We start from the raw sequence: 72,089 nt of genomic DNA, 5'->3' as shown, positions 1-72,089 counted from the left end.
TCCTGCAAAACAAGTAGATAAATTTCTTTTTGGTACCCAAGTATTTTTGGGTTCTTGAGGGTTAGGGTTAACAACTTTTGGTCTCCAAATCCATTTTCTAGAAGAAAATTTCCCGCAGTTAAAAGATTTGTGACCAATGTCACCACAAGTATAACAAGAGAAACTAACAAAAGTTTCAGCAGAAAGATAATGAGAATTAGATATAGAACTGTAGGATTTGTTGGAACTATGATTGTGAGATCTTCTCCTATTATTGAGAGTAGATTTTTTGGATCTGACAGAGCTATGATTGGAAATTTTCTGATATTGTTCAACTGCATTTTTAATTTCTCCATTTTTTTCTTTTAGTAAGTCGACTTCAACCTGTCTTGCTTCGAGAAGAATTTTCCAATCTTTCTTTTCTTGAGCAATCTTATTCTATTCATCAATGACTTTCTGCAGTTCGTCAGTAACCATATCCAAAGATTCTTGTAAGTCATTACAATTTGGGAAATTAAAATATCTTACCTCACTTGTTTCAGCTAGCTAGTGCCATGAAGCATATGTTGGCGGTTTCATCATGATCATCTTCAGATATTTCTCCTTGACTCCAGGCTTCGAGATTTTTTGGATCGTCATTTCTTCGATTATTTTTCCTTTATCGTTTCGGGAAGTTTTGTTTGATATGTCCTGGTTTTACACAATAGTAGCAGCGATCATCATTTCTTTTGAATTCATTGTTATTGAATTCCTGTTAAGGTCTTTGTCTTCTTTGTCTAAGAATTTGTTTGACTCATCTATTTATGAGAGCCATTCATTCGCTTTGATATTCATCGACTTCCTCTCCAATGTTAGATGTCTCAGTCGTAAATGCCACAGTCTTCTTTTTATCATCCTTGTTGTACATGTTAATATGATTTTGTTCATAGGCCATTAATTTGCCTCGAAGTTCATCGTATGTCATTTTCTGCAGATCTCTATCTTCAAGAATGACAGCTTTAGTTTCCCAAGCCTTGGAAAGACTTCTAACGAGTTTTCTGACTTGTAGTACATTTGAATACACCATTCTAAGTGATTTGAGTTTGCAGACAATTTTACTGAATCTCGAGAACATGGATTCAACATTTTCATCTTCGGCCATTTTGAATAGCTCATATTCATTTACAAGTGAACTGATCCGAGCTTTGTTTACTTTAGTAGTTCCTTCATAAGTCACTTCTAATTTGTCCCACATTTCTTTCACAGTTTCACATATTGATATTTTGTCATATTCTGCTCCACTCACTACACAATATAACAAACTTATAACTCTAGCATTAGTTTGAATTACCTCTTGTTGTTCCTTAGTGATATCAAATGATTCAGGATCAAATGGCTTTTCAGTGCCATCTTTTTCAGTCAATTCAGGAATAGGCTTCAGGCCCTTCTTGATTTCTATCCATGTTTGATGATAATTTCAAGAAACAAAGATTCTAAATTTGTCTTTCCAATAAGAGTAATGTTGTCCATTAAAGTATGGTTATCGGTGTGAAGAATGTTCGTCTTGAAGTAACGCGCCAGGAATTTGATAGTGTACCATTGAATCTTTGCTCAAGTGTGGTTAAACACTGAAGTGGTGCGATCTGCTCTGATACCAATTGAAAGTCAAGAGGGAGGGGGGTGAATTAAAATTTCATTCAATTGACTTCCTACTCTGGTCAGTCGACTCACCTACATGTTAGTAAAACAGATAAACAGTAATAATAACTTGCAGTAAGTAAATAACACAATGTGTTTTTATACTGGTTTGGATCACCGATGTGGTGCCTAGTCCAGTCCCCTTGGGTTACAAGGGTTTCCTTAAGAGCTTGTTGAGAACTTGGGTATTACAGAATGTTACGATTAAGAGCCTTATTTGATATGCAAATCAGTTTTTCTTCTTCAACACAACGTCTACCTGTATAACCTACACTCAGATCTTTCTTTCTCTTTTCTTTTCAACTGTTCACTTAAGGGTGTACAAAATTTTATGAAGGATAAAAGAAGATCACAATATAAGTTCAAGTGAAGTGCGTGCTTCACATTTATGGCTAAGAGAGGTTTATATAGCTTTGGAGGACTTTGCTCTTTTACAGAAACCCAGGGGAGTTTGAATCAAGGATCTTTGATTAAGTCCTTGATTTTATTTTGATTGATTTGCTGAGTCATGACCATATCAGATATGTGCATGAACAAATCGATTTATTCCTTTGTATGATGATCTTCTTGTGGTCTTGAATCATTGGTTGATCTCGTTAACTTGATGGCATCCCTTGATTTCAATTTCTTCCTTGTAGTCTTGGATGTTAATTGATCTTGTTGTCTTGAAAGTATCATTTGATTGATACACATTATCTCTTTCCTTCCTTAGGTGATATGTTCTACAATCTCGAATATATTTGATTGATTTCTGAAATCTCTGATTGGTCATGATCTGCTTGATTTATTCTGGAATCTGATTGATTTAAGACATATATTTATTGCAATAGTAAATGCAATATTTGTTTTCCTTTTGTGTCTCCTACATCACATGGCTTTCCCTCTTGATGTAGTGTGTTATGATTTCTTTCCTTTTTGATTTCTTTGCCTTGATTGATGATTTTGGCTATCTTGAATATATTCTGCATCCCTTGATTGATGAAAATATTTTCTCCTTCTTTAGGTGTTATATTCTTGGCTCATTTGTTTTCTTATTTTCCTGCAACAAGTCACAAGTCGGTTAAGTGTTTCATTATTAAAATTATCCGATTCTATGAGGCTAACAACTACCTCTTCAAGTCTTTGACAAGTCTCGAGATCGAAGAAAGAGAAAGAGATCATGCGGATCCGATCTCGAAACCTACATAAGTGTAGACGCAAGGGGTGAGTACCAACAACACGATACCCAACAAGCAACCTACTAAGCAAAACAACTAATTAGAAATCGAATACCCCCAACTCTCCAACCGAACCTCCTCAAACTACAACCTACGCAAAAAATAGCCCAACCTAGCTAGTAATCCTATAACACACGACCGACAGGCCCAATATTCGCAACTCAATAACCACAATTCAACAATTAAACGAATCAAATAAGTCAACTTCAAAGTCAAGTAGTTCAGTCACACCTAACAAGTTCATCAATTTCAAGTATCAAACAATTCATGCATAAACATTTATACATCAAGTCACAATAATCAATCTCTTGTCGGAACCACTTTCCATCGGCTTTATAACCATTACCGGTAATGACTTCGGTATATGAACACTCGCCGGTAATGACCTCGGCCAAATCACACTTGCCGGTAAAGACCTCGGCATAATAACACTTGTCGACAAAGACCTCAGCCTCATAATCATCACATGTCTAATCATGGTGTCCAATGATCAATGCCAACAAGCAATATCACACCGCATAGAAGAGACAACAAACTACACAATTCAAGTCCACATTCATACGTTCAAGCATTTCATCAATCAATCAACAAGGGTTACAATAAGGTAATTTACATCATCATGATCAACACATAACTTTTTTTCATTTCAACCCCTTTTCATATTCATTTAGATGTAACAAGTGGACAATTTAACCCTTCACCTCATCCTCATTACTTCCAACACACACAAGCAACAAAGGAAGTATACGAATTCAACTAGAATACAAGATTTAGGAAGTCATTTGCCTTAAATCAATCAACAATCACTCCAAGAGTTGAGTCTTCCCTTTCCGAATCAAATCTAAAGCCAAACAATCTAAAATAATCAAGTATTCACAATCACACATCAGAAATACTTCTTCCCACTTCAATTATGAATAGAAATGGGTAATTAACTCAAAACGCAATATTAAAATGGAGGTTTGAATTTGGAAAACAATACTTGAAAACGATGTTTAAGGCTTTAGGAACTCATTAGTGAGAACCATTTCACAAAATGAATCAAAACCACTTCAAAATCACCATTTTATTAAATTCTTGGGTTCTTAATGATAACCCCAAATTTCTCATTTCAAAGCTTGGTTTGAACACATAAATTCATAAATAACAATGGGTAATTGAAGATTAATTTAGAGTTAAAAATCGTTACCCAAAAGTCTTTACTCGAAAACTTGGTTCAAATCGTCTCCCCAAAACTAAAAAATGGTGAAATGGGGCGTAAACCCCGAAATGGCAGCAAAACCCTCGCAAGTGTAGCTTAAGTGAACCAGGTCCTTGCCTAAGCGAACCCGCAAAAGCTGGGGTCTCACTTTTGTGAACCAGGTTCCTCTTAAGTGAACATCGCTACAACAAAATAAAGTTTCCCTGATGAATTATTTCGTCACTTATAAATCATATTTCGTCATAAAAAGTCTTTTGTGATGAAAAAATATTCGTCACTTAGTCGTCCCGAAAGCATGGGTCACTAAAAGTATCTAACGACAAATTAGTGTTTCGTCACTAAATAATAGTATATTAACCATGAAATCTTTTTTCGTCCCCAAACATAGAGCATTTGTGACAGACTTATTTGTCATAAAAGGGGTATTTTTTTTTGTAGTTAATAGTTTATTTTCGTCACTAAAAATCTTATAAATGCTGACAAAACTACCTTGTCACTAAATATATAAGCAAATTAGTGACAACAACAATTGTCTTTAAACATACTTGTCTTTCGCGGTTAAACATACATAATTTCATCACTAAAGATTGTCTTTTAGCTACAAATTTAATTTCGTCCCTAAAATATATAAATTAGTGACAACTTCACTTTTTATAATTTTGTAGTTAAATCTAATAACTTGTTGATAAAAATATTATTTTTAGCGACAAAACAAATCATTATAAATTATCACAATTAGTAACAAATAACAATTAAAATTGTAATTAAATAAAAGATTAATTGTAGCGAGAGAATATATTACATTATTTATATGAATGTAAACTGTACAAAGAATTTTTTTGTCAAAAATCTTGAAAAGTACAATATATTACAATTTCAACAATTTGAAATGCATATTCGCAAAATCCTTGATTACATATTACAATCTGAAGCAGCAAAAAAACGAGGGGAAGAACAGAGAGGATTGTCTGAAAGCTTACTATATGTAGTTTCACTGCATTGGTGTCTGAGAATGAAGCCTCAAAGTCGGAATAAGGTGTGAGAATTTCATGAGGCTCTATTAGCTCCTCAAAAATTTAATTAGCAGGGTTAAATATAAATTATTTTAATTTCAATTGTAGAAATTTAGAGAAAATCCCCAAATTAAAACTATAAGAATACAAAAGAGAGGGAGAAAAATAGATAGAAACTTACCATTTGCAAAATAAGGGTTTTCTTCTGATTCTTGCACTTTGCAATTGTATACCTTACAAGAAATTAAAACTATGTAACCAAAAGATTGAAACTAAAACCTAAAGAAATACTTCACCAAAAGAGGCCAGAGGGAGAAAGATCGTAAGTCTGAAGAAAATTTGGGCGTGAAATGTGAATCAGTGCGGAATGGGATTTGGGAATCAAAATTTTGGTGCAGAGGCGGTAGGAAGAAGTTGGGGTTGGACATTTTCTTTTTTTAGCCCTACAATTTCTATTCATCTTCCTCTTTTTCTAGTTTTCTCTTTTGGGAATTATGAAGGAAAGAATTTTTTTTTTTAATTTTGCTCTTTAACTCTTTTGTCTTCTTCTCTTTGCAATTTTTTTTATGAAATATGTAAAATAAGAATTTTTTGAAATAATTTTTTTAAAATAAGATCATCAAAAACAAGTTCAATAAATGGAAAATTGTGCATTATAGCAACTTATTAATTCAAAATAAATGATATAACTGCAGTTTCATTTAATTCTAATTTGCAACAAACTTCTTGATATTCCCCTCTTCCATCTGGAATCTCGCTCGTCACTCTCATCTTTTTCAATCATCACTCCCTCGCCTCTCTCACTTATACAAACACTAATTTATAATTTGATTTTGTATTTGTATAAAGTGAGAGAGCATGTATATACAAAAATAAATACATATCTCTCCGCCCTATACACTTATAATATACAAATAAAAATATTTCTCTACTCAGTTCTCTTTTGTCTTTCTCTCTCCCGTTTTATACAAACACAAATTATAAAAATACAATATATATATTTTTTTTTGTATAAACAAGAGGCAGATTTGATATACAAATACAAATGTTTTAACTTGATTCAATTGTACATGAATTCAAATTTTATTCAAATATACAACACAATCAATGATACATATACATAGTAGTTACATATATACAATTATTTAACCGATATACATATACAATTCACCTCTCTCAACTCTTTGCCCTCTCTCGCTTGCCTCTCTCTCTCTCTCCCAATATCTCTCGCCACTCTAGCCTAACACAAAGAACATATACATATACATATACAACACAATTTTTATAGACCTAGATGAATTAGCGCTCGATTTATACAAATCAGATGCTCCGTAGCAAACATAATTTGGCTATTGAGAGCAAATAGCAAAATTATAGCTATAGAGCATTAATATGATTTTTATCTTTGATACTCCTAGAATTTACTCATAAATAAATGAGGTGTTCGACTGGGAGGAAAACATTTTTCAAAAATATTTTTCAATTTTCTCATATATAATTTCTTAATTAATGTTTTCCAAATAAACTTATTTATCTCAAATTTAAGAAAAATATCTTTTCTATATAAAGTAAGAAAAATATCTTCTTCTTTTTTTCAAAACACTTTTTTAGTGGTGTGTTTTGATGAGTAGAGAATATATGCTGGCCATTTATATTATATTTTCAAAGATTGGTGCGGTAAAACTAGAGCTTCAGGGTATTGATCATTTTCATGTGGGTATGACAAATTACTCTTTAATTTGCAAAATCAAATTTCAGACTCACAGTAAATTTTATGTTTGCACTCACACTTGCCTTTTCATAAGCTGTAGTTCCATGTTATCTATAGATTCGTCTTGTTATTTTCTAAGAGTGAACTTCAAAAAAGTATTTAAAAATTATCATTTGTAATCGTAATAAAGCGAGTTCAGAGCTTAAAGGACAAAAAAAAATTTTACAAAAATTTCAAAAGGGCACATCAAATTTTTTTCTAACTAAAAAGACAAATTTTGTTTGACGCCGTTAACATATTAAAACGCTGCCCGTGCAGCGTTTTTATGATTTTTTTTTTAAAAAAATTAAAATCCTGCTATGGCAGCATTTTTATAAGAACAGATTTATTTTCTTTTATTGGAAATCGCTGCCTTTGGCAGCGATTTCCGTTAATGTTTATTTATTTTTATTTTTTAAATCGCAGCTGTTGCAGCGTTATTATAAATTTTGTGGAAATTTTTCTTTTTTTTTTAGAAATGACAGCGATTTCGGTGGAACTATTTTTTTTAAAAAAAAATCACTGCCATTGGTAGAAAATTTTTCTTTGGATTTTTTTTTCTTGAAATTTCAGTCAACATCTAATTGTAAAAAAAAAATATTAAAGTGTAATTTTTATTTTTTTTAGAAAATCACTGCTCGTGCAGCGTTTTTGCGATTTACTTTTTTTAACAAAATTAAAATTGCTGCTATTGCAGCATTTTTATAAAAATAAATTTATTTTATTTTATTGGAAATTGCTGCCTTGGCAGTGATTTTCGTTAATGGTTTTTTCTTTTTTAAATCGCTGCTGTTGTAGCGTTATTATAAATTTTGTGAAATTTTTTTATTTTTTTTTAGAAATCGCTGGCAAAGGTGGAAACTTTTTTTTAAAAAAAAAAAATTGCTGCCAAGATTTGACCTAACAAAAAAAAGTAATGATTTGACATAACTTAAAGGATGTTTAAAAAATAAAAATGATTTGACAAGGCAGCGATTTTAAAAATAATAATATTTTTTTATAATTTGATGTTGACTAGTTCACAAAAAAATTTTTAAAAAAAATCAAAAGAAAAAAGCTTTCTACCAAAATCGCCTTTTTTTTATAAAAAAAAAATAGTTCCACTTTCTAAAATATTTTCCACAAAATTTATAATAACGCTGTAACAGCAGCGATTTAAAAAAATAAAATAATAAACATTAACGAAAATCGTTGTCAAGGCAGCGATTTCCAAAAAAAGAAAAAAAAATTGTTCTTATAATAACGTTAATTTTTTTTTAAAAATCGCAAAACCGCTGCACAGGCAGCAATTTTCTAAAAAAACGAATAAGTTGGACAAAATCACCGACAGGGCAGCGATTTTGATTTGTTAACGGCGATTTTGCCCTTTTGGTTCGAAAAAAATTTGATGTGTCTTTTTGAAATTTTTGTCAAATTTTTTTGCCCTTTAGGCTCTGGACTCATAATAAAGCATTGACAAGGATCATTTTATATTAAGCTATAATTTTTTCATAAAAAGGGTCTGTTGGACCCTTATACTTGTATCAGTTTGTATTTTGAACCATTCTACTTAATGATTTGTCATCTGAACCCTTAAACTTAATTAAAATGAGATTTTTAAACCATTTGACTGGTTACTAGGCCTATGTGGCATTTGTTTTGCCGAGTAAGATCTAGCGCGTGTTGTCACACATATAAAAGCAAGTGGAACAACGAATTTGCTTTAAAAATATTAAATAATTAAAAGAAAAAGAAAACGTCTCAAACCCACCCTTTTCTTGAAGGCAAAGAATTAGATGCAAATTTTTAGAGGATTTGCATATAATCATAAACCTCATCAGCTTGCCAAGATCAAATTTAGGGGTCTTGATTCTTGAGGATTTTACCTTTCGAATATAATCATTTTTTAGGGGAAAGGTGCTGAAGTTGTTTTCTTAATTTTCATGAAAATTGATTCATGGATGAATTTTACAACCATCTTCCTGTGGATCTAACAATGGTTGCCATATCTTGCTTGGTTTCCCTTCAAGTCACAGAAGCTTGCTTGATTTCTCATGATCGCAATCATCTTTTTGCAGATCTGACTATGCGTTGAGAATTGTTTTTGACTATGCATTGAGATTTGTTTTTGACTATGCGTACTTTTCTTTTTCTTTTTTCTTCTACGAAGACTAGGGGTGTGCAAAAATCAAACCGAAAAAAGTGTTATTGGTTTATTGTTATTGGGTTATGGGTTAACGGTTATTTAATGGTTTTACAAAAAAAAATTATTGGGTTATCGATTCGTTATTGGTTTTTAATATTGGGTTATTGGGTTAACCAATAACCTATTAAGAATATAATAATTTACTATTTTAATTTTTAGTTATACATATATATAATATATTAAACAAAAAATATAATATAATTAGTAGTATATTAGACTAAAAATATAAAAACCCTACGCAATAATTAACACTACTTAACAATTAACTCTCCCCTCTACTTTTAGTTATTTAACCTTTAGGTTTTACTTTTTAGTATTACTTATTTACTTTAGTTAGTTTATAATTGACTAATATTAGCTTTTGCACGATTGTAAATATCTGCAATTTGATTAACGTCAGGAATTCAGATTGTGTGTGTGTTTTTTTAAAATAACGTAAGAACTTCATTTAGTTACCATAAGCATGGCCTCATTTGGTACTGTTTTGACTTTTGTCTATGGTTTTATTTGATTCTCTTTATTGCATAAAGGGAACCTCGTTTTATATATTATGGTGATCGAAAATTGATGAAGTCTTTGTTGTGATGACCAAAATACAACAAGTTGGTCTTTGTTGTCCCGTTTGGAATGATTATTTCGATGTATGTGTATCGAGTCAAATTATTGGATAAGTCATATATTTGTTTTGAAAGCATTTTCTTATTGGTTAAACCGAAAACCGAACCGTTAAAGACCTAAAATCGATAAATCGAATCCGATAACAAATATCTTATTGATTTGGTTATCGGTTTAGCATATTTAAAAATCGATAAACCAAATTGATAATACTTAAAACCGAACCGAACCGACCAATACACACTCCTAACGAAGACCCCAAAAAATGGCCCAATCTATTTTCACAAAGTTGTTCTATTTCTATTTAATTTCTTCAAATAAAGTGATGTCTCTTTTTGGTATGAAAAAAAAAATGAAGAAGAAAAGAACAGGGGATATGGAAATGGTGTTGACAGTGATTGTGGGTTAGGGGAGGTGGAGGAATGGTGAGAGAAACAATAACTTTATTTTATTTGGTAAAATAGAAAATTAATTGATTTTGTCTTTTGTTTAATATTTTTTATTAATAATTAAAAAATAGTTATGAGATAATTATGACATGTCATTAATATATGACATGGATATGACATGTCATTTATGTAAGGGAGAGTAAGCTACACACATAGTTGAAGGGATTTAAAAGTCTCATTTTAATTGAGTTTAAAAGTTCAAATGACAAAAGGATAAGTAAAAGGGTTCACAATACAAACTGATATAAGTATAAGGGTCCACCAGACCCTTTTGCCTAACTAATTATTCAACTATAAATTTGAAATCGTCACTATTTAAACATTCCGTAATTTGTGACAAAAACTTATCGTCACTAAATCACAAGTTCATTAGAGACAATAAAATAATCGCCACTAATATTCTTTATATTATTAGTGACAAAACCTTACGTCACACTTAAATATAAAAATTTGTGGCTAAAACATAAAATATTTAACTACAAACGGGAAAATGCACAAGTACCCCCCCTGCCTATGTCCGAAATCCCAGAGACACACCTAACCTTTACTAAGGTCCTATTACCCCCTGAACCTATTTTATATGTAATATTCTACCCCTTTTTGGCCTACGTGGCACTATCTTGTGGGCCCAATGCATGTTGACCAATTTTTCAAGGATAGTGCCACGTAGGCCGAAAAGGGGTAGAAATTATAGATAAATTAAGTTTGAGGGGGTAATAGGACCTTAGTAAAGGTTAGGTGTGTCTCTGGGATTTCGGGTATAGGCTGGGGGGGTACTTATGCATTTTCCCAACTACAAACTCTAATTCATCTCTATTCCAACATCAATTTTTTGTGATGAAACTTTTTTGTGGACAAAATATAACTTGTTTTTAAGACAAATAATGGTTTGCCATAAATTGGGTACATTATTAGTGAAAAAATAATGTGTCACTAATAGCTTAAAATTTGTCGCTAATGTTATACTTAATAAATGCGGTCAAATTATGTTTTGGTGGGAAATTTTAGTGGACAAAAATTTTGCTACAATATTATATGTTTCGTCACTAATAGTAAGTGACATGTGTATTTAAACACAAAATGTAATTTTTGTCACAGAAAGTGAGTAATTAGTGACGAATTATGTGTCGTACCTAATAATTTTATAGCTAAATATCACATTTATTGTAGTAATATACCTTGTGCAAATTGGAACCTTTCATTACTTAAAATTTTTAAAAAATAATTAATGTCAAATCCTCTTAATGATATTTTACTAAAAACTTTTCTGAGTAGGAATATTTGCCACATGTGATCTACGGTTCGAATTATCCTTTATTGATATTTGAATAATCATAAGATCAGTTGTTTGTAGTCTTCAAAATAATTATTATTAAGAGTAAATAAGGAAAAAAACTTCTTAAACTTCTAAAACGATAAAATAATTTAAAATAATTATTTATAAAAATCACGACTAATAATTTAAAACTAAGGAAATATATCCCCCATAAATGTACTAGATTATAAACTCAAGAGTATTTAAATGTACTGGAGATCATTTTTATGGCCTTGATATGTATATTATGTATATTTGTCATTGTAATGGACCTTGCTCAACCTTAAACTGAAAAGCATAACAAAATAAAGAGCTGTTAATCATATATTATAGTATAAGATATTATTATTTATTTATACATCAAGAACCAAATCAAATAGGTAGAAAAAAACAACCATCCAAAGAAGCTAAAAGACTCTATGTATAAGTTGTATATTTATTATATAAAAAAACTCCAAATATATACGCTTGTTATACCTAATTATAATTACTTTCTATACCCAAATAGCATTAGCCCTAATGAGTAATTGCTTAAGCTTGCCCCTCACATTAAGGCTCATTATCTCATTTGCACCACCAACTAACTCTTTCCCTATAATTATTGCTGGTGTTGGTTGACACCCTAGTTCCATCAATGCCTTTTCCATTTGCTTCCCATTTGGATGAGTATCAAGCTCGTAAATTGTAGGGTTTGCTCCAAAACTACGGATAAGAGTTTCGATGCTGTAAGAAATGCAACAACTACTCTTTGTGAATATCACCACCGCGCTTGATGTTCCCAACTTGATCACCATATCCATGTTTACACAACTTCAAGAAATTAAATTATGAGTAGTTTTGCCAAATGCCAAGATTTATATATAGCTTTTAGTGAAGAGGAAATTAAAGAAGTTGTGAAGGCTACAAGAAATGATATATGAAGGTTTGTGATCAAGTGAATTTGAGCCTAGATTTGTTGTTGAGAAAATTGAACCTATCTTGAAGCTATATATAGAGGCATTATTATATATGTTAGCTAAAAGAAAAAGTGAAAATTGTTGGATGGATATATGTAGATTGTTCTTGATCAATTGTATGATAAGGACATACTATACTCAAGCTTGAAAATGAAAAGAATATAACTATCACCTTTAAAATATTCCAAGAACATTATATTGTAAGGTCATTAATTATTCGCTATCTTGGTTCGGTTTGTGTTTAAAAGCAAAAATTCTTGTATGGCCGTCACTTCATCTTTAACTTAAATCGTTACGTTATAGATCAGATCACGTTTTTATTTATTTAAATGTCTTCAACATACCCTTCAATTGCGAACTTGATCTAGTACGTTGTTGTTATTTTTAACTAAATTTATAAAATATTGACTTGTATGTTCCAATAATTAATTACATGAAATCATGAAAAGTGTATATATACATTTAAATTAAAATGTTTCAAGAATTATGAACGTTGCATTTCCAGTTTGCACTCAAATCGATTATAACAGCAGCACTTATCCACTATTAATTCATTAAATTGGGATAATAATAAAAAAATATTTTGTGAATATTTTCCTCCTGAAAACAATGTATCTGCTAAAAGGAAAATAATATATCCAGCTGGATTGATCTTTTTCAATAATATCTTACTTTTAATTTGAGAAAAAAATGTTTTTTCTTTTAGAATATATCCTCATAGACATGCTGTTAATTAAAACCAAGTTCCGTACCACACAAGAATTTTCCCATGACAAACTTGGTACAAATTCCCTTTGACAATATGGAACAAATTATTCAATCGATGAATAAAAATGATCTCTTACTACATTGAAAGGTCACGTATTACTTGGTTAAGGTATCAAAATGTAACGACTATTTAATTCCGGGTTATCAATAAACTTGTCAACTTAGAATTGTGAATAGGTTCGAAGTAGAGGTGAGCATAATTTGGATAATGTTGGATTTTCGGTTTGTGGATTTGATTTTGGATTTAAGTTCCTATATTTTGTATTTTAGATTTGGTACTTGATTATTAAAATTTTTGAAATACTTTGAAATTATTATATCTTATATGTAGTCCTACCCATTTTTCACGATCTAAAAAAGGACGTGATGACACTTGTTTGTTCCCATCAAGATAAGTCAACCTTAATCCAACGAAAACGAAAGAAATGCGGAAAACAATAAAAGCAAGAACAAGATAAAGCGGAAAATTTATTCTTCTATTAAAACCTCCAAAATTTGGTTGTCACGTGTACAAGCAACTAAATATATAACTACAGAATTAATTAAGAAAAAATACTAGTCTTCGTCTTTGTTTCTCAAATAGAACAAAGTGTAAGAAAAGGACAAAAAAGGTCTGCTGAATGACAAGTAGCTACATTGAAAGTCAAGAGGGGAAGGGGGGGTGGGGTGAATTAAAATTCCCTTCAGTCGACTTCCTACTCTGGTCAGTCGACTCACCTGCACGTTAGTAAAATAGATAAACAGTAATAATAACTTGTAGTAAGTAAATAACACAATGTGTTTTTATACTGGTTCGGATCACCGATGTGGTGCCTAGTCCAGTCCCCTTGGGTTACAAGGGTTTCCTTAAAGATCTTGTTGAGAACTTGGGTGTTACAGAATGTTACGATTAAGAGCCCCGTCTGATATGCAAATCGGTTCTTCTTCTTCGACACAACCTCTACCTGCATAACCTACACTCAGATCTTTCTTTCTCTTTTCTTTTCAATTGTTCACTCAAGGGTGTACAAAGTTTTATGAAAGATAAAAGAAAATTACAATATAAGTTCAAGTGAAGTGCGTGCTTCACATTTATGGCTAAGAGAGGTTTATATAGCTTTGGAGGACTTTGCTTTTTTACGGAAACCCAAGGGAGTTTGAATCAAGGATCTTTGATTAAGTCCTTGATTTTATTCTGATTGATTTGCTGAGTCATGACCATATCATATATGTGCATGAGTAAATCGATTTATTCCTTTGTATGATGATATTCTTGTGGTCTTGAATCTTTGGCTAATCTCGTTAACTTGAATGCATCCGTTGATTTCAATTTCTTCCTTGTAGTCTTGGATGTTAACTGATCTTGTTGTCTTGAAAGTATCATTTGATTGATACACATTATTTCTTTCCTTTCTTAGGTGATTTGTTCTGCAATCTTGAATATATTTGATTGATTTCTGGAATCTCTGATTGATCATGATCTGCTTGATTTATTCTGGAATTTGATTGATTCAAGACATATCTTTATTGCAATAGTAAATGCAATATTTGTTTTCCTTTTGTGTCTCGTACATCACATGGCTTTTCCTCTTGATGCAGTGTGTTTTGATTTCTTTGCCTTGATTGATGATTTTGGCTATCTTGAATATATTTTGCATCCCTTGATTGATGAACATATTTTCTCCTTCTTTAGGTGTTATATTATTGGCCTATCTGTTTTCTTCTTTACCTGCAACAAGTCACAAGTCGATTAAGTGTTTCATTATTAAAATTATCCGATTCTATGAGGCTAACAATCTCTCCCTTTTTGATAATGACAACTAATCCACAATTTGTATAGACTTAAAGAGATAGTGAAACTTCCCTAATATATTTTGTAGCTCCCCCTGACTTGATTGCTTCCTGTTAGAGAGACTTGGGACTATTCTCCCCCTTTGGCATAATCAAAAAGATCATAACAGAATCAACAAATTCAAAAAAATATTTTCAACAAGATCTCAAATAAAATGATCGATGCTTAATATCAATATGCTTAGCCCTAGAAAGATGCACGTTAATTATATTTAGATAAGCACTAGTATTATCACAAAAAGTATGAACAAATTAATAAAAAAAATCATAATCAAGCAATTGATGCATCATCCATATTAATTGGGTACCACATCTTCCAACAGCTAGATACTCGGACTTTGTAGTAGATAGTGCAACCAAAGGTTGCCTCTTACTGTGCTAGGAGAACATGGATTGTTCTAAAATTTGACACGTTCCACTAGTATTTTTTTCGGTCATTTTATTACCTGCAAAGTCAGCATCTGAATATCGAATTAAATCAAAATGAGATGAGTGAGGGTACCATAATTCCAGTTATGTATTTTCGATAAGATGACAAATGTTCCGTTTGCTGACTGTCTTGCTACCGTAGGAAAAGTTTCATTGTAATCAATACCTTCATGTTGGGAGTATCCTTGAACAACCAATCTTGTGAATGACTTTTCCATTTCATTTAGCTTATTTTGAAAGATCCACTTGGTTCCAATTACAGAACAATTTTTTGGTTTTTCATGAGAGTCCATACTCGATTTCTTTCAACTGACAAAGTTCTTCTTTTATTGCTTGTTTTCAAGATTCGTTTTCCATCACCTCATTTATACATTTAGGTTCAATTTGAGAGACAAGTGTTAAGGATGCTTGTTTTCTCACCAAAGCTCTAGTATGTATTGAGTCGGTTGGCTTGCTCATGATGAAGTCATTTGGATAATTTAGTGGTGTGTCTCCATTCTCTGGGAATACCTGTCTTTCCAGCTGAACTAGTCAACTCTAGTTCTGGAGTAGTCGACTGCTCTATTATAATATGATCAGAAGTATTTGAGAGATTCTCAGTGTCCACTGTAAGAGTAGTTTCATCATCTATAGACTCTACTTCCTGCATCCTTGGGTTAGTATAAAAAGATCAACAAGAACAAACTCTTCAGCACTTACAGTTCTTTTATTAAAAATTTGAAATGCACGACAGACAAGTGCATAACCTAATAATATACCTTCATCACTTTTTGGATCAAATTTACCCAGATTTGTCTTATCATTGTTGCGAATGAGACATTTGCATCCGAAAGGTGAAAATAACTTATATGGCTTCTTACCACTCCATAGCTCATAGTGAGCTAAAATAGGTCTGATGAAGCATTTGTTCAAACTATGGCAGACAGAACTTACTACTTCAACCCAAAAATGATCAGGGAGATTTCAATCAAGAAGCATGGTCCTGGTGATGTTTTGCAACGAGTAATTTTTCCATTCTACCACACCGTTTTGCTGAGGTGATCTAGGAGATGAGAAATTTTGATTGAACCCATTTTTATCACATAATTTCTCAAATGCTTTATTCTCAAATTCTCCTCTATGATTGCTATGAACTGTGGAAATAAAATATCTTGCTTCTCTTTGGACTTTTCTACAAAACACTTCAAAGTTAGAGAAAGTTTCATTTTTATGAGATAGAAAAATTACCCAAGTGAATTTTGAGAATTTGTCAACGATAACGAAGACATATTTCTTACCACCAATGTTAGCGGTACGAGTGGGACCAAAAAGATCTATATGTAGAAGTTGCAAAGGCTTAGAGGTACTTACAATATCCTTGACCTTACACGAAGAACGAGTTTGCTTACCAAGTGTCACATATATGGTCCTTTTCGAATTTTAACTTTGGAAGCCCAATAACTAGTTCAAGTCTGGACAATTTTTCCTAGGCATGCATGCTGGCATGACCAAGTTTCCTATGACAAAGCCAAGATTCATTTGATACTGCAGTTAGACATGTACGTGTTGGCAAGTCAACATGTTTTAGAACATAGATATGATCTCCAACGGTTGTGATATCCTTAGTCATATGTCTGATAGTGAAAGTTATAGCATTGAATGAGACCTCGAATCCAACATCACATAGTTAACTGATTCTAAGCAGGTTGTGTTTAAGTCCCTCCACCATGTATGCTTATGATAGATCATATGATGAGCTAAGAGTAATTGATCTAACTCCAACTACTTCTTATTTTGCATTGTCTATCAACGTGCATACCCTCCATCGTTTTTGTTAAGAGTTTTAAAATTTTCTGCACATATGTCTGTAGCATCCACTATTTATTACCCAAATTCCCTGTTTGTAGGTTCTTTTGGTCTGCTCCTGCAAAACAAGTAGATAAATTTCTTTTTGGTACCCAATTATTTTTGGATCCTTGAGGGTTAGGATTAACAACATTTGGTCTCCAAATCCATTTTCCAGAAGAAAATTTCCCACAGTTAAAAGATTTGTGACCAATGTCACCACAAGTATAATAAGAGAAACAAGCAGAAGTTTCAGCAAAAAGATAATGAGAATTAGATATAGAACTGTAGGATCTGTTGGAACTATGATTGTGAGATCTTCTCATGTTATTGAGAGTAGATTTTTTGGATATGACAGAGCTATGACTAGGAAATTTTCTGATATTGTTCAACTGCATTTTTACTTCCTCAATTTTTTCATTTAGTAAGTCGACTTCAACTTGTCTTGCTTCGAGAAGGATTTTTCAATATTTCTTTTCTTGAGCAATCTTATTGTATTCATCAATGACTTTCTGCAGTTCGTCAGTAACCATATCCAAAGATTCTTGTAAGTCATTACAATTTGGGCAATTAAAATATCTTACCTCACTTGTTTCAACTAGTGCCATGAAGCATATGTTGGCGGTTTCGTCATGATCATCTTCAGATATTTCTCCTTGACTCCAGGCTTCGAGATTTTTTGGATCGTCATTTCTTCGATTATTTTTCCTTTATCGTTCTGGGCAGTTTTGTTTGATATGTCCTGGTTTTCCACAATAGTAGCAGCGATCATCATTTCTTTTGAATTCAATGTTATTGAATTCCTGTTAAGGTCTCTGTCTTCTTTGTCTAAGAATTTGTTTGACTCTTCTATTTATGAGAGTCATTCCTTCGCTTTGATATTCATCGACTTCCTCTCCAATGTTAGATGTCTCAGTCGTAAATGCCACAATCTTCTTTTTATCATCCTTGTTGTACCTGTTAATATGATTTTGTTCATAGGCCATTAATTTGCCTCGAAGTTCATCGTATTTCATTTTCTGCAGATCTCCATCTTCAAGAATGGCAGCTTTAGTTTCCTAAGACTTGAAAAGACTTCTAACAAGTTTTCTGACTTGTAGTGCATTTGAATACACCATTTCAAGTGATTTGAGTTCACAGACAATTTTACTGAATCTAGAGAACATGGATTCAACATTTTCATCTTCGGCCATTTTGAACAACTCATATTCATTTACAAGTGAACTGATCCGAGCTTTGTTTACTCTAGAAATTCCTTCATAAGTCACTTCTAATTTGTCCCACATTTCTTTCGCAGTTTCACATATTGATATTTTGTCATATTCTGCTCCACTCACTACACAATATAACAAACTTATAGCTCTAGCATTAGTTTGAATTACCTCTTGTTGTTCCTTAGTGATGTCAAATGATTCACGATCAAATGGCTTTTTAGTGCCATTTTTTTCAGTCAATTCAGGAATAGGCTTCAGGCCCTTTTTGATTTCTATCCATGCTTGATGATCATTTGAAGAGACAAAGATTCTGAATTTGTCTTTCCAATGATAGTAATGTTGTCCATTAAAGTATGGTGATCGGTGTGAAGAATGTCTGTCTTGAAGTAACGCGCTAGGAATTCGATAGTGTACCATTGAATCTTTGCTCACGTGTGGTTAAACACTGAAGTGGTGAGACTTGCTCTGATACCAATTGGAAGTCAAGAGGGGGGGGGGTGAATTAAAATTCCATTCAGTCGACTTCCTACTCTGATCAGTCAACTCACCTGCACGTTAGTAAAATAGATAAACAGTAATAATAACTTGCAGTAAGTAAATAACACAATGTGTTTTTATACTGGTTCGGATCACCGATGTGGTGCCTAGTCCAGTCCCCTTGGGTTACAAGGGTTTCCTTACGAGCTTGTTGAGAACTTGGGTATTACAGAATGTTACGATTAAGAGCCCCGTCTGATATGCAAATCAGTTCTTCTTCTTCAACACAACCTCTACCTGTATAACCTACACTCAGCTCTTTCTTTCTCTTTTCTTTTCAATTGTTCACTCAAGGGTGTACACAATTTTATGAAAGATAAAAGAAGATCACAATATAAGTTCAAGTAAAGTATGTGCTTCACATTTATGGCTAAGAGAGGTTTATATAGCTTTGGAGGACTTTGCTTTTTTACGGAAACCCAAGGGAGTTTGAATCAAGGATCTTTGATTAAGTCCTTGATTTTATTCTGATTGATTTGCTGAGTCATGACCATATCATATATGTGCATGAGTAAATCGATTTATTCCTTTGTATGATGATATTCTTGTGGTCTTGAATCTTTGGCTAATCTCGTTAACTTGAATGTTTCCCTTGATTTCAATTTCTTCCTTGTAGTCTTGGATGTTAACTGATCTTGTTGTCTTGAAAGTATCATTTGATTGATACACATTATCTCTTTCCTTTCTTAGGTGATTTATTCTGCAATCTTGAATATATTTGATTGATTTCTGGAATCTCTGATTGATCATGATCTGCTTGATTTATTCTGGAATTTGATTGATTCAAGACATATATTTATTGCAATAGTAAATGCAATATTTGTTTTCCTTTTGTGTCTCTTACATCACATGGCTTTCCCTCTTGATGTAATTTGTTTTGATTTATTTGCCTTGATTGTTGATTTTGGCTATCTTGAATATATTATGCATCCCTTGATTGATGAAAATATTTTCAAATTCTTTAGGTGTTATATTCTTGGCCTATCTGTTTTCTTCTTTTCCTGCAACAAGTCACAAGTCGGTTAAGTGTTTCATTATTAAAATTATCCGATTCTATAAGGCTAACAACTACCTCTTCAAGTCTTTGACAAGTCACGAGATCAAAGAAAGAGAAAGAGATCACGCGGATTCGATCTCGGAACCTACACAAGTGTAGACGCAAGGGGTGAGTACCAACAACACGGTACCCAACAAGCAACCTACTAAGCAAAACAACTAATTAGAAATCGAATACCCCCGACTCTCCAACCAAACCTCCTCAAACTACAACCTATGCAAAAAATAGCCCAACCTAGCTAGCAATCCTACAACACACGACTCACAGGCCTAATATTCGCAACTCAAGAACCACAATTCAACAATTAAACGAATCAAATAAGTCAACCTCAAAGTCAAGTAGTTCAGTCACACATAACAAGTTCATCAATTTCAAGTATCAAACAATTCATGCAAAAACATTTATACATCAAGTCACAATAATCAATCTCTTGCCGGAACCACTTTCCATCGGCTTTATAACCATTACCGGTAATGACTTCGGCATATGAACACTCGCCGGTAATGACCTCGGCCAAATCACACTTGCCGGTAAAGACCTCAGCATAATAACACTTGTCGACAAAGACCTCAGCCTCATAATCATTACATGTCTAATCACGGTGTCCAATGATCAATGTCAACAAGCAATATCACACCGCATAGAAAAGACAACAAACTACACAATTCAATCCACATTCATACTTTCAAGCATTTCATCAATCAATCAACAAGGGTTACAATAAGGTAATTTACATCATCATGGTCAACACATAACTTTTTTTCATTTCAACCCCTTTTTATATTCATTTAGATGTAATAAGTGGACAATTTAACCCTTCACCTCATCCTCATTACTCCCAACACACACAAGCAACAAAGGAAGTATAAGAATTCAACTAGAATACAAGATTTAGGAAGTTATTTGCCTTAAATCAATCAACAATCACTCCAAGAGTTGAGTCTTCCCCTTCCGAATCACTTCTAAAGCCAAACAATCTAAAATAATCAAGTATTCACAATCACACATCGGAAACACCTCTTCCCACTTCAATTATGAATAGAAATGGGTAATTAACTCAAAACGCAATATTAAAATGGAGGTTTGAATTTGGAAAACAATACTTGAAAATGATGTTTAAGGCTTTTGGAACTCATTAGTGAGAACCATTTCACAAAATGAATCAAAACCACTTCAAAATCACCATTTTATTAAATTCTTGGGTTCTTAAAGATAACCCCAAATTTCTCATTTCAAAGCTTGATTTGAACACATAAATCCATAAATAACAATGGGTAATTGAAGATTTAGAGTTAAAAATCGTTACCCAAAAGTTTTTACTCGAAAACCTGGTTCAAATCATCTCCCCTAAGCTCCAAAACTCAAAAATGGTGAAATGGGGCTTAAACCCCGAAATGGCAGCAAAACCCTCTCAAGTGTCGCTTAAGTGAACCAGGTCCTTACTTAAGCGAACCCTATAAAAGTTGGGGTCTCGCTTTTGCGAACCAGGTTCTTCTTAAGTGAACATCGCTAAAAGGAACCATGGTTCGCTTAAGTGAACCCCGCCCAAAGGGCTAGTCTCGCTTTTAGGAACTTGGTTCCACTTAAGTGACCATCGCTAAAGCGAATCATGTTCCGCTTAAGCGAACAATGCAACACTAGAAACAATATTAGCCAACGAAAAGACATCGAAAGGACCTTCAAAATTTGTTCTGAACCCCGTGCACACAAACCACATATGTAAATCAATTATACTCGACATTTCAAACTCAATGGAACCGTCGAAACACAAATCTGAGGTCTCCTTGACACGACATCCGTGAAAACCACAAGAAACTAAAAGGCGGAAACAAGTTCGAGACCTCTCAAAAATCAACCAAGGCCTCACATAGGTCTAAAATCATCCCCCGAATCCAACTGAGCTCTTGGAATCTCGATCCGAGCATCCGACCCCTGATTGTTGACCAAAGTCAACCCAAATGCTAAATTTCCATAATTTCACAACTTAGGACCTCAAGTCCTCAAAAGAGACTCGTAATCTGAAACCGATAACTCTCACAGATCAAATTTCATATTTTGGGACTGATGAAATCGACGAAATTCATTCTGACCTTCGAAACTCCAAAAAACACCGAAAACCACTTTCTTAACCACTTAGCCTTTCAAACTCAAAACTTACCAAATTCTCAACTTTTAACTCAAAGTTCAAAATCAACTTTTCAAGCTCAACATAAAAGACTCGAGGTCAGTATCACGAGGGGCAAAATAGTAATTTTATAAAACTTTTCAAACATGACCGACCGAGTCATTACACCATTGGACATTAATCCATTACACATATCTCCAATATTAATAAGTCCAATAACATATATATGCATTAGATTAATTAGTCTCCTTGTTTAATAAGTATTTTATTGTCATGTATATATATACCCTTAAACTACCGTAGATTCAATAAGTCACGTGAATGATCAATGGATACAAAGTTTTTAGCTGGAAAAAAACTCAAAGTGATAGAGCCACCCTCAATTTGCAAGACGAGTATTATTAGGGATCGTTTGATAGAGTGTAGAACTAGACGATTATCATCTAGTTGTATATCTTATTAGTGTATGATTATGACTCGTATGCAATCTTAATTTCCCCATATGTATGACAATAACCAATGTGCATTTATATCCCATACATGAATATAATGAAATAAGATAGTTTCTTTTATAATTATCTTCTATAGATTTGTATTTTCAAACCTCAGTTCCAAAAATGTTCCACACAACTAGCTAAAATGATAATATATGTGGCCTTTCGAGGTAGTAATGGTGCATTTTACTTTATACAACCAAACTAGGAGAAGCTTCAAAAAATTCTCTAAGGTACATATCGTATAATGTGGACTTGATTTCAACAACACGTCTTTATAAGGATATATATTCTGAAAAAAGATTTCATTTTTTTTTTTGTCAAATCAAAAGTAACAGATTTTTTATTTTTTTTTACAATGTTGTGGGAATATTTTAAAGGTGATAGATTATATTCCTTTCATTTTCAGCTTGAGTATGTTATGCTACTCTAGAATCAAGAAATGGCATACAATATGATCTTATTATCATACAAGTGTAATCAAGAACAATCTAGATATATCATATCTTCAACTTGTAATTCTTAGCAATTTTTATCTTTTTTAAATTTTGTCTTGTAGTTAACATAATGCCCCTATATATAGCTTCATGTTTGGTTCAATTTTCTCAACAACAAATCAATCCTCAAATTCACTTCACAAGCATTTAGCTATCACAACTTCTTTCCTCTTCACTAAAAGCTACTTATATACATATTTTCTTGGCATTTGGGCCAAACTACTCATTGTTTCTTGAAGTTGTTTCAAAATGGACATGGTGATGAAGTTGGGAGCAACAAGCGCGGTGGTGGTTTTCACAAAGAGTAGTTGTTGCATTTCTCACAGCATTGAAACCCTAATTCGTAGTTTTGGAGCAAACCCTACAATTTACGAGCTCGATACACATCCAAATGGGAGGCAAATGGAGAAGGCATTGATGGAACTAGGGTGTCAGCCAAGTGTTCCAGCAATATTTATAGGGAAAGAGTTAGTTGGTGGTGCTAATGAGATAATGAGCCTTAATGTGAGGGGTAAGCTTAAACAATTGCTCATTAGGGCTAATGCCATTTGGGTATAGAAATTACTTAATAATGACTTGGTAGCAAGTCTAGGAGTTTTGACAATAAATCAACCCCATTTGTAGAGTTTCTTTCTAGCTTTTTAGCAAAGGTTTCTATGCAGCAAAGGTTGTGTTTTTCTCCCATTTTTATTTGCTTCTTAATGTACTAAAAAGAGTTATACTTTGGTCATAGCTAGTGACTATTTTACTTGTTCACAGCTGATGGGATGAAAGAAGTTCATAGCAATGATCATATCTTTATTATTGAATTTTAATAAAGTATCAATAACATTTTATATTACTTTATCATGGCTACACCTGTTATGTTCTATCATTTTTACAATATTTTCGATATTTAACGAAGTCCATCATACGAAAATAAACTATTTCAATCTTTTATTAATGATCTCTAACACCTCTTCTTGGAGTATATCTCGATTTAGATCATATATAATAGTTTCTAATATAATTTAGGTATTGATCTATCTATAAGAAAAAAAATACACTTCTATTTAATTAATTATGTTCCCAAGTCTCAACGTACCCTACTTCACGTGAGGCTTATACTATTTCGTGAGTCAAGCCATCAAACACATAAAAAAATTCATTTTGATAATCGATAATGATATAATTCAATTTCAGGACCTCTGTTCTATGATCATATCTTCAAAATAACCTATCTCCAATATATCACTTCAATCTACAACATCTTCCAGCTGGTGCAAGAGGTCGGTTCGACATGGATAAATGTCAACTCCGATAAGGCAAATTTCTTTGTGAGTTTTTTTATTATTAAAATAATAATTAATTAATGCTTAATATTAAAACATAAAAATAAATAAATTAAATTAATATTTGATATGCGTCATTACAAGAGAGTGACAGTGCTGGACTGCTATCAATATTAAGGGACACATTACTACTAGTACAATTTCCGTCGATTTAGTAAGCCTAACAAAAAAAGTTTCAGCCTTATCTGATTCTATTTCATTTTAGACAAACATTGGTAGAACTTCCCAAGAAAGGTTGAAATTGTGAATAGGTTTGGAGTAGGGGTGAGCATCTATAGTTTGGGTAATCTTGAATCGAAATTCAAAATTTGTTCAATTTTTTATTCGTGTATTAGAATTTGAAATATTAATAGCTTAGTTAGTTGGCTATCTGAATTTCCACCTTATTGATGAGGGTTCGATTCTGCATATTGTAATTCCCTCTCCAAAGTAGAAAAAGCGAAAACTTCTTTTGCTAGGCATATTAAGCCAGCTTTTTTTTTAAGCCAACTAGTACTAGTAAATATTGTAATCAACCCAACCCCCCTCTCTAGATACAAATCGCAGCCATGCTCTACCATTGCTTTGTAATAACGCATATTAATATAAAATTTACTACCTCTGTTTTGTACCCAAAAATAAATAAATTCCCCTCTCCATTTCCCCTTTCTCTACCCCAATTTTACTTTTTTGTTTTTTTTGTTTTGTTTTTAAAAAAGATTTAAGTTCTAAGTTTTTTGGATCTTAGATTTTACTTTTTTGTTTTTAAAAAAGATTTAAGTTCTAAATTTTTTGGATTTTAGATTTTACTTTTTTGTTTTAAAAAAAAGATTTAAGTTCTAATTTTTTTGAATTTTAGATTTGGTACTTCAAATTTTTGAATATTTAAAAAATATTATATCTTATATGTAATCCTACCATTAGACATTAATCCATTACACATATCTCCAATATTAATAAGTAGTATAGGCGTATCATCGGAGAATCCTTGAACCCGCCCGTTCCGCCGGATACATATCATTCAAGGACATACTCATATCACCCTACTCAAATATTGAAGAGAGCCAATCCTCACCACCAGTGTTTTAAAAGGTGGGGGAGTGAGGCGCGAGGCGTTTTATATAGTACAGGGTGAGACGTAAACTCCGAGATATGGGGCATAAGTTCCGTGGATCTACGGGGCGTAATCTCACGTATATTTAATTTTATAGTTTTATTACTAATTAAATAAGCAAAAGTAAATATTTCAATAATTTATGATTTTTATTTGAGATAAGTATTTTTTTTATTTTTTTTTAGCAAATTTATACCACTAGAGAGTGGTCTAGTGGCTTTTTATTAATAATAAACATAAAAAATTCTCAATAGGATTAAGTACAAGCAAGGGAGGCTAGGTCTTACCTTACCAATCCTAATGAGATACCTATCCTCTACTAATTAACAATCATGAAGAAAATACGAGCTAAAGAGAACTAGATATTCTATGATCATAATAAAGTTTATAATACACTCTATGATGATATTACAAGTGGGGATTCTTAAGTAATAAAAAATCATAAAAGCCAAGGAGAAAGTTGAGTTATCAACCTCAAACTTTCTTTTACAAATGTATGAACTGAAAAAGATAGATTGGCCTTCTAAAGAAACTTGAAGTATGTTTCTCTTGTCTTCTTCTTCAAATCTGTCCAATAACACTTGGTAGTTCATCACTTCTTGGCTTTATTGGGTCTTGTTAAAGTTGTTGACACTATCATATGATTCTGTTTCGCCAGTCGCATCGGTAGGTGCCTTGGAACAAACTCCTCAATCACTTTACCATCCCAACTATGCTTTCTTCCATGCTTCGTTTTGTTGTTGCGTTGATGCCTAGGAAAAATATCAGCATTCCTAGCTGCAATTGCAAAACAATAATCCAACATTTCCTCTTCCTCACCTTCCTCATAGATATCCTCATCATCTAGATTAACAAATTTATTTGGGGACAAAGTACTACTACAACCAAATTACTAATATTTGAGATACGTATTAATAATGAATAATGAAGAAAAAAAGTATTATAATTACTATTTGAGAAATATCATTACACTACTAATAAAAATATGATTTAAAGTAAAAAAAGTTTTAAAAAATAAATTAAAAATGCCCAGCCCTACGTTTTTACGCTCAGGACTTACGTTTTTATGCTTGGGGCTTACGCCTCAAATTTTAGGACTTACGTCTTATGGATCTAAGTCTTTAATTTACGCCCCAGAGCGTTTTTGGTACGCCCAGCCCTGAGACTTACCCTGGGACTAGCCCCAAAAACGTTTTTGAAAACAATGCTCACCACAAACAAATCGGGTGGTGGACATGATTATCGAAGACTACAACGATAACGTAGGATCAGGCTCCAAGGCAAATAAACAAGAGGAAGACAAATTCGAAAAGGAGGAGGGGATCCAACTCACAGAAGAGAAAAAACAAATAATCTATATGCCATAGATTTGCTCCATTATAATTAAAATTATTAGGAAATAAATCAGCCACATGTATACAAGAATANTTTTTAAAAAAGATTTAAGTTCTAAATTTTTTGGATTTTAGATTTTACTTTTTTGATTTAACAAAAAAGAATTTTTTTTTCAGATTTAATTTCTAATTTTTTTGGATTTTAGATTTGGTACTTCAAATTTTTGGATATTTCGAAAATATTATATCTTATATGTAATCCTACCATTAGACATTAATCTATTACACATATCTCCAATATTAATAAGTAGTATAGGCGTATGTCGCATATCATCGGAGAATCCTTGAACACGCCCGTTCCGCCGGATACAGGCGGACAGATAGGAAACTACAGTACTAAAAAGCATATGGCCACTATTACGGGGGAAAACAACAAGAAAGCAAACATATCATTCAAGGACATACTCATATCACCCTACTCAAATATCGAAGAGAGCCAATCCTCACCACTAGTGTTTTAAAAGGTGGGGGAGTGAGGCGAGACGTTTTATACAGTACAGGGCGAGACGTAAACTCCGAGACATGGGGCATAAATTCCATGGATCTACGGGATGTAGTCTCACGTATATTTAATTTTATAGTTTTATTACTAATTAAATAAGCAAAAGTAAATATTTTAGTAATTTATGATTTTTATTTGAGATAAGTATTTTTTTAATTTTTTTTTAGCAAATTTATACCCGTAGACAGTGGTCTAGTGGTTTTTTATTAATAATAAACATAAAAAATTCTCAATAGGATTAAGTACAAGCAAGGGAGGCTAGGTCTTACCTTACCAATCCTAATGAGATACATATCCTCTACTAATTAACAATCATGAAGAAAATACGAGCTACAGAGAACTAGATATTCTATGATCATCATAAAGTTTATAATACACTCTATGATGATATTACAAGTGAGGATTCTTAAGTAATAAAAAATCATAAAAGCCAAGGAGAAAGTTGAGTTATCAACCTCAAACTTTCTTTTACAAATGTATGAACTAAAAAAGATAGATTGGCCTTCTAAAGAAACTTGAAGTATGTTTCTCTTGTCTTCTTCTTCAAGTCTGTCCAATAACACTTGGTAGTTGCCTTTATTGGGTCTTGTTAAAGTTGTTGACACTATCATATGATTCTGTTTCGCCAGTCGCATCGGTAGGTGCCTTGGAACAAATTCCTCAATCACTTTACCATCCTAACTATGCTTTCTTCCATGCTTCGTTTTGTTGTTGTGTTGATGCCTAGGAAAAATATCAGCATTCCTAGCTGCAATTGCAAAACAATAATCCAACATTCCTCACCTTCCTCATAGATATCCTCATCATCTAGATTAGCAAATTTATTTGGGGACAAAGTACTACTACAACCAAATTACTGATACTTGAGATAAGTATTAATAATGAATAATGAAGAAAAAAAGTATTATAATTACTGTTTGAGAAATATCATTACACTAATAATAAAAATATGATTTAAAGTAAAAAAAGTTTTAAAAAATAAATTAAAAATACCTAGCCCTACGTTTTTACGCTCAGGACTTATGCTTTTATGCTTGGGGCTTACGCCTCAAATTTTAGGACTTACGTCTTATGGATCTAAGTCTTTAATTTACGCCCCAGAGCGTTTTTGGTACGCCCAGCCCTGAGACTTACCCTGGGACTAGCCCCAAAAACGTTTTTGAAAACAATGCTCACCACAAACAAATCGGGTGGTAGACATGATTATCGAAGACTACAACGACAACGTAGGATCAGACTCCAAGTCAAATAAACAAGAGGAAGACAAATTCGAAAAGGAGGAGGGGATCCAACTCACAGAAGAGAAAAAACAAATAATCTATATGCCATAGATTTGCTCCATTATAATTAAAATTATTAGGAAATAAATCAGCCACATGTATACAAGAATACATCGTTGCTTTATACGGCTGACCTAGGGTTTTAAGCCAGCAGCTGCGTAGCTCTCATGGCTGCTACGACCACTGGACGGCCTCCTTTCGAGGCTGTCCAGCCCGCCCCACCACCCCAAACCACCACATACGCCACTCTTTTCAATTCCAATACTATAAATCCTAAACAATNTTAAGCATCCTCATTGGTAATATCATCATGGAGTGTATTACAAACTCTGTGGTGATCAGAAAATACTTAGTTCTCTCTAGCTCTTATTTTCTTCATGCTTGTTAGGTAGTAGACACTTCATTANTAAACAAGAGGAAGACAAATTCGAAAAGGAGGAGGGGATCCAACTCACAGAAGAGGAAAAACAAATTATCTATAAGCCATGGATTTGCTCCATTATAATTAAAATTATTGGGAAAAAAAATCAGCCACATGTACCTAAAGAAAAAATTAAGTAGCATGTGGAGAGTCTCAGAAGAAATAGTACTTATTGAGCGACTATTATATTGCCAAATTCTACAAAGAGGAGAATCTACATAAAACTCTACAACATGGACCATGGTTCGTCAACGGATACTTCCTATCAATTAAGAGATGGTATCCTAACTTCGTGGCATTGAAAGCCAAGGAAACAAAATCTGCCATCTGGATTAGGCTCCCGAAACTCCAAACAAAATTTTATGACCATTCCATACTCACCTGAATAGGTAAAAAACTAGGGTAACTAGTTAAAACAGATGTATGCACTTCGGAGACGCTCAGAGAAAGATACGCAAGAATTTGTGTAGAAGTGCCTATCGGAGTTCCAGTACAGAAATACATTTCTATAGGACACCATAAACAACCCCTCCATTACGAAGGTTCGACCATACTATGCGCAAGATGTGGAGTGTTGGGGCACACGATCCAAATATGCCCCAAGAAACACATTCCCATGACCCAAAAGGATACCATGGAAATGCAGGTGGACCCCATTCATCCTACAACTACAGATACAGATGATAAGAATGGGACCTGACAAATAGTTTCTTTTGCAAAAAGGAACAAACAACACACTAAACATAACTATGTTCAAAGACGAGGCTACCCAGAGGCAGAAAGCAACCAGATAGCTCCGAAAAACTTGAGCAGCAACCAAATGGCTCCAAAATCAGGTATCAATGTCAAAAATTTTCACGTCGATCTAGGTAATTTCCTTGAAACAAAAACTTTAAAGTATAGGAAAACTTCAAAAGCTAGTACTTCCTCAACACAAGAAAACAACCGAGTCTTGGAAAACTATTTTGATCAACAGATACAGAGTGCTACGGCTACAAGCCGTCAAACGTCAAGCCACATTAATAATGATGTCACATCCAAGGGCGTTATTAGTAACACAGACAAATTAAAAAAAAAAACTAAAAAAGATTTTAAAAATTATTTCTCTATTTTTTCAAAGGAAGATGCAGAGTTGACTACTTTTCATCCAGCCCCTACTACGGCCCCTAGTACACCCCTACCCAACCTACCCCTCTCCAACCTTTGGAAGTATCTTCTCCAGCAACATCAGTATCCCCAATCCTGTCCATATCCTCAAAAAAATCTTTTAGGCCCCACGTCTTTGAATAAAGACCTCAACTCTCCATTTAATAACTCGCTGGCCTTATTAAACAACACTCATAATGAAAATTACATAGATTTTCCCGTAAAACAAATTCCTTTAAACAAAAATCTCTTTCCAACTACATCTCCAAATTCTAAATTAGGAAGTTCTTTTATTTCCAAAAATATTCTCAACAATCTACTTTAAATATTCCTAGTACTGATACTTACCTCCAAAGTGGAAACCTCTCAAATAGTAACATCCCTATTCCTACTAACTCCATCTATATCGACTTAATAGAGCCCTTAAAAAATACAAGGATTCCCATTTCTTCCCAGAAGAACAAACCATAGGAGAACCAGAAACTCCCAAGCCAGTGTCCACAACAAGAACTCCCTAAGACCTTTTGTAACTCTTCCCACCCTACCAATAACCCTGGGAGATTAGACGTTCTATACGACTCACTCCCCCAAAACCAAACCAGACTTGACACTCATGGCTGGAGATGAGCATGCAGGGGCAAGCTCTCTCCTTAGAGGGCAGTAATAATTCTAGTACAGAACCCAACATTCTTAGCCCAAGTGGTTTCAGAGGACATAAGGCTAGCAATGGAGATGTACAACAACCACATATGGTTGTCAACTGCTATCCACCCTCTACTAAGCTTTCCCTTCCCTAAGATTCCCTTCTATCACCACTCTTCTTGGGAAATGTCACTCTTCAACCCACTCAATGTTTCACAAATTGTGGTCCATTTCATCTTTCCACCCTTCTTCTCCCCTCATCAGATTTTGGAGATCCCGAAATCACTGGTGAACCCATGGAATTTCCAGGAGACAGAACAGACTTACCCCATGAACAACGACAATGTGAGGGAGAGCTCTCCCTAAGTGGTCCCGGACATCGGGACTTCCTCTACCCAGGTATGACCTTATCTCAGTATCCCCATCTCCTTTCAGTAACAACACCTAGAGGAGAAAGTGTAGACGTACAAGAAATAGAAGATACGATCGCCCTAATGAGAGAGACGGGAACGGAAATAAGAGTCTTAAAAGATATAAATATAATATATTCAGGGAGAGATTAAAAATAATACATACTTATCTGTCCACCCTTTTTGTTAAAAAGCTCAATAGATATACGTGCTCCAATCAACCCAAGCGTAGGGAACTTTACAGTAACATTGAATCCATACTTAATGAACATGAACCCTCCGTTAGACAGAGAGAGGGTGATTCAAGAGAATTTCATCAACCAAACCAATAGATCCATGGATATTATAATTTGGAATTGTAGGGGATGTAATGGTGAGGACTTTAGGAGGAACTTTAGAGCATTAATAGATTGGCATAAACCACAACTAGTAGCTCTTGTAGAAACCAAAATGCAGGATCACCAACCCTTATTGGATAACTTTCCCTCTTTCACTAGAATGATACAACTACCATCTGTGGGGAATTCTGGAGGTCTTGCAATCCTATGGGATGATGCAGTCTTTGAGCTAGATGATATATTCATAATAAAGTAAAAGATACATGCTATGGTGAAGGTACGTTTATCGAATGACTTGTGGTTTTTTAGTGTTATTTACGCGAGTTTCTTTTAGAAATTCAAAGAATTTTTTTTGAAAAAACCTCAAAACAATAAAAGATAACTTCAATGGCAATTGGCTGCTAAGAGGCGAATTTAACGAAATTCTAAATACAAATAAAAATAATTGTGGTAGCCCCTTACACAAAGGTCGTACCAAAGACTTCTGGGAAACAATAAACCATTGTGAACCGATAAATATGGGGTTCAAAGGTAGTCGTTACACGTGGCTAAATAAATGCTTAAAAAATAAATCACAACTCATTTACGAGAGAGTTGATCGTTTTTTGGCAAACGATAATTGGTTACATGTGTACTCCAATGCACAAGTACACCATTTGCCACGAACACACTCTGACCATTGCTCACTCCTCCTAGCCATGGTCCCAGAGTTAAATCCAAACCGTAAAAGGATCTTTAGATTCGAAACAATGTGGACCAGTCCCCCTGATCTTACTAGAGTCATTAATGATTCTTGGTAGGAGCACAATGACATACTGGAGACAATCCCAAAATTTCAAAAAGATGTTATGAAATTGAACCGGACTTCCTTTGTAAACATATTTCATAAAAAAAGAAAGCCGATAAGAAGACTCGAAGGAATCCAGAACTCCCCAAAATACCCCATTTGCCCTTTCCTTACAAAACTTGAAAATGTTCTCATAAAAGAATATAACTACTTATTACACATCGAGGAGGAGTTTTGGAAATTAAAATCCAAAGTAAATTAGCTAAACGAAGGAGATGTCAATACTAGGTTCTTCCATACAACCACATGAAACAAAAGAAGACGCAATAAAATCACAGCATTACAAACAGACGAAAGAGAATGGTCTATAATCAAAACAAGATAGAGGAAATCACTTACAACTATTTTAAAGACTTATTCAGCTCTAAAAGATCTTTCTCAAACTTGGCAACTCCAGATTCAGTGAACCCAAATAACCAAGTAGACCTCTCCAAACTGGGGGACACCTCTACAGACGAAAAGATACAAGAATCTGTTCTCTCGTTGCAACCTCATAAAGCTCCAGGCCCCGATGGTCTACACCTCCTATTTTACCAAAAATACTAGAACATCGTAAGGGAATCTATCACCTCTCTAGGTAGGACTTCCTTTCAACAAGGGAAAATTCCTAGAGAAATCAATAAAATCTATATATGTTTGATTCCAAAAAGAAAAAACCACAACCAAATTAATTTACTTCAGACCCATACGCCTATGTAATACCACTTATAAAATAATCACCAAGATAATCTCCAAACGACTCAGACCAATAATGGACAAAGTCATTAATCCCTGCCAATCCAGCTTTCTAAAAAATAGACAAGCTTCCGATAATGCCATAATAATACAAGAAATAATCCCACACTTTAGAAAAAGAAAAGGAAGAAAGCCACTCTTATTCTCAAAATAGATCTCGAAAAAGCTTTTGATAAAATAAAATGGTCTTTCATCAGAGATACCTTACATTACTTCAATTTTTCCCGCAATATAGTCAACTTGATAATGTCGTGTATTACAACAAGTGTAGTATCTATTCTCATAAATGACTCAAAAATAGAACAATTTGAATCATCCAGAGGGATTCGACAGGGAGACCCCATGTCTCCATATCTATTTATCCTCAGTCTAGAAGTTCTGTCAAGAAAGATAGAGTAGGAAGTTCAGCTCAAACATTGAACCCCCATTAGGATCTCCAAACCAGGCCCCCACAATATCCCATCTTTTCTTCGCAGATGATCTAGTTCTAATGAGCAGAGCGGATAAAGGAAATTGCGAAGTAATAAAACAAATAATAAAAGGTTTCTGTGCAGCCTCAGGACAAATGGTAAATACAAGCAAATCTAAATTAATATTCTCAAAGAATTGCCCAAAAGAATTAAACAAAAAGATCTCAATAAAGTTGAAAATAAAAAGCGGGAACTTGTTTGGAAAATATCTGGGCTTTCCTATTACGAACAGAAGCACCCCAAAAAATGATTATCAATTCATCCTAGATAACATGCGGGCAAAACTCGCAGGATGTAAAACCAAATTTCTAAATATAGCAGGGAGAACAACATTAGCAAAAGCATTCCTAAATAACATATCAACACACATAATGCAATATATCACAAAAAAATTGATCAAATCCAACGAAACTTCATATGAGGATCAACATCGACTAAAAGGAAAATCCACATGATTAAATGGGAAGTCGTCACCTCAGAAAAATCGGAAGGAAGACTAGGAATTCAAAAAACAAGAGCTAGAGACCTCGCTCTTCTAGCAAAGTTGGCGTGGAGAGCCTTTAAAAATCCAGACACAATCTAGGCATCAATACTCATTAATAAATATGAAAAATTGGGATAAATATCCATAGTTGTGCCCTCCCCTCGCACAACAGGATTTGGAAAAATCTACTAATAAGATGGGATATATGTAAAAACGGTATGGAACGAATTCTGGGAATGGCAAGACCACATCTTTTTGGTTCAATAAATGGCTACCAAATGGGAAAACTATAAGGGAACTCGTGTAGTGGCCACTAAGAATAGAAGATTTTAGTGTAAAAGTGGCTGACGTTATCCCAGAAATGGGTATGAGTGAAAAATTCATACCCTTCAAACTACCAAATGAGATAATCCTACTACTAAACAACACATACATATGCCATACACCAAATAAAATAGATATAACTACTTGGAAACCTCAGTCGAAGGGTATACTAACAACTTCTTCGGTCTACAAATTCCTAACGAAAAATGTCAGTAACAAACAAAACCCCGTGAGCTTCAAATGGGTTTGGACACAAAAATATCCCAACAAAATCAAATTCTTCCTCTGGCTTTGCCAGCACAATAGGCTTCCAACCAGAAACTACTTAAACTCAATAGGAATTAATGTTAGCAACCTATGTCACCTATGTGGAAAGCCTGAAACAATAAAACACATCTTTATTAAATGTCCTAATGTAAAGCTGCTATGGAAGGAATTAGGGGTAATATACACTTTAAACCAATTCACAAACAACCAGGAATCAGATTGGCTGTCCTTACAAAAAAACCTCAAGGTACTTCTCAAACATTCACTAACTTGGCAAGATGCCTTCCCCTTCAACTTATGGAATGTATGGCTAACAAGGAACGATAACTACCATAATAATAGGGGGAAGAACATTCGAGCCGAAAAAGCTCTCGAACAAGCAGTTGAATTTCTTGCCCTCACAAACCATAACTGCAAAAGCAAAAAAAAAAAAAAGCTTAATAAATCACCTGAAATGGACAACTCCTCATATAGGTTTCAAACTCAATAGTGACGGATCCTTTAAAGGCAGCCTAGGACGCAGTAGGACAGGAAGAGTCATTAGGGATATTAAAGGAGATTGGGTCGTAGGATATATGGGGAATCTTTACATAGCAAATAACATAAAATCTGAACTAATAGCCTGTCACTCCCCGAGCCTATACCCTGGACGTGGCCGGCACTCGAAGATCATTGCTGGCCCCAAGTGAACCCTTGGCCTGGCTTTCTTAACTTAGTGGAAACCTAACTCAACAGAATAACTCCATGCAATACAAGGACATAAAACAACTTAACTGATAAAAATCTGGCCAAAAAGGCAACTCAAGTCTCAAAATAAAATATTTACATATATATATAGATGAGAAACTCAAAACTAACTGACTGACTGTCTATGAAGCTTCTATAATATTGAGATGGATGTTGGGATAGAGCCCGCAACATCCTAATAAAACAAAACTAAGAGAATAAAACAACCGAGTCCTCCGGAAAGCAAGGAGGCTCACCACTGACTCTGGAGTGCTCAGCTGGATCAATGGTGTGCTGGATGCTGACCCTGGGAACCTGCGTCTGCATCATAATAAGATGCAGGCCAACTGGCATCAGTACATGGAATGTACTAGTATGCGAGTTGGAAAGCTAAACCACAACTCAAGCTTGAAAGGAGTACAGGAGAACACTTACCTTGGCTCTGTTCGACTCATGAATAACTGAACTCAATATATAAAGCAATAAGACACATGCAATATATATATATATATAGCTTGTAAAACAATGTAAACAACTTAGCTCGTTAATGATAAAACAATAACAAACTCAACTTTACTTATATAAAAGTAATATAACTTTAGTGGGAGATTCTTTAACCTACAACCACCACTATGAACCCTAGTGGTGATACAACATTTTACCTCACGTTGTCCAAAGACCATCCTATACCTTGCCGTGATATAGGACCTTACTTTAACTTAGTGGATCCACTAGCTTAATCTTACGTGGTCATCTAAAAAGAATGACCCGTCAAGTCCCATGTTAGCGCATGGTTCTTATGGAGAGTTGAGTTAATATGAACTCGTGTCCCCAATTCGGTGCTCAATACTACTCCCAAAAATACTTTGGCTCATAAGTGTCTTTAAACACATCTTGCTTTAGTTGAGGTAATTACTCAAACTTAGCCCAAAGGCTCTTTTGGAAAACATGTTTCCCCTCTTACTCAAATGTAAACACATTTATAAACTTCTTTGGAAATACTTAGTTCCCTAATAGCTTTTGAGATATGAACTCAACTTTAAACTCTTGACTTAACTTGAAACTCAATACTCTTTACTTAGCTTGAAACTCTATACTCTTTGCTTAGCTTGAAACTCTATACTATTTGCTTGACTTGAAACTTGAACCTTAAAACGAGGTTAAAACGTTCAATAAAGATTATTGAACAACTTTGAAAACTTGCTTTGACTTACTTCTTTAACTTCTAGACTTGACCCTTAACTTCACTTTGACTTGATCCTAACTCGCCTTGGTGTATTATGGGTTCAAGGTATATGATCATACATTTATGGATAAGTTCTTGACGTTTAAACGTGCCTTGGAGTGTTGGAAACAACTAGGAAACATAGGTACAATACCAAGGAACATACATGAGAAAGTATGAAAAGAATGGGGAAACTTGGCGTCCTTAGCGCTCTGTAAGGCGCGGAGCGCCAGCCCTCGAAGCTTAGAAGGACTACTGGGGCGCACTGCTAGGCGCCGCACCCCAAGGGAGAAAGCTTAGAAGCTCTCTTGGGGCGCGCTGGTAGGCGCGATGCGCCACCCCCTTTCCCCAGAAAACTCGACTTTTCCTCCTCCTTTGACCAACTCTAAACCACCCTAACTTCAAGGGTTTCAACTCCAAACACTAAGAATCATAAAAATCCCTCAACATACAAGAGATTCGTCTAAAAAACACAACCAAATCATGTACTAAACCATCAAGAACTTCAACAACACAACCAATCATTTCTTTGAAATTGAAACAAGTTTGGTGGGTGGGGGATTGAACCAACCCAACACTATGAACTCACATACCTTGTAGGGATCACCCCCGACGATATCCACGACGATCTTTGACGAAACCTTGCTTGATCTTCTATTTCTCCTCTTCACTCTCAAACCCTTAATTTCACTCTTTAAAATGGGACAAACTGATCTAAAATCAGTCTAACACACTAACATAACCAAAAGAATTGGTTAGGGAAAAGACCAAAATGCCCCTAAGATTTTTGGACTAAGTTCCCTGCCAACTGCCAAACTTTCAAAGGGCATAACTCACTTATACGAACTCGGAATCGAGTAAACTCAGTGGCGTTGGAAAGATCATTCCACGAGCTTCGTAACCATAACTGGAACTACACCTAACTCATCCTGAGCTTGGAGTTATGACTGCTCAAAGTTGGCCAAAAACTCATTTTTTTTCCATACTTAACCAAATTTTCCAAATTTTGAATTCCTTCCAAAAATGACTATTTCCAATTCTAAGCCTAGCCTCTTCATAGTTATTTCAGATTGTCAGATGTTACAATGCAGGGGATGCAACTAGCACTAGCAAGGAAAATGGGATCTCCTCCGGTGGCTAGGGAACCCTCCAATACACCACAACTTTCGGGAAACTAATCAAGTGGCAGATGCTCTAGCAAAGGAAGGCGCTAAACTAACTCAGGACAACTCTTTTTTGTGCATGGAAGTTCCTCCGGTGTTTATTTCAAAAAAGCTAGAAGCAGACAAAGTGGAAACTACTTTTGTTAGGCTCACAAAACCATCTTTTGCAAATATTGTATGTAATAGTACTGAAGAAAAAATGCCCCCTCCCCCGAACACCATTAGTAGGTGTTCAGCAATGCCGCCACTTCAGTGTTCTAGTTTAAGGATCAATAATTAATTAATATAAATATCATATTTTCTACCAAAAAAAAAAAAGTCCACTAACATATATACCCATTAGAGTAGTTAATTAGTCTCCTTGTTTAATTAAGATTTTATTGTCAATTATATATACCCTTAATTTTCCCATATGTACTACACTAACCAACATACATGTTAAAAAAAAAAAACCAATATGCATGTATTATCCATACATGAATACAATGAGACTCGAGAATTTCCATAATTATCTTGGATCTCAAAGATCATAAACCTTAATGGAGACATATTTTAAAGATCTTATTTTATTTTCTTAGATCCAAAAATGTGCCACACAACTAGCTAAAATGTTAATATATGTGGCCTTTCGAGGTAGTAAGGGTGCATTTTATTTTGTACCAAAAGGAATTTTAATATATCAACCAAACTAGGAGAAGCTTCAAAAAATACTCTAAAGGTACGGATCATATAATGTGGATTTGATTTCAACAACACGTCTATATGAGGATATATATTCTTAAAAGATTGCACTGTTTTTTTTTTCTTCAAATCAAAAATTAAAAATTTAGTGAGCTTTACAATATTCTTGGAATATTTTAAAAGTGATAGATTTTGTTCTTTTTATTTTCAGCTTGAGTATGTTATGCTACTTTAGAATCCAGATAAGGCATGCAATATGCTCTTATTATCATACAAGTGTAATCAAGAACAATCTAGATATATCATATCATCAACTGGTAATTCTTAGCAATTTTCACCTTTTTTTTGTGTCTTTTAGTTAACATAATGCCTCTATATATAACTTCACCTTTGGTTCAATTTTCTCAACAACAAATCAAGCCTAAAATTCACTTCAAATAACCTTTAGCCTTCACAACTTCTTTTCCTCTTATTAAAAGCTATAAACTACTCATTAATTCTTGAAGTTGTTTCAAATGGATATGGTGATGAAGTTGGGAGCAACAAACGCGGTGGTGATTTTCACCAAGAGTAGTTGTTGCATTTCTCACAGCATCGAAACCCTAATTCGTAGTTTTGGAGCAAACCCTACAATTTACGAGCTCGATACACATCCAAATGGGAAGCAAATGGAGAAGGCATTGATTGAATTAGGGTGTCAGCCAAGTGTTCCAGCAATATTTATAGGGAAAGAGTTAGTTGGTGGTGCTAATGAGATAATGAGCTTTAATGTGAGGGGTAAGCTTAAACAATTGCTCATTAGGGCNATTGAAACCTTAATCCGTAGTTTTGGAGCAAACCCTATAGTTTACGAGCTCGATACACATCCAAATGGGAATCAAATGGAGAAGGCATTGATGGAACTAGGGTGTCATCCAAGTGTGCCAGCAATATTTATAGGGAAAGAGTTAGTTGGTGGAGCAAATGAGATAATGAGCCTTAATGTGAGGGGAAAACTTAAACAATTGCTTATTAGGGCTAATGCCATTTGGGTGTAAAAATTGATTAATAATGACTAGCTATGTATATAGCAATTAGTCTAAATGTTTTGATGATAAATTTACCACTTAAATAGAGAGTACTCTTTGGTCATAGCAAGTCTTTTCTTTTTGCAATCTAGCGGCAGGGGTCAAGTCAAACCCTCCACAGGAACCCTTCATGGGTGACAACTTATATTACTTTATTTATCTATAAAGAAGTGGCGATTTCGATTTAATTAATTTTGTAAAGACTTAGGAAGAATTTAATAGAGAAATTAGCATCTCTATGTATCGTTATGAAACTTGTTGATTTGTTGGAATGACATTCTTTACATACAGCAGGTACAACTTGTTCTAACAGGCTAAAGACCACATGAACACACATATTGCAAATATTCTTATATGTACCTACATATTAAAAGTTTTGACTTTTGGTGACATATATACATGAATGAAATCTTCTTGCCATCAATAAGAAATTCCTCACTTCCATCTTTTGCATGCAATGGCATGGGGAAACTTTTTTTTCAATTCAGTATCCGGTACTATTTGGGGATGGACTAATTTGAATCTGCATCGGAAAGTTCCATTTTGAGAGCAAAACATTTTCTATAAAAGACTATTTCATAATTTTTATATACTCAAGGCTCAAATTCAAAATCTACAATTAAGACTGCTTCAGCCGTATAGTTATTTCTTTCACAAATTTGACATAGGTTTGTGTATGCTTTTCCTCTGAAAAAGTTGCCTCTACCTCTCTACGTACTAAACAAACCTTGTATTTTATGCACTTGAAAATACATCCCTTGATTAACATGATTCTTCTTTCTTCTTCTTCTCTCATATCGTACTCTCTCAATATGCACTATTCGAATTTGGTGGGAAAAAATACGTAAAGATAATTACAAATAATAATAAAAAAATCAGCCGTTCTTCATTCAAATTAACATAAAGACTAAAGTCCTTTTTTCTCGTTTTTTGCCTCAACATAATTTTAGAATTTAAGTCATATATATCTGAAATTGAGGCATATAATATATATGTCCTAACTTCATGCCAAATTATCCGAAGTTGGCCTTGCCAAAGACATAACTACGAAAAATGTCTAAAGTTGGATCTTGCCAAGACATATATTATAACTTCATTAAAAAAAAACTATATATAACGCCTTTCCAAGAGACAACTTTGAAAGTACGCATGCAATTAAAGTTGAACGTTTATTTTTATCTGAAGTATGACCTTGTTACATTTTGATACCTTAAGAGGGAAAGTAGAGTAATACGTTAAATATGTGGCTCTTCGAGGTTGTAAGGGATTGAGCATTTTTCATAGATAAGTAATATAATTGTACTAAATTCCCTTTTTTGATATCTACTTTATACTAAAGGGAATTTTAATCAAATTTGTCTATGGTACAGATCGTATAGTTAATGTGGACTTGATTTCAACAACACGTCTATATATATGTGGATATATATTCTTAAAAGATTTCATTTTTATCTCCCAAATTAAAAGTTATATTCTATTGAAAAAGATTACTCCAGCTGGACATATAGATTTATTTTTCCTTTAGTAGATACATTGTGCTCAAGAGGGCTAGAGGTGTACAAAATTGAACCAAATCGTTAACCGAGTTAAATCGAGAAAAAAAATTTGACTAGTGGTTGGTTTGACTTGGTTTGGTATTGAAAAAAAAAATTCGACTATATTTGATTTGGTTTGGTTCTAACTAAAAAAAACCAACCCGACATTATATATATAATTTTAAAATCTTATTTTATACATAAAAATACTTACTTTGATATAATTTTTAAATATTTCTTATACCTTTTCATAATTTTTATCTTTTAATATATTATTATTTCAAGTTTGAAACTTAGAATTCTAAATGGTTCAATAAATATTATAGTCCACAAATGTTGGTAATTATAATAAAGCTTAAATCAAAATCAAATTAATACTAATGCAAAAAGAAAATCAATTCAACACTAAAAATGACAATAATATTGAATATTTGCTCTATGGTTTTTCATTGGTTTATTCAAATACGTAATCTAATTTTAATTTCTTTTAATGTTTAGCCATGTAACTAATACTTATTAAACTTATTTTAGCATGATTTAATACTTTTATATTATGATCATTGTCATTATGACTTGTTAATTTGCAATATTTGTTTTACACGATTTCATTATTATTATTTTTTTGTTGGATATTTTAGTATCATTACTCATATAATATTTTGTGTTATTTTCTTAAGAACCATCTTAGATAGTTGTATTTTGGTAGGACTAAAGAAATATTTGAAGTACAAGTAAATTATATGTTTGTATGAATACTTTACCGGAAAAACCCAAAAAAATCCAAAGTTAAAAAATCCGAGTCTTATCGACTTGGTTTGGTTTATAGATTTAAAAATCCGACACAAATGATTTGGTTTGATATTTGAAAAACCCGAACCAATTTGACCATGTACTGAAAGAATGCAAAACAAATATATAAAAGAGAGGTGCTAAATATTTCCTGTATATATTCCTCTGTTCAGTACATGTATATATAGAAAAAACAAAATAACAAACTACCCAACTATCCTATATATTAGCTACCTCAACACACCATATTAGTATTTGTACGTAAGTAGAACTCACACGCTACCCAACTATCTCCTAATTTGTAGATACCTTAATTAACCAACTACTATTTACATGGAAGTAAAAATGGAAAAGGAAAACAGTAATTTACAGATGGAAAATAATGGCTCGTGTGTACTTTGTGTTGTCTGAAAAACATGATATTGTTAACCTTTTTCATTCTTCTTTGGCACAAAATCATCCTCGAGCTTTTTCATTGACGAGTCTCCAATAAATTCAACACCCCCCCTCAAGTTGGACGGAGAGGAACGAACACCCAACTTGTTCAACAGGAAACAATGAGATGTACCAGGTAGGGGCTTAGTAAACAAATCTGCTATTTGAGATGAAGATGGAAGAAAAGAAAGAGAAATCAAGCCATTGAGGTATTGTTGACGGACGAAGTGACAATCTAAGTCAACATGCTTCGTCCGCTCATGAAAAACAGGATTTTTAGCAATATGAATTGCAGCTTGGCTGTCTGAATGGAGAGAAATTGGTAATGAAGGAGGCAGAGACTGGTGGGAAAGAAGACGAACTAACCACGTCAACTCAGCAACGACCCTCCTCATCGATCTGTACTCAGCTTCAGCGGATAAAAGGAAAAAGGAAGGCTGTTTCTTTGATTTCCATGAAATAGGACTGCCACCAAGACTAATAAAAAAAACCACTAACTGACCGTCTAGAATCTAAACAAGTAGCCCAATTAGAATCACAAAAGGCTAGGAGAGTGAAAGAAGGAGGGGAATTGAGAAAAATCCCCAAATCGGGATCCGAAAGAAGATATCGAAGAACATGGTGTGCAGCCAAAAAATGTGCTTGATGTGGAGACTGCATATATTGGCTAAGGTGTTGGACCGAAAAAGAGATATCAGGCCTTGTATGAGTTAAAAAATTTAATTGCCCAATTAGCCGTCTATAAACAGTAGGATTTGGAAGAGGAGAACCCATGTTTGCTTGCAATTTTAGAGTGGGATCCAAAGGAGAAAAGGCAGGTTTGAATCCAAGGCAATTATATTCAGATAATAGTTCCAAAATGAATTTTCTTTGGTTGAGGATCAAACCGTGAGGTTCTCGGATGACTTCAATGCCTAAAAAATAGTGTAAATCACCTAAATCCTTGATCTTGAATTCTGAATCGAGGAAAGATTTCAACGCTTTTAATTCTGCCATATCATTACCTGTGAGCAAAATATCATCCACATATACAGCTAATATAGAAACAGAGCTACTGGTGCATTTGTAAAAAAGTGAATAATCATTCAATGAGTGTTGAAAACCTTTGAAACTCAATGCCGCAGTCAGTCTTGCGTACCATTGTCGCGAGGCTTGTTTAAGGCCATATAAAGATTTCTTTAGTTGGCAAACTTGAGTAGGATCAGAAACCTTCAAACCTGCTGGAAACTTCATATAAACTTCTTCGTCCAACTCACCATGTAAAAACGCATTGTTTACATCCAATTGGTAAAGACCCCACCCTTTCTTAATAACAATTGCCAAAACACACCTTATAGTAGTAATCTTCACGACTGGACTAAAAGTTTCAATAAAATCAACCCCTTTCTTTTGAACATCTCCCCTAACAACTAACCGAGCCTTAAGTCTCTCCACAGAACCATTAGAGTTGAGTTTGACCTTGTAAACCCATTTATTAGGTAAAGCCTTCTTTCTCGGGGGTAATGAGACAACTTCCCAGGTGTCATTAGTGATAAGAGCTTCTAATTCTCTTGCCATAGCCTCTTGCCAATCTGGATATAAACTGGCTTGGGAAAAACTTGTAGGTTCTTTAATTTGTGAAAGAGAATTGATATATTGTTGATTAGACGTGGATAAAGCATTAAAAGAAAATGGTGTGACAGAAATAGGAGAAGAAAAACAAGTATTAGATACATTAGAAAAATGTACACTATTGCAAATGTAATCTTCTAAATATGCCAGAGTCTTGATAGATCTAGTAGATTTTCTCAAGGTAATAGGATTGATTTGTGAAGGAAGAGTGGGTGTAGAAGGTACTTGAGAAAGTTGATCCGGAGGAAATGAAGTACTATGTGGAGGAGAGGATATAAAATGATAATCATGATCAGGTATAACTAGTGAATCTGTAAGAGGAAAAACAGAAACAGTAGGTTGAATAGAAGAAAAAGGGTATATATCTTCATGAAAAACAACATTCCTGGAAACAAAATATTTTTGAGAATGTAAGCTAAGTAACTTATATCCTTTTTGCCCAAAAGGATACCCAAGAAACACACAGGGCTCAGTTCTAGGATCCAATTTAGATCTACCAGGAGAAAGAGTAGAAGCAAAACCAAGACAACCAAAACATTTAAGGTTAGAGTAATTTGGAGGATGACCAAAGAGTTTCTCATATGGTGTTTGAAAAGATAACAGTTTTGTCGGGCATCTATTGATTAAGTAAGTGGCAGTCATTAGACAATCCCCCCAAAATTGATGAGACTGAAAAAGCAAAGCTCTACAAACTTCCAAAAGATGTCTATGTTTTCTTTCAACTACACCATTTTGTTGAGGTGTGCCAACACAAGAAGTTTGATGAATGATGCCTTGTGTAGACAAAAAATTAGAAGTTTCTAAACTTGAACCGAATTCCCAAGCATTATCAGACCTAATGACCTTAACTTTTTTATTGAATTGTCGTTCTATCATTGCAAAGAAAGATTTGAGAATAGGAAAGGAATTACTTTTAGTAGTTAATAAAAACGTCCAAGTTCCTCTACTAAAATCATCCACTATGGTTAAAAAATACCTATAACCATCGTAAGTAGGGTTTTATAAGGCCCCCAAGTATCAATATGGATTAAATAAAAAATTTGTTGAGACGAAATATGACTAATAGGAAAAGGAAGTTTGGATTGCTTTGCTAATAGACAAATAGAACAAGGAACAGAAAATTTCGAACAAACTGAAATAGGAATTCCATTGATATTTTGCATATTTGATAAAGGCATATGCCCCAACCTTACATGCCATAACTTGCTTTGAATAACAGAAAGAGAAATACACGACAAATTAGACTTATCATCCTTTAGGGAATCTAAACTAGAGCTAGACTTAAAACAGGAATTGACAGAATAAGAAGCAACTGGAAGCCTATTCTTCAAGATGTAGAGACCATTCTGGCTTTCACCAAGGAGCATTGGGCTCTTCATTGAAGGGCCCTGCATGAAACAATGAAAAGGTGTGAAGAATAANTACATATTAAAAGTTTTGACTTTTGGTGACATATATACATGAATGAAATATTCTTGCCATCAATAAGAAATTCCTCACTTCCATCTTTTGCATGCAATGGCATGGGGAAACCTTTTTTTCAATTCGGTATCCGGTACTATTTGGGGATGGACTAATTTGAATCTGCATCAGAAAGTTTCATTTTGAGAGCAAAACATTTTCTATAAAAGACTATTTCATAATTTATATATACTCAAGGCTCAAATTCAAAATCTACAATTAAGACTGCTTCAGCCGTATAGTTATTTCTTTCACAAATTTGACATAGGTTTGCGTATGCTTTTCCTCTGAAAAAGTTGCCTCTACCTCTCTACGTACCAAACAAACCTTGTATTTTATGCACTTGAAAATACATCGCTTGATTAACATGATTCTTCTTGCTTCTTCTTCTCTCATATCGTACTCTCTCAATATGCACTATTCGAATTTGGTGGGAAAAAATACGTAAAGATAATTACAAATAATAATAAAAAAATCACCCGTTCTTCATTTAAATTAACATAAAGACTAAAGTCCTTTTTTCTCCTTTTTTGCTTCAACATAATTTTAGAATTTAAGTCATATATATCTGAAATTGAGGCATATAATATACATGTCCTAACTTCATGCCAAAATATCCGAAGTTGGCCTTGCCAAAGACATAACTACGAAAAATGTCTAAAGTTGGATCTTGCCAAGACATATATTATAACTTCATTAAAAAAAAACTATATATAACGCCTTTCCAAGACACAACTTTGAAAGTACGCATGCAATTAAAGTTGAACGTTTATTTTTATCTGAAGTATGACCTTGTTACATTTTGATACCTTAAGAGGGAAAGTAGAGTAATACGTTAAATATGTGGCTCTTCGAGGTTGTAAGGGATTGAGCATTTTTCATAGATAAGTAATATAATTGTACTAAATTCCCTTTTTTGATATCTACTTTATACTAAAGGGAATTTTAATCAAATTTGTCTATGGTACAGATCGTATAGTTAATGTGGACTTGATTTCAACAACACGTCTATATATATGTGGATATATATTCTTAAAAGATTTCATTTTTATCTCCCAAATTAAAAGTTATATTCTATTGAAAAAGATTACTCCAGCTGGACATATAGATTTATTTTTCCTTTAGTAGATACATTGTGCTCAAGAGGGCTAGAGGTGTACAAAATTGAACCAAATCGTTAACCGAGTTAAATCGAGAAAAAAAATTTGACTAGTGGTTGGTTTGACTTGGTTTGGTATTGAAAAAAAAAATTCGACTATATTTGATTTGGTTTGGTTCTAACTAAAAAAAACCAACCCGACATTATATATATAATTTTAAAATCTTATTTTATACATAAAAATACTTACTTTGATATAATTTTTAAATATTTCTTATACCTTTTCATAATTTTTATCTTTTAATATATTATTATTTCAAGTTTGAAACTTAGAATTCTAAATGGTTCAATAAATATTATAGTNGGTTGCATTAGTTCCAGCAAGAATGGGAACTTGAGTCTCAGAAGAGGTGTTTGCATGATCTCCCATTGTAGCAAATTATTGATCAGGAATAAAAATGAAAATAGAAGCAGCGATTTAAAACTTGGCTCTGATACCATGAAAGAATGCAAAATAAATATATAAAAGAGAGGTGCTAAATATTTCCTGTATATATTCCTCTGTTCAGTACATGTATATATAGAAAAAATAAAATGACAAACTACCCAACTATCCTATATATTAGCTACCTCAACACACCATATTACTATTTGTACGTAAGTAGAACTCACACACTACCCAACTATCTCCTAATTTGTAGATACCTTAATTAACCAACTACTATTTACATGNGAAGTACAAGTAAATTATATGTTTGTATGAATACTTTACTGGAAAAACCCGAAAAACCCGAAAAAATCCAAAGTTAAAAAACCCGAGTTTTATCGATTTGGTTTGGTTTATAGATTTAAAAATCCGACACAAATAATTTGGCTTTTTCATTGACGAGTCTCCAATAAATTCAACATGTACACCCCTAAAGAGGGCATTCGAAAAATACAATTTGTTCTTATCAGAACTTAACTGAAAATGAAACATTCATATATCTTGTAACATCGGTCTTGATTCTTCATTATATTATACACATTTCATGATTGCATCTAATTATCGAAACATACAAGTCAACGTTATATAAATTATTGAAGAGTAATAGTACGTAGTATATTAATAAGGAAATTTAGGTCCGCAGTTAAAAAAATAAAGGTGTACTTTGATCTCTAATGATTTAAGCTAGAAATGAAATGGTCACATACTTTAATACGTTGATACGAGAATGTTGTTTTCGGAAAGAGAAAATTGCATTAAAAACACAAACCAAACCAAGCAAGCGGACGAGAGAGAGTTGCTCGGTTGGTAAGCACCCCTCACTTCAGGGGCGGCTCAACGTAATTTGAGGCCTAAAACGAAATTTTAATTGAGGCCTAAAATCTATATAAATATCAAATATAGTATTTTATTTTTTAAAACTTTTTAAGTGCAAATTATTAATTGATATCTTTTCTTAAAATGTATTTTTTCGAATGTCGTTTTTAATTATTAATTTAAAGTAATATTTTATCAATACAACATTGAAAAATATTCTTTTGTTGAGGCAATCATTATATAAATTGTTAACATAATACTATAAGTAACAAGTTGACAAGCTTTACATAAAGATAAGAATTAGAACCATAAAATCTGATACAAGAAATTGATAACTTGGTATAAGTTATAACCCTACTTTAATATGTTTATGTAATACTTGAATATTTAAGAAGAAACAAACAAAAGAAAAATTGTAAGTCACTTTGTTGAATTTTTTCGACTATTTATTTATATTTTTGACAGTGTATTACTCTAACTTATCAACAAATTTAAAAAGAAAGTGCAAAAGAATTTTAAAAAGATGAATAATACGAGTGTTAGCGAAGAGAATGTAAACATACAAAATAATGTTTTCTTAATTTCTTCTATTTGATTGGCGTTAAAAATAATAAAATAATATATATTTGTTTAAAATTATACATTTTAAGTAAAAATAATTATTTTTTAATTAAAAAAATTAACACATAATCTTTTCTTGATGAAAATTTGAGGCCCCCAAAAATTGGGGGCCTAAGGCAAGTGCCTTAAATTTATCAAGCAAGAGCCGGCACTGCCTCACTTCCAACCCGAAAGTTGCGAGTTCGAGTCACCAAGGGAGCAAAAGAGGTGGGAGCTCCTAGGGAGGGTAAAAAAAAAAAAAAACCAAACAAGCGTAAACTTGAAAAAAAAAAAATTGTGTGAAAAATGAAAATCCAAAAGGACTTTAGTGGCCTTACAATGTTCTTGGAATATTTTAAAGATGTGATAGATTATATTCTTTTTATTTTCAATTTAGTTTTGTTATGTCCTTATCATACAAGTGATCAAGAACAATCTAGACATATCCATATCCACTACAATTTTCACCTTTTATTCTCTATCTCTCTTTTAGTTAACATAATGCCTCTATATATAGCTTCATGTTAGGTTCAATTTTCTCAACAACAAATCAAGTCTCAAATTCACTTCACAAACTTTCATATTTCATTTCTTGTATCCTTCACAATTTCTAATTTCCTCTTCACTAAAACCTAAAAATCTTGGCATTTGGCCAAACTCATCATTTAAATTTCTACTTCAAACATGGATATGGTGATGAAGTTGGGAGCATCAAGCGCGGTGGTGATTTTCACCAAGAGTAGTTGTTGCATTTCTCATACTATTGAAACCTTAATCCGTAGTTTTGGAGCAAACCCTACAGTTTACGAGCTCGATACACATCCAAATGGGAAGCAAATGGAGAAGGCATTGATTGAACTAGGATGTCATCCAAGTGTGCCAGCAATATTTATAGGGAAAGAATTAGTTGGTGGTGCTAATGAGATAATGAGTCTTAATGTGAGGGGTAAGCTTAAGCAATTGCTAATTAGGGCTAATGCCATTTGGGTGTAGGAATTAATAAAAACTATATATATATGTAGCAAGTGTACTAGGTCTAGGAATTTTCATATAGTGAGACTATTATCTTTGATCTTTGTAATTTTCTTCACATTGTGATTATTGATTAATTTTGATGTATAAATAAAGTTATTATACTTTAATAGGTCATACCTAATCTTTTCTTTTGGAAATCTAGGCAATTTTGCTTTATCCACCGTTTATAACATGCATGAAGAGCATGTTTATGTATATCTTGTGGCAATATTATAATACAATAACTACATATTGAGTAATTACAATTTTTTAAATGGAGTGAATACATTTTGTGATTGAGTTTAAGTTATGCACATAATAAGTATAAAGATTTTTTGCTATATACTATATATCGAGTCATGACTCAAAATATATTTACATATAAATCTTTTTAAAATATGGAATTTGCGATCTTAAAAATAAGACAAGTTATTTATATAAAAATTATCGTAATAATAATATGATGATGTAAACATATCTTTTTTTTTCGTAATATATACTTATAGACGTATATACATGCTGTTGAAATCAAGTTCAAATAATTATCCGTACCAAAAGTATAGAAAAAAGTACCACACACAAATTTTGATGCTTCTTCTAGCTAGTTTGGTTGATAAATGACTAACTTAATTGGTTCAAATTCCTTTATTATATTTTAGGAATAAAGTGAATTACTTGATCAAGAAAGGGAATATATAAAGTACTATGTCAATTTTATCATCATAATATATTCTCACCAACAAAAATCTCCCTTACAAACCCGAAAGGTCACAATTTTTTATTTTTTCTTTACAATTTATCTCCAACATCAATGTATGGTAATTATAATTTTAAACATGTCATAATTATAATTAAATTGTTTTTAAGAATTATCTATGTACAAAAATATGTCGTTCTTTGAGACAGCCTAAAACAATAGATCTAGAGTTGCAATCGACTCTATAGAGGTACTAAGTTATCTGTATAATAGTAACTTTACTTGCTCAATTATAATTCATGAATGCAGGTACTTGATGACGTTATTAGGAACCCTGAGCTCATAATGGCCCACATTTAGGGAGCAAAATGTAGTAGCGGATCTACTGGCTATAGAAGGAGCCAGAAAGCACCTATATGATATCATTATATATCTCGTGTTTACTTATAATGCAAGAAATAACGCAAGCAGAAAATAGATTTAGAATTTGAATTTTATGGGTTCTTGATTCTAAGGTAATGAACTCATCAAGTGTTAATAATTGGGCGTTGAATTTATTTTTTATTCATATTTAGTAAAATTTTAATGCATACATAGGGTTTGAACAAAAAAGTTACTTCTATATATAAGCCTACTAGGTTGTGTGTGCAAGAAAAACATTAGGAATGTGATATGAATTTTATGTTTTTTGCTAAATAACGGAAGGATTTTATTTAGTTAATAATATGTTCAACCATACAAAAGTGGAACTAGTCTATGAGTAATTGTATGGCCAAAACATATCATTAATTATTCTATTAAATAATACATTAACAACAAAAATTGGAGATAAAAAGGTGAAGAAAAGAAAACCTCAATAGCTAGGTCTTTCACTGCCCAAAAATGAAATCAAGACCTAGAATTAATTTAGCTATCAAATTTCAATCTTGTAAATCTCTCTTGAGGCAAATACCAGGTGATTTTTTTCCATCAGTCCAAGTTTTAGTGGACAGAGTTATTCGGTACCTTTGTTGATGTAGGTAGCACAAGTACTCATGAAACTAGTCGAGTTGTGTGCATGTTGCCCCTGACCCATGGTTATTTTTAAAAAAATTACAAGCATATATTTTCTATACCCAAATTGCATTAGCCTTTATGAGCAATTGCTTTAGCTTGCCTCTAATATTGAGACTCATAATTTCATTAGAACCTCCAACTAACTCATTTCCAATGAACACAACAGGCACAATTTGTTGACACCCTAATTCAACCAATGCCCTCTCCAATTACTTCCCATTTTGAACTCTATCAAGCTCATAAACAATAGGGTTTGCTCCGAAATTTCGGATTAGGGTTTCGATGCTATGAGAAATACAACAAGTGCTTCTACTGAAAATCACCACTGGACTTTGTGCTCCCAACTTCATCACCATTTCCATAATGTTTTTAAGTCTTTTGTGAAAGATATTTTGGTATTGGAAGAGAATATGTGAAGGCTACTAGAAAAGAAAAGGCTTTTTGTGTATTGAGTTTGTTGATTTGATATGGTTACTTGAATTGGAGGGAGCTATACATAAGGGTTAAATAAAAAGATGAAAATATTCCTATATATAAATAAAAGAGCAAAAAAAATAAAATATTTTTTTATTATTTGTATGATAAATGAAACTGCATCACATTTTACAATCTTGAAAATCAGAATGGAATATAACTACCTTTTAAATATTCTCCATATGATCTTTGAGCACTTTATGTGTAACGTGGATAAAATGACTCAACATTCCAAAATAAGAATTAACTATCAAATTCATCGTTAAATATCTCATAGCTGATAAGAGTTTTCTAATAATTTATCGATAATCCATTAATTAACGATTATATTGTTTAGAGACAGAATTGTCTGTTGCTGATTTTTTTTGTTGAGCTATATTTAGTCCAAAATCGTAACCTAAGTTATAAATCATATTTCTTTAAGTTCCTCAAAAGAAAAATCAGTCCTTTACCATTTAATTTTATATACATTAGAAATTAAGTGTAGATAATTAGATTTACACCCATATTAATATTCCTTAAGAACTAAATATGTACAATATAACACGGATATATGCAATATTGATATGCTCAGTCAGTTTTATTTTATGTGTCATAATTTAATTGGACATACGAAGTTGAAGAAAATGATTTTTTTTTTTTGAATTTATGGTCTTAAGCTAAATATGTGTGTAATATACTAAAGTACCCTTTGAATTTTGTGCTCTTAAATATGTCATATGAGATATTAAAATTAAAGACAAATTGAAATGGGGAAGAGTTAGCTTTCTTCTAGCTGGTTTGGAACTAATGCTTTTGAAATATTCCAAATATATATAGAGAGGGTCGATTGGTACTTCCAAGTTCCAAAGGCCATATGCTTTTTGGGGTGACAAGGATGATAGATTCAGGCCCAATTTCTTATGTGGGCAAAGTGTGGGGTGGGGCGGGGTGCGGGGTGAGTATCACAATTGATTGAAGAAATCTGTTCTTATCATGAAATAACTTTTGAAGTCGAATCAGACACAAAGTTGAGTACACTAAACACCATGCGTGAAGAAAGGAATATGCAAGGACATATGTGAACTTGGATATTTACTTAACAAACTCCTTTCAGACCGGCCTGACCCAGCCTCCCAAGTACAAAAAGTTATATCATTCCACTTTCTTGCTGGGGAAATGAATTTTAAACAAGTATCGCTAAAATCACTAAATGATGTAACAAGATGAATGCAAATCTTTCATCTTTATCTAAAAAATTTAAATTCGAGCTCTGACAGTACTCCTAAAAAAGGGAATATATTCCTCTTCTTTTTTTTTTTACACAAATCTTATTAAGCCGTACTAGCTAGTTGGTTCTAGATACCGAATAGTTCTTCGTGGACATTTTGTTGCAACAAGGTCCATGCAAATCGTACTTTAAATTTATTACAAAGTACAAAACGTGAAATAATAGGACAAATTAAGAAAGAGGGTACGGCATATATACTAGGAATAAAGTGATTCTCACTCAGAAAAAGAATTTAAATAAGAAAAAAAAAGTTATATGCTACCTCGAAAGGCCACATATTACCCGTTCCTTCGTTTCATTTTATGTAACATCATTTTTAACGAGCAAAAAGATTAAATATGTTCCTAATTAAATGAGATAGTACATATTTACTATTTGTTTATAGTCTTGACATCTAACGTATTCTTGCTGTTATTAAAATATGCTAAATTTGTCTTTATTTTCGGATGACAAAAGCTTCACACCAGTGATGTCACGTATTCCAAAATCAAGTCATATTTCTTAAATTTCATGTCGATATGAGCTATGTCACATAATTTGAAACGGCGATATTCATTTATATGCATATGTGATGGAGATTTTGACAACGTGGAGTCATGGCGTCTCAAAAGCTATATGCCTTTTTGCTCTTAAAAAGGTGTGATCCTTTTACAATTCAAGTTGCATTCTCCCCTTACTACTTTCCAAAAGAGAACATGAATAAAATATGATGCTAAAGAAGAGTCTCTTCTTTTTCTTTTTTTTTTCACTCCAGAGCCCGGTACATGTGTTGAACCTTACTAAATTTTGATTCGCGCATTGCATGACTCATTTTTGGAGGCTACACTTTCAACTGGATTTTTTATTCATTCTTAGGTGCTTGAATCTGAGACTTCTAACTAAGATCGCATGTATCCAATCGTCCCACCACAACCCATTATTGATATGCTAAAGAAAAGTTAATTGCATGGATGTGTTACCCACCCATATGCTAATTAATTAAGTCAAAATCTGATCTTGAACCAATGTACTTAGGTCAATTGCAAAGAACTTTAGTCAAATCAAAATCTTTCTATTTTTCTTATACCATGTGTCAGTCAAACATCGTCACATAAAATAGAACAAATGGAGTAACAATAACATTTGACAGATTTGGTTGCTGCAATAAAATATGTAAAAGGCAATGAAATGAACCTCCAGATTGAAGCTCTAACTGATGCTCAACATCTCAGTAAAGACAGTGTCCATCAAGCTAACCTAAAGAGCGGCCCACCCAACTGATTAAACTTAACACTAGTCGGCAGATGTATAATATATGTATAATTTATGTATACTAAACGTATGCTCGTATATAATAAACTTATGTATAATCCATAATTTTCAAGTGAAGGGTGTTCAACTGGCTACCTTTCGATGATTGTAGCTTTGCCACTACCTATGTAAGAGAATTGGCTTTAAAAAAAAGTATAGTTTTGTGTAGAATCAGATGATATTTAGTATCATAGCAAAGGGTAGAGACCTCTGTTTCTTCGAGAATGCACAATGTTTGCTCTCATTAGATGTCTAACCTATCACACCTGTGCAAGGAAACATGAGGAAGAAAGAATTACATGCATAAGACGTCATGTAGGACACAAAACTTCCATGTAGGACGCCATGTGTCTACTTGTTCAACTTTATACAAGTTTAAGTGCATATACTTGTGCACATCGCAAGTTGGAGGACATAAATGTCAGTGCAGACCAAGTTTAAGAGCATGTTTATGCATTATGACTATTGACAATGATCCAGAAATGCATACTACGTAAACAAGATGAATTTCATGGATTGGTGAGGTTCTCATTTGATGAACAGTGTGTGAAAGCACCGCCCATCGATGAAAAACACTTATAATAATTGATCAGAGGAAAACAGATTCAAAATGTGAAAACATAGATACTTATCCAAAAGTAGAAGTCTTCAACTTAATTTCAAAGTAAGATTTAACAAAGATGAAAGAATCGAAGAACTTTTTTTAGTACTTACAGCGACTATCACGGATGTAGACCTTAAGGAAATTATTTCCCATGTCCTCTTGTTCTTGTTCAATCTCTCTTGCAGAATCCTCAGCATTAGGGAGGCAACCATGTAGCTCAATTGATTCCAAAGTAGCAATTTCCCCAAAATCTGTTGGAATTTTTAGGAGGTAGTTGCAATACTTCAGAACAAGGCGTTTTAGATTTGGGAAGTTATCACTGCTTGCTTTCCAACAGTCAAGATTTAGGCTGCTCAGTAACAACAACTTTAAGCTTTTGAATTCGTCTTGATCAGTCAATATCCATACGTCATCATCGGCTCGACAAGATTTAAGCTTCAGCTCTTCAAGATTTGGTAACATCATAACAGTTGATGATATGTCTTCCCAAATAAAATTACTACAACCGTTTAAACTCAACCTCTTAAGTGATGTTGGAAAAACAAAATCCTTAAGTGATGTTGGAATAACAGAACTATTGATGGGGTTTTGCGAAGACTGTAGCCAGCAATTACACTTGAATGCTTCGAGTTTTCTCAAGCTGGACATATCCATGAGTCCGTTGGGCAAGTAGTTGTTACAGAAAAGAGGTGATTCAATGATCAATCTCTTTAGATTGGGAATGCCAGAAAAAACTTCATTTGTACAACTCGTGGTACAAAGTCCAGAAAATTCCTCTAGATAATTGAGAGTACTTTCTCCTATACGAATGGGTAAATAATTGGATCCCCCCAGACGTATATACCTCAAGTTTTTCATCGTCCATATCTTCACAGGTAAAGTTATATCGGAAGGAAAACCACTACAAATTAGAGTTTGCAAATTCTGAAGCTCTGAGATTGATTCAGGAATATTAAAGTGAAATGGGAATTGGAGATATCTTAAATGAAATAACTTTGTAATCACAAGTGGAAATGGTGACAACTCTACATTTGGATCTATATCTATTTGGAAGATGACCAATACCCTGAGAAGGTTGAAACGAGAGAAATATGCATGTATTATAGGATCCCAGTGAGAAAATAAGTAGATCGATCTGGCTATAGGGGGCAATAGCTTACAACAGTCATCAACTGAACAAGATAAGGTTTGAAAACTGAAGCGACGAACACTATGCTTTCGTGCTGGAAGAGTGGGGTATGTTCTCTCAACATACATATGTTTTGTCATTTCAACTTCTTTCAAACAGAACTCACGCAGTATATCATGTACTCCACATGCTTTTATCTCACCATTGAATCTCCTTTTTCCAGGTTGTATCAAGTTCCTGCTAATAAGATCCTCCAAATAATCTACCGCCACTTCCTCCAAACTTTTATCACTTCCAAAAGTCCCTATGAAACCTTCTGCAATCCATAATTGGATCAATCTCCATGTCTCAACCTGAAAATCCTCTGGGAAATTACTCATAGAAAGAAAGCAAGGTTTGAGGCGATTAGGCAAGTGATGGTAACTCAAACCGAGCACTCCTAAGCATTTATCTGGATGACTAGCAATAATTTCACTTAAGGTTCGTGCAGTATCCTTCCAAACTCCTAATGTCGTGGGGATATTAGAAAGATGTCCCGCAATCACTGAGATTGTCAAGGGTAATCCTTGGCATTTTTCAACTATTTCCTTTCCTACTTCTTCCAACTCAGGAGGATGACCATGTTTTTGTCTAAACACCTTATCACAAAGTAACTTCCAACTGTTATCTAAATTCAAGAGGTTCATCTCATGAGGGCTACTAGTCTTTGCATACATCGCTACCTCAGTTTCCCTAGTAGTCAATAAGATTCGACTTCCATTGTTGTAATTAGGAAATATTCCTCTTATACTATCCCAAACATCCCTACTCCAAATATCATCAACAACAACAAGGTATCTTCGACCCTTTAGCTTCTTTTGCACCAGGTCAGCTAACTCATTGTCATCCATCTTATCATAATCTTTTGCGTTAAAATCTGTTAGCTTTGATATGCAACGTAAAGCTTCTAACAATACATTTCTACCTCTAAATTCTTGAGATATTGTAACCCAAGCAAGAATATCAAAGTGATGATACCTGATTTGAAGTTGATCATAAGCTTTTCTAGCGAGTGTTGTTTTGCCAATTCCACCCATGCCTGTTATTGTGACAATGTCTAGATCCGATGGTGGTCCTGTCAATCTTTTAATTATTATCTCCAAGTCATCAACAAGTCCGTGCACGATATCATCTTTTGACTGATCTGACAACATTGGATAACTTGTAGAAGGAGTGTCAATCAAGGAATCCCTCGATACTTCAAGAATTTGATCAGCATCATTATCATGAGAAAGAATCTCCGTCACCTGTTTCTTTGTTGCATCCATTTTTTCAACAAGAGGGAGCAAATCCTGGTGTTGTAAAATTCCAAATGTCCAACTTGATTCTTTGATGATTTGACGAATTTTCAGTTCAACAACATCTTCTGCATCACTAGCAGCAACTCTAATTTTTTCCTCCAAAGATTTGATCTTTTCATGGTCAAATCTACTATTCTTGCTAATTTTTTCAAGGACTTGTTGAAAATATTCAGCAGTAGCATGAATAAAATCGAGTGTTTGTACAGTGTGATCATGAAAGAGTTCTGGATTTCGTTGATCAAGAGTTTGAAGAAGAGAAACTACAGCACTATAAGCTGCCATTAAGTGATCAATATGGAGAGGAATTGGAACAAATAATTATTGAAGGAAAAGAGAGGATGTAATTTAAAATATCAAATACTCTTTTGTATTTATAAGACCCTTTAATTAGCTTCCAACACCATGTTGGTGTTTATTTTATTAATAAATAATTTGACTTACTTAAAAAACTAAGTCAATGACAGTTGGGTGTGTGAAAGCACATCTGTGTCAAGTTATAATATTAATAACTATCATTTGATTAATGCTTTCTTTCTTCTGATGGACAGTTTTTTTACTTAATTTAAAGCATCTATACAGTTGACAATTTGTTATTTGTTCTGATTGGAGAGAAAAAGCATCTATACAGTTGTCAATTATGTTAATACACTGTATTCACAGCTGTCAACCAGAAAAATTTCATAGACCGGAAAACATAAACTTTTATTTAGGAAAAAAAAGGCATAATAATACATATATATGACCTTTAACTTGACTTTAAATTATAACTTTGATCTCTAATTTTGATAGTACACAAAGAGACACTTTAACTATTCAAAATTTAAACAAAAAAACACTCGAATATTTCAGACAAAACGCGTGATATATAAATGCTCTGACGTGGATAAGTGAACCACTCCTGCCAACCAGGGCCGACTCAACAATATTGAGAGTCTAAAGTCAAACCTTAAAGAGAGGCCCTAATATTTCTAGAAGTATTTTGTTTCTTTAATCTTTTTAATAATTTTATTCTTGACTTCACTTGCTAATAAGTTAAATAATTCACTTTGTATATTATGTCCAAGATAATGACTATGAATTTCGTCATGCTTATTCTTCGAATTTGTTCTTGCTTAGATGGATCAAATTTATTACTCATTTCAATTAGGCTTTAAAAATTACTGTGTTACTTTCTTGATAGATCTTTCCATTTGTTCCCCTAAATGCTAAATTATATTTTCCCTAGAGTGATAACGTCAATAATTCTTGACAATACATTTTCCCATTGCACTTTATCTCTATCAAATTGTTCTTGCACAGCTTTATCAATTGTTTTTTAATGCAATCTCATTTATAAATCAATACACGAGCTCATATTTTTAATAATATGTTCATTCTTTACTTCATGGACTTTGAGCTAACACTAAGATTTCTCTACTCATTACTACCTTCACTAGCTAGTTTACTATTACAAATAACAGAAGTTGTGCTAAATAATTTATAACAAAAACAAAAAATTTATCCAAATCTTTAGAGTATATTAATCATTTTCTTTCATGCTTTTCTTCGTTTACGAATTTTTGAATATAGTGTGTTGTAGAAAAATGTCTTATGTATTTATCTTGTGAAAAATTTATATCAGTCATTCTAAATGGTCCTTTTTCTACTGTTAGATCTCTCAATTTTGTATCTACATTATTCCATTGACTTTGATCATATATATTTTTAGGGATGCAACTATTCTAATTATTTAGGAGTTATTGATATCGGGAACAATGTCACATTTTTCACCAACTTCTTCTAGATTTTCTTCTTGGATATTATTATCATCTAATTCAATTCTATTGGTGACTTGTTCATTTGAACAACATCCTCCAACATTTTTTTATTCAATTTTTTTAATTATTTGTTAAAAATCTATCAAGGGCTCTTTTTTAAGATTTATTTAATTCTTCAAGTTTTCTCTCTTTTTGCAAAATCGAAATCAAGTTTTCTAGTTGACATATTAAAATTTAATAAATTTCAATAATAATTAAAACAATCTACATATACTTATGAACTAAGAATATCAATAATAACAAATTTTCAAGAAAAATTATAAAACCTCTTACACATTTTCTTTCAAAAAATTAATATAATTGTTTAATAATATGTATAAGTACTTTTAAAAAAAATAAAATTGGGCACCCAAAAAATATGGGCCCCAAGCGATGGCTTTAGTGGCCTAGTGGTTAAGACGGCCCTGCTGCCAACTAACTAAAATAAATACACCTAGATTTTAAAATAATAAAAATCATATATATATATAAAAGAGAACCCTAGAGCCGCCTACGTGGCGCCACCACAAATCAGGATTCCCTTTTAATTTATTTTATTTCCAAAACTAGCCTTCCATTTTAATGAAAAGTTGTGTCTTTTATGAAATGTTGTGACTTTTATGAAAAGTTGTGACTTTTATGAAGAGTTGTGACTTTTATGAAGAGTTACGATTTTTATGAAAAATTGCGACTTTTATGAAAAGTTGTGACTTTTATGAAAGGTTGTGACCTTTCCGAAGGGTTGTAACTTTTTCAAAGAGTTGTGACCTTTCCGATAAAACACAATAAGCATTTGTTCACACTACCCTTTGTTGTCTATAAATAGAGAAATTTCCTCTCATTTTAAAACAACGAAAAATTTGAACTTATTCTTCTCCTTCTGGACAATTAAATATTTGTGTACTTTGCTTTTGTTGAATGACTTACTGACACCACTTTTTTTGTATCAATACACTTGTGAATAAAATCGTTCTATCCTAAGATGGTCTATTTCTTTAAACCTCAGGTACTAAAGGGAAATAATTTCCTTAAAGGGACATTGTGCATTCAGTGGGCTCAATTTTTTCCATTCTGTTTCATTCTATTGTTATAGATTTCGGCATGTTTTTTATAGTCATTAATTTATGCTTATATTATTAATTGTTATTTTTGAGTACATGGTATTTGTTAGTACAGATTAAATAACAAAAGTTAATTGAGTATTCAATCAAGTTTTCTCTATTGAAATTGTTGAAAGTACAGTAAAAAAAGCCCTCACAAATCTCCAATTTCTTCATCAACAACGTCATTCCTTCACATACAAGGGAGATTTTGTGTTCTTTAGAAAATCCTCTGAGAGTTAATAACTTTGCATGCCCATATTTTTTGGTTTTTATGTTGTTGTTATCTATTTTTACTCAATTTTATCGGTGGATATTATGAGTACTTTAAGGAATGAAAGTTTATTGAAGTGTTGGTCAAATTTTTGAGGTATGTTATTTCAAAACATGAGAACTTTTTTGGTTAGACAGATTTGTTATCATCATTGGATATCAAACAGTTTACTCCCTTTAATGTATGTTTTTTCTCGTTGTTTTGTTGTCTCCTTAAAATTGTATTGATTACTTTTCGTTTGGTATGTATATGATCTCACTTGGACAAAGCTTTCGTCCTTTTAATGTTTTTCTTTTTCCTCCTTCTCATTTGGCTCTTCTAAATTTTTTTGGTGTGAGTTTTGACTATTTTCGACAAGCTTAATTTGAAGAATATGAAACAAAAACTAATCTAAATAAAAGTAATATTTTAAGCTACAAAAGATATGTCTATTAACATAGATTTGTTGTCCTTCATGTCCCAAGTCATTGCTGAGCGTTTGAGTTATCTAGGTTAGACTCATTTTTAATTTTTTAATGTTCAAGAATATTTCTTTAACATGAGTCTAGAATTCAACATTTTGATCTACTTGTACTTTCATAATGCAACAATTATACATACATATTTCTGAAAAAAGTCGTAAAGTTGCATTGATGAAGCACGTAGAAGGACCTTCAGAACAACAGTTTAATGATGAATGAATTTCTAAAAGGGTCAACAATATTATTTTGTTGTTGTTTCAAATTCATTTTTCTCCTTCTATAAATTTTGTTAGAGTAACAAAGTAACAACAACGAAAAGTAGTGAACGTTTAACCTTAGACAAGTAGATTGTCTCTAATTTTTTTTTTTATGTTGTTGTGGTATACATTTTTAACGGTCTCAACTTATTTATAACTAACATTGATTATCGAAAACTTTCACATAATTTTTTTTCACAAGGAGTTATTCTAACCATACAATTATCAAATTCTATATTTTTAATGTACAAAAAAAATAGAAAATATGATGTCTAATCGCTACATAAAAACATCACTCAGTTTTAACAAGACAATTATATCATCAAACATATATTATAATAAAATATGTAAAAGATAAAAATGATTAGATATGAACATATTTTTAATCATTCATTATATATTTACAATTTTTTGAGATATGTGATAATGTCAAATCATTTAATTTCTGTTAAAATATTCTTAAAACATACTAAAATTTACTTTTTTTTTTCTTATAACAGTTGATTATTGGAAAGGTTGTTCAAAAGCTTAAAAAAATTGTTTATGCCCGCGCGAAGCGCAGGTAAATTACCTAGTAAATTATAATATAGAATAAGGTGAAAAGAAAACAAATTCATTTTTGGGAAAAAAATTTCCTACGCTCTTGTCCTCTTTCTCTAGAAAAAAAAAAACCTAATCTAAATTTCTAAAATTCATGCTCCTTATATTCAAATCAAAGAAGAAATTGTTCAAAATATGTGCAGAAAATTCATATACTTGAACGATTACCTATTCTTCCTCCTTAATTTAGTTTAGGTATCAAGGTTCAACACTTTACAAACAAGAATTGCATATTGTTGGTCAGATGTTCAAGCCAATATGGGAATCACTAGAGGAAGCTAATGTTTTTGTTGCAAAATTATTTCAGAGCAGCCCATAGATATAGGAAGACAAGAAATTCAATTAACTTTTTCTTCTTTCTTTAGTTTGAAGTATATTTGTGCTATAGGTTGTCAAATACTTAATGAAAAAAAAGAGAGGATGCTTTGTGTGTTATGATTGTCATAGTGAGTAGCAAATTACAATTACGAATTTTTGGAGGCTAAAAAATAAACATAAGAGTGCTAAAAATTATTAAATAAAATAGTGCACTTAAACTGTTTGATAAAATGTCTAAATGAACTTTTCAAAGATTTTTGTCAAGTTTGAGTAGCAATCTGATACCTAATCAAAATGTAAGGAGTCACGTAAGTGTGGATTCGAGTCGTTGATTGAGAGACTTCGGACTTAGATTGTGTTCGATTTTTACAAGTGTATACTTACCCCATCTTGGTTACAATAGATATAGGGAAAAATAAAAAAACTTTATTATACCNTAAATATATATATATATATATATATAAGAGAACCCTAGAGCTGCCTACGTGGCGCCACCACAAATTAGGATTCCCTTTTAATTTATTTTATTTTCAAAACTAGCATTCCATTTTAATGAATGTTGTGACTTTTATGAAAAGTTGTGACTTTTATGAAGAGTTGTGACTTTTATGAAGAGTTACGACTTTTATGAAAAGTTGTGACTTTTATGAAAAGTTGTGACTTTTATGAAAGGTTGTGACCTTTCCGAAGGGTTGTAACTTTTTCAAAAAGTTGTGACCTTTCCGATAAAACACAATAAGCATTTGTTCACACTACCCTTTGTTGTCTATAAATAGAGGAATTTCCTCTCATTTTAAAACAACGAAAATTTTGAACTTCTTCTTCTCCTTCTGGACAATTAAATATTTGTGTACTTTGCTCTTGTTGAATGACTTACTGACCACTTTTTTTGTATCAATACACCTGTGAATAGAATCGTTCTATCCTGAGATGATCTATTTCTTTAAACCTCAGGTACTAGAGGGAAATAATTTTCTTAAAGGGACACTGTGCATTCAGTGGGCTCAAGTTTTTTCATTCTGTTTCATTCTATTGTTATAGATTTCGGTATGTTTTTTATAGTCATTAATTTATGCTTATATTATTAATTGTTATTTTTGAGTACATGCCTTAAACTTTGTAGTTTATGTTTCTGAAAAATTATTGTTATAAGTATTTGTTAGTACAGATTAAATAACAAAAGTTAATTGAGTATTCAATCAAGTTTTCTCTATTGGAATTGTTGAAGGTACAGTAAAAAAAGCCCTCACAAATCTCCAATTTCTTCATCAACAATGTCATTCCTTCACATACAAGGATGAGATTTTGTGTTCTTTAGAAAAGCCTCTGAGAGTTAATAACTTTGAATGCCCATATTTTTTTATTTTTATGTTGTTGTTATCTATTTTTACTCAATTTTATCGGTGGATATTATGAGTACTTTAAGGAATGAAAGTTTATTGAAGTGTTGGTCAAATTTTTGAGGTATGTTATTTCAAAACATGAGAACTTTTTTGGTTAGATAGATTTCTTATCATCATTGGATATCAAACAGTTTACTCCCTTTAATGTATGTTTTTTCTCAATGTTTTGTTGTCTCCTTAAAATTGTATTGATTACTTTTCGTTTGGTATGTATATGATCTCACTTGGACAAAGCTTTCGTCCTTTTAATGCTTTTCTTTCTTCTCCTTCTCATTCGGCTCTTCTAAATTTTTTTGGTGTGAGTTATGACTATTTTCGGCAAGTTTAATTTGAAGAATATGAAACAAAAACTGATCTAAATAAAAGTAATATTTTAAGCTACAAAAGATGTGTCTATTAACATAGATTTGTTGTCCTTCATGTCCCAAGTCATTGCTGAGCGTTTGAGTTATCTAGGTTAGACTCATTTTTAATTTTTTAATGTTCAAGAATATTTCTTTAACATGAGTCTAGAATTCAACATTTTGATCTACTTGTACTTTCATAATGCAACAATTATACATACATATTTCTGAAAAAATCGTAAAGTTGCATTGATGAAGCACCTAGAAGGACCTTCAGAACAATAATTTAATGATGAATGAATTTCTAAAAGAGTCAACAATATTATTTTGTTGTTGTTTCAAATTCATTTTTCTCCTTCTATAAATTTTGTTAGAGTAACAAAGTAACAATAACGAAAAGTAGTGAACGTTTAACCTTAGACAAGTAGATTGTCTCTAAATTTTTTTATTTATGTTGTTGTGGTATACATTTTTAACGGTCTCAACTTATTTATAACTAACATTGATTATCGAAAACTTTCACATAATTATTTTTCACAAGGAGTTATTCTAACCATACAATTATCAGATTCTATATTTTTAATGTACAAAAAAAATAGAAAATATGATGTCTAATCGCTACATAAAAACATCACTCAGTTTTAACAAGACAATTATATCATCAAACATATATTATAATAAAATATGTAAAAGATAAAAATGATTAGGTATGAACATATTTTTAATCATTCGTTATATATTTATAATTTTTTGAGATATGTGATAATGTCAAATCATTTAATTTCTGTTGAAATATTCTTAAAACATACTAAAATTTACTCTTTTTTTCTTATAACAGTTGATTATTGGAAAGGTTGTTCAAAAGTTTAGAAAAATTGTTTATGCCTGCGCGAAGCGCGGGTAAATTACCTAGTAAATTATAATATAGAATAAGGTGAAAAGAAAACAAATTCATTTTTGGGAAAAAAATTTCCTACGCTCTTGTACTCTTTCTCTAAAAAAAAAAACCTAATCTAAATTTCTAAAATTCATGCCCCTTATATTCAAATCAAAGAAGAAATTGTTCAAAATATGTGCAGAAAATTCATATACTTGAACGATTACCTATTCTTCCTCCTTAATTTAGTTTAGGTATCAAGGTTCAACACTTTACAAACAAGAATTGCATATTGTTGGTCAGATGTTCAAGCCAATATGGGAATCACTAGAGGAAGCTAATGTTTTTGTTGCAAAATTATTTCAGAGCAGCCCATAGATATAGGAAGACAAGAAATTCAATTAACTTTTTCTTCTTTCTTTAGTTTGAAGTATATTTGTGCTATAGGTTGTCAAATACTTAATGAAAAAAAAGAGAGGATGCTTTGTGTGTTATGATTGTCATAGTGAGTAGCAAATTACAATTACGAATTTTTGGAGGCTAAAAAATAAACATAAGAGTGCTAAAAATTATTAAATAAAATAGTGCACTTAAACTGTTTGATAAAATGTCTAAATGAACTTTTCAAAGATTTTTGTCAAGTTTGAGTAGCAATCTGATACCTAATCAAAATGTAAGAGTCACGTAAGTGTGGATTCGAGTTGTTGATTGAGAGACTTCAGACTTAGATTGTGTTCGATTTTTACAAGTGTATACTTACCCCATCTTGGTTACAATAGATATAGGGAAAAATAAAAAAACTTCATTATACCTTTTTTTTTCACAATAACAAAAAATAATTAAATGTCACTTGCAATTTGTGCATTTTGCAATGAACAACAAATAATGCCAGAAAAAAAATGGGAAAATGTTGAAAAAATTAGAAAGAGAATAAAGTGAAATTTAATTAAAAAAATTAAAATATATATTTAAAAGGATTGATTAAGGATTTAATAGTCTTTTCAATATTTCTTTTACTGTTGGGGCCCTCAAATTTTATCTCTGACGCGCCTAATTTGGGTGTATTTCACGCATTTTGCCAGATAGGATTCGAGTGCTTTTTTGTTTAAGTTTTGTATAGTTAAAGTGCCTACTTGTGCAGTGACAAAGTTAAAGGTCAAAGTTATAATTTGAAAAGCCAAGTTAAGGGTCCAATTTATGTATTATGCCAAAATAAAATAATCACAACCACAGAATTCATTGGGTATCCTTATGGAATTAAATACGCTCATTAAGGTGATGGACCTGTTGCAGGAGTAACAGTACCTCAAACGCCTACAACTTCATCGATCTCAAAAGCAGTCACAAATCACACAAAGACTTGATTTGTGTTTGTAAGAAAATATGCAGAAATGGTTCAGAATCTGATACAGAAAATGAGGGTAAACCTCTCTATTTATAGCCAAAATTCTGAGTTGAAATGGTGCAAAAACACCTGTTCAGAACAGGTTTGTTTCTGTTTGGAAGTAACAGGTCTTTCAAACTTCTATATGAACTAAAAGGATCTGCATTCGGAAGATAGCGCACATTAGATGGTCCTACAAAATAAGCTTCAATCCTCTGCATCTGAAAGATAACAAGTAGAAATCATCATCTTAAATTCAAGTAAGTAAGGTTTAACAAAGATGAGAGAATCAATAATGTAAAACTTACAGTAACTTTTATGTATGTAGAGATTAAGGGGATTATTTCCCGTTTCTTCTTGTTCTTGTACTATTTTTCTGGCAGAGTCCTCAGTGGTAACGCTGCAATCGTGCAACTCAATTGATTCCAAAGTAGCAATTTCCCCAAAATCTGCTGGAATTTCTTGCAAGTCGGCGCAATTCTTCATAACAAGGTGATTTAGATTTGGGAAGTTATCATTGCTAGCTTCTCAATGCTTAAGATTTAGTTTGCTCAGTAACAACAACTTCAAGCTTTTGAACTCTTCCTCGTCACTCAATCTCCATACATCATCAATGATTTTACAATATTTAAGTTTGAGCTCTTCAAGATTTGGCACATCATAATAGTTGACGATGTGTCTTGCCAAAATTTTTTTTATTGCACTTAGTTAAACTCAACCTCTTAAGTGATGTTGGAAAAACAAAACTCTTGAGTCTTGAGGGATATATCCATAGGTCAATAATATCTCTGTCAATTTTCAGCTGAATATCTCTCAAAGTGAGAGAGTCTTTCCATTATATAGAGAAAATAAAGATTACACATCCCTAAAGATTCGCCTAAAGATCAACTATTCTATCTCTACAAATCTGCCATTGAATCCCTCTAAATCTGCCTTGCTATCCCTCTAAATCAGCTATTCTATCACAATATTTATTCATATGATTCTACAACAAATGTATATGATCATGCTAATTTATATCACTATATAATTACATTAATATATACAATCATTTAGTTATCTATCATGCTAATAGCCCCCCTAAAATTGATGTTGGTGGACCAAGAAGCATCAATTTGCCTACTAGAAACTGATGGCATTGCCGTGCCATGGATTTTGTAAATGCATCAGCTATTTGAAGATCATTGGACACATGTGGAAGAGTAATAACTCCTTTATCTACAGCTTTTCGTATATAATGACAATCCACTTCGATGTGTTTGGTCCTCTCATGAAAAACTAGATTAGTAGCAATCTGAATAGCACTTATATTGTCAGCGTGGAGAGGAGTAGGATGAGATTGGGGAAATCCAATCTCAGCAAGTAATCCACGAAGCCATGCAACCTCGGAGCAAGCAGTAGACATGGATCGATATTCAACCTCTATTGAAGATTTTGACACACGATCTTGCTTTTTACTCTTCCAAGATATCAATGACTCTCCAAGAAACATGCACCAACCAGAGACTGAACGACGAGTATCAGGACATCCCGTCCAATCAGAATCACTAAAAGCATTAAGACGAATAAGAGAACCACTTGGAAAGAACAATCCACGAGTAGATGTTCCTAGAAGGTATCGAATGATGCGACAAACAACCACCAAGTGGAGATGATGGGGAGCTTGCATAAATTAACTAACTTGTTAAATTGCAAAAGAGATATCAGGCTGAGTAATAGTAGGGTAATTTAGACTCCCAACTAATTGTCGAAATATAGTTGGATCAGGAAGAAGATCGCCTTCCTCACGACGATACTTGACATTTAATTCCAGTAGAGTATTTACGGAGGAGGAAACTTGAAGACCAGCCAAAGAAATCAGATCTTGAGTATATTGTATTGGTTTAGAAATACACCTGAAGCAACATTATGAACTTCCAAACCCAAAAAATAAGTAAGAGTACCAAGATCTTTCACATGAAAAAAATCTTTAAGCTGCTGTTGGAGGCTAGTGATTAGTGAAGAATTAGTTCATGTGATAATAATGTCATCTACATACACCAAAAAAAGAACACAACCTGTAGATGTGTTCCGAAGAAACAAAAATGAGTCATATTTGCTCTGCTCAAAAGAAAATTGTAGTAAAATAGACCGAAACTTATCAAACCAAGCTCTTGGAGCTTGTTTTAATCTATACAAAAACCGCTTCAACTTGCATACATCTAATGTAGGCGATGAGAACAAACCAGGTGGAGGTTTCATATAAATATCTTCTTTAAGATCACATCACCATGGAGAAAAACGTTTTTGACATCCATTTGATAAATAGACCAGTTTTGTGAAGCAGCAATGACAATAATAGTTCGTACCGTAGTCATTTTGGCTACGGGTGCAAAAGTCTCCTCATAGTCCACCCCATACTCTTGTCTGTTACCAAAAACAATGTCACGCCCCGAGCCTACACCCTGAGCTTAGCCGACTCACGAAGACCATTGTTGGCCCCCAAGCGAACCCTTGGTCTGGCTTACTTAACTCAGCGGAAACCTAACTCAACATAATAACTCCATGCAATGAAAGGTCATAAGACAACTTAACTGATAAAAATCTGGCAAAAAAGGTAATTCCAGTCTCAAAATAGAATATTATATATATACATAGATGAGAGACGCAATACTAACTAACTGACTGTCTATGAAGCCTCTATAATACTGGGATGGATGTTGGGACAGACCCCGCAACATCCTAATAAAACAAAACTAGGGAAAACGAAATAACAGAGTCCTCCAGAATGCAAAGAGGCTCACCACTAACTCTGGAGTGCTCAACTGGATCAACGGTGTGCTGGATGCTGATCCTGGGTACTTGTGTCTGCATCATAATAAGATGCAGGCCAACTGGCATCAGTACATGGAATGTACGAGTATGCGAGCTGGACAGCTAACCAACAACTTAAGCTTGAAAGGGATACAAAAGAGAACTTACCTTGGCTCTGTTTAACTCATGAATAACTGAACTCAATATAAAGCAATAAGACACATGCAATATATAAAGCTTGTAAAACTATTTAAAACATGACGTCAAAATCATATTTATAATATCATACTTTCTCTCAAAGTCTACTTGTGCAATGCATGAATGAAGTCTCATACCCCCATCCATACTAAGCAGAACCCTTCGAGGAACCATGTAATTTCTACTGTGGGAGTTTCTCTAACCGACAACCACCACTACATGCCTAAGTGGTTATACAATGTCTTGCCCACGCTGCCAGAACTGTCCTATACTTTGCCGTCATATAGAACGCTTTAACTTAGTGGATCCACTAGCTTAACTTTACGTGATCATAAAAAAAGTATAACCCATCAAATCCCATGTTTGGCTACATGGTTTTTATGGAGAGTTGAGTTAATATGAACTCGTGTCCCCAATTCGGTGCTCAAGACTACTCCCAAAAATACTTTAGCTTATAAGTGTTTTAAACATATCTTTCTTTAGTTTTGAAATAATTGCTCAAACTACCCTCTTAAAAGAGGTACTTGCTCTTGAAAACTCTTTCTAAAAAGAACGTATCAAAAACATATTTTAATATGATCATTGATGACTTGGGAAGTCATAATGCATAAACATTGATGGTATGTCTAGAGACCATACTGTTTAAACATTGATGACATACTCGATTGTCATACTAATCATGTTTTAGAAACTCTTTCGCAAAACTCATCTTTTCTTAAAAGAGAAAGTACTCAAACTGCTCAAAACTCTTTTGGAAATCTCAGTTTCCTCTCATCTTAAATGTGAAAGCATTTATAAACTTCTTTGGGAATACTTAGTTCCCTAATAACTTTTGAGAAATGAACTTGAATCTTTACTCTTGGCTTAACTTGAAACTCTATACTCTTTACTTAACTTGAAACTCGAGCCTTAAAATGAAGTTAAAACGTTCAATAAAGACTCTTGAAAAACTTTAAAGACTTGTTTCTTAACTTCTAAGCTTGACTCTAACTTCACTTGACTTGGATCCTATCTTCCCTCGAATTGGATTATGGATTCAAGGTGTATGATCATATGTTTATGGATGAGTTCGAAATGTTTAGATGTACCTTAGAGTGTTGAAAACAACTATAAAACATAGGTACATTACTAAGGAACATGTATGAAAAAATGGGGAATGAATGGGAAAGATTGGCGTCCTTGGCGCTCTGAGAGGTGCGAGGCGCCAGCTTTCAGACTTCAGAGGGGCCTGGTGGGGGCTCTGCTAGGCGCGCCACCCCAAGGGCTGGACTTCAGAGTCCCTTTTGGGGCGCGCTGGCTGGCGTGACGCCCTAGCCTTTTTCCCCGAAAATTTGACTCTTCTCCTTTGTTTTTCCAACTCTAAACCTTCTTAACTTCAAAGGTTCCAGCCCCAAACACTTAGAATCATAAATCCCCTTACTATAAAATAGATTCAACTCGAAATCACAACCGGAAACATACACCAAACCAACAAGAAACTTCAGCAACACAACCACAACTTCAACAAACACAACCACAAACTTCAACAAACACAACCAATCTTTTTCTCGAAATTAAAACGAGTTTGGCGTGTGGGGGAATGAACCAACCCAACACTATGATCTCACATACCTTAATAGGGATCACCCCCGACGAAATCCACGACGATCTTGACGAATCCTTGCTTCTTCTTCTCTTTCTCCTCTTCTCTCTTTTTCTCTCAAGAACCCTAACTCTCACTTTTAAAAAGGAAAAACTGATTTAAAATCAGTCTAAAACCTTAATATAACCAAAAGAAATGGTTAGGGAAAATACCAAAATACTCTTACAAATTCGGACTAAACTGCCCTGCCAACAACCCAACTTCCAAAGGGCATAACTCACTCATACGAACTCGGAATCGAGCAAACTCGGCGGCGTTGAAAAGATCATTCCAAGAGATTTCCAAAAATAACTGGAAATACACCTAAATCATCCTGATCTAGGAGTTATGGCTGTCTGAAGTTGACCAAAAACTCATTTTTTTCCATACTTAGCTAAATTTCCAGATTTTTAGTTCTTTCCAAAAATGACCATTTCCAATTCTAAGCTTCTTCATAGTTATTTCAAATTGCCGGATGTTACAAACAACCAATTGAGCTTTGTACCGATCAAGAGTTCCATCAGAATGGAGTTTAATTGAATAAACCCATTTACATCCAATAGGGCAAACATTTTAAGGACATGAAACAATGTCCTATGTGTCATTTTCTTTAAGAGCCAAAAGTTCTTCCTCCATTGCTTTCTGCCAACATTCATGCTTGGAAGCTTGTGAGTAACAAGATGGAACAAATATGTTGGATAAAGTAGAAGAAAAGTCATACCAATTGGGAGTACGAGATACTCTTGTAGATCGCCGAGTAGGCTCAAGAGGACCAAATCTTCAAGAATTCTCAAATTACAGTTGTGGTGCAGTTTCAGGTGGCGGATCAGTGTCGGGACAGAGTAAAGTTGGCCGACGTCGTTCATACACAAATCCAGGTTTAAACCTCTTAAAAGAAGATGATAAATCCTCAAAAGTAGGAAAAAGAGGAGAAACGGAAGATGAATCTACAATCGTAGGAAAGAAATACTGATTCTCAAAGAAAACAACATTTCTAGAAATATGAAATTTGTGAGAACATGGATCATAGCAAATAAAACCTTTTTGTGAAGTACTATAACCCATAAAAGCACATTTAGTAGGTTGTACAAAAAGTTTATTGCGTTGCGAAGGAGGCAAATGCACAAAACAAACACAACCAAATGTATGAAAATCGCTATAGTTAGGATTTTGGTGATAAAGATGAAAATATGGAGACTCAAGATTTAGCACTTTAGATGGCAATCTATTAATTAAATAAACAACAATAGACCAAGCTTCCACCCAATATTTAGATGG

At 33.1% G+C, this 72,089-nt stretch overlaps 5 protein-coding genes across 5 annotated transcripts; 3 read left to right on the top strand and 2 right to left on the bottom strand.

Annotated features, from left to right (window-relative positions):
- Nucleotides 1-11,728: 11,728 nt before the first annotated feature.
- On the bottom strand, nucleotides 11,729-12,363 carry LOC125854687 (monothiol glutaredoxin-S1-like). Its single transcript, XM_049534276.1, has one exon. The coding sequence runs from the start codon at nucleotides 12,199-12,201 to the stop codon at nucleotides 11,896-11,898; it is 306 nt and encodes a 101-aa protein (XP_049390233.1). The 5' UTR covers nucleotides 12,202-12,363; the 3' UTR covers nucleotides 11,729-11,895.
- A 10,885-nt stretch (nucleotides 12,364-23,248) lies between these two features.
- LOC125854683 (monothiol glutaredoxin-S1-like) lies at nucleotides 23,249-23,941 on the top strand. Its single transcript, XM_049534273.1, has one exon. The coding sequence runs from the start codon at nucleotides 23,382-23,384 to the stop codon at nucleotides 23,688-23,690; it is 309 nt and encodes a 102-aa protein (XP_049390230.1). The 5' UTR covers nucleotides 23,249-23,381; the 3' UTR covers nucleotides 23,691-23,941.
- Nucleotides 23,942-39,023: 15,082 nt separating this feature from the next.
- On the top strand, nucleotides 39,024-39,731 carry LOC125854692 (monothiol glutaredoxin-S1-like). Its single transcript, XM_049534281.1, has 2 exons — nucleotides 39,024-39,318; nucleotides 39,502-39,731. Exons 1-2 carry the CDS (start codon nucleotides 39,127-39,129, stop codon nucleotides 39,646-39,648), a joined length of 339 nt encoding a protein of 112 aa, XP_049390238.1. The 5' UTR covers nucleotides 39,024-39,126; the 3' UTR covers nucleotides 39,649-39,731.
- A 9,333-nt stretch (nucleotides 39,732-49,064) lies between these two features.
- LOC125854684 (monothiol glutaredoxin-S1-like) lies at nucleotides 49,065-49,745 on the top strand. The gene has a single exon (XM_049534274.1). The coding sequence runs from the start codon at nucleotides 49,196-49,198 to the stop codon at nucleotides 49,502-49,504; it is 309 nt and encodes a 102-aa protein (XP_049390231.1). The 5' UTR covers nucleotides 49,065-49,195; the 3' UTR covers nucleotides 49,505-49,745.
- A 4,934-nt stretch (nucleotides 49,746-54,679) lies between these two features.
- On the bottom strand, nucleotides 54,680-57,719 carry LOC125854651 (putative late blight resistance protein homolog R1A-3). The gene has a single exon (XM_049534237.1). The coding sequence runs from the start codon at nucleotides 57,665-57,667 to the stop codon at nucleotides 55,016-55,018; it is 2,652 nt and encodes an 883-aa protein (XP_049390194.1). The 5' UTR covers nucleotides 57,668-57,719; the 3' UTR covers nucleotides 54,680-55,015.
- Between the last annotated feature and the right edge of the window lie 14,370 nt (nucleotides 57,720-72,089).

Source organism: Solanum stenotomum, chromosome 2, assembly GCF_019186545.1.
Source record: "Solanum stenotomum isolate F172 chromosome 2, ASM1918654v1, whole genome shotgun sequence".
Classification (NCBI taxonomy): Eukaryota; Viridiplantae; Streptophyta; class Magnoliopsida; order Solanales; family Solanaceae; genus Solanum; species Solanum stenotomum.
This window is presented reverse-complemented; position numbering and strand designations above follow the sequence as displayed.

Coding starts and splice junctions, on each gene's coding strand:
- LOC125854687 (XM_049534276.1), bottom strand. CDS start 12,201: ATGGATATGGTGATCAAGTTGGGAACATCAAGCGCGGTGGTGATATTC.
- LOC125854683 (XM_049534273.1), top strand. CDS start 23,382: ATGGACATGGTGATGAAGTTGGGAGCAACAAGCGCGGTGGTGGTTTTC.
- LOC125854692 (XM_049534281.1), top strand. CDS start 39,127: ATGGATATGGTGATGAAGTTGGGAGCAACAAACGCGGTGGTGATTTTC. Junction 39,319..39,501: donor AATTAGGGTGTCAGCCAAGT/GTTCCAGCAATA, acceptor CAAATGGAGAAG/GCATTGATGGAACTAGGGTG.
- LOC125854684 (XM_049534274.1), top strand. CDS start 49,196: ATGGATATGGTGATGAAGTTGGGAGCATCAAGCGCGGTGGTGATTTTC.
- LOC125854651 (XM_049534237.1), bottom strand. CDS start 57,667: ATGGCAGCTTATAGTGCTGTAGTTTCTCTTCTTCAAACTCTTGATCAA.